At 47.6% G+C, this 72,089-nt stretch overlaps 1 protein-coding gene and 1 long non-coding RNA gene across 2 annotated transcripts; one reads left to right on the top strand and one right to left on the bottom strand.

Moving 5' to 3' along the window:
• Positions 1–38,756: 38,756 nt before the first annotated feature.
• LOC139052586 (uncharacterized) lies at positions 38,757–54,303 on the bottom strand. Its single transcript, XM_070529668.1, has 2 exons — positions 53,559–54,303; positions 38,757–38,770 (listed from the first exon to the last, which is right to left on the bottom strand). The coding sequence occupies exons 1-2, from the start codon at positions 54,301–54,303 to the stop codon at positions 38,757–38,759; spliced, it is 759 nt and encodes a 252-aa protein (XP_070385769.1).
• Positions 54,304–60,770: 6,467 nt separating this feature from the next.
• On the top strand, positions 60,771–69,410 carry LOC139052601 (uncharacterized). Its single transcript, XR_011509978.1, has 4 exons — positions 60,771–61,187; positions 63,559–63,663; positions 66,387–66,522; positions 69,302–69,410. It is a non-coding gene; the product is annotated as an uncharacterized lncRNA (long non-coding RNA).
• The last annotated feature ends 2,679 nt before the right edge of the window (positions 69,411–72,089 follow it).

Genomic DNA, 72,089 nt, shown 5'->3' with positions numbered 1-72,089 from the left:
GCCTAATTAAGACACCTGGTGACCACAACGCTCTTCAAAAAGATCTAGATAAGATTACGAACTGGTGCACGCTACGGCAAATGTCTCTAAATACAGAAAAATGCAAATTATTGACTGTCCGCCGAAAGAAAACTCTCTTTACACTTACTTGCTTAATAACAGTGCTGTGACTGTCACCCCCTTGTACAAATATCTCGGTATTCATATTACAACAAACTGATCATGGAAGGCGCATATAAAACATGCTAAAGCAAAAGCATCTAGCACACTTGGTTACCTAAAACGAAACCTACGTGGAGCCCCTCCAGCCCCTCGTGAAATAGCGTACAGAACCTTTGTTCGTGCTCAGCTTGAATTCGCTTCCGCGTTCTGGTCGCCACATCAGGAATATTTAATAAATTGTCTCCAATCTGTTCAAAACCGTGCCGCGCGTTTCATCGCGAAAGATTACAGTAGGCATTCTAGCGTTACTGCTATAAAGAAATCACTATCACTCCCATCTTTTGAATATAGAAGGACGATAGCTCTGTTTTGCTTACTGCACAAAATCACTCACAGTCAACCCACAACTACATTATCCCTTTCCCGCCCATTTCGTAAATCTCGCCGCTTATATAACGCACACAGTTTCACACGTGTTTCTGGCCACACAAATGAATTTAACAAATCTGCATTGCCTGTGACCATAGCAGCTTGCAACGAGCTTCCAAGCCACAATGTTGAAATTAATAATCTGGACACGTTTAGAGAAACATTAAAAAAATTGATTCCGTAGTTATGAGCACACGTTTCATTTGTACCATGTGACATGACTGTCATTCTCTATCCTTGCAAGCTGTTTATAAATATACATGCGTTTGCAGTTCTATGCAGGAGTTCGATGAGCCATGCGCGTTTCTGATCGTCCAGAGTGTTGTTGTTGTCCTTCGTTTTGCTTGATGTTTTCGGCGTCTTTCGTTTCAATTTTCTTTTTTTTTCAATTGTTTGATTTGTTGTTAGCTATGATTTTTGCTCTTGTTTTCGCTACATGTCGTTTCTCTTACCCCCCTCACGCAATACTCCATTTGGAGCCTGTGAAGTATGTGTATAAGTAAATAAATGAATAAATAAATAAATAAATACTATTCAAATAGATTTAAACAACTAAAAAGCTACCATGATATGTTTTAGAAGCCCTGATAAGACAGTTAGCCTAGACCTGTCCATTCAATTACATGGTTCTCAGTGTTTAAAATGCTTTGGCATGTTTCTATCGCTATCCCCTCCTGTTAAATACCATGGTCTTCATTTGGACGACCGTATGTTGCGGGATGTCCACATTGACTACCTATTGAAGCGTTTGCGAACGGTAGCAGCTCAGTTATAGACGCTAAAATTTAATACACGTGTTAAATTGCGAAGGTTAGTTTTTAAGGCTCTAGGCCAGTATGTGCTCAGATATGGAATTTTAGTTTTTGGTTCTTTCTCACAAACGAAAGTAGATCAAGTGAATAAGCTGTGATTGTTCAGACAATGACGTAAGAAGTAACATTGCCGATGTTGAGTCGCTTTCGGATCTGTACAAGTCATGCTTCTTAGTAATATTTTCTCCAATCGTTACAAAATAATATAGAGTAAACCTAAAACGCTAAGACATATGTTTATCATTTAACGCGTATTTATACGCACTATGGTAAAAAGTCGAGAATGTTACGTTCCTGTCTATTTTAACCAGTTGCCCAAAGAAATAATTCAACAGCGTTCCCAAAAAGAAGCTAAACAACAAATGAAAGCATGGTTACCTCATCCTGAAAATACTTGATAGGTATTGTGCCCGTATGTTTTTTTTTTAAACAGTTCCTATAATTATTTTCACTATTGTCTTGAACACAAAAAGATTGTGTTCTTTTTATATATGTATTTCGTTACCATTTTCCCAAAGAAATAGCAGGATTTTTCCATTCTTCATTTTCTTTAAATTAGCTTTTTTCTCACGCTACTAACACTGTAAAATATTCATGTTTAGTGTTCTTTTCGAGCTGTTCCGATATGCATAATATACGTTGTACTTCTTTTGCTTGCAGCACCTCATGACTGCCGGGACCCGCCCCAAGCGACTTGCGCCTATGCGGGCACATATGTGTAATAAGTTGTGAGCTGCTGAAATAAAGATTTATGTATGATGAAGACATTGCAGTCACTGACCAAGTCAATGTGAAAATATCACACAGACGTTTCGGCATGCGAACTACACGTATGTATGTATGTATGTATGTATGTATGTATGTATGTATGTATGTATGTATGTATGTATGTAATGGTAGTGTCCTTGCAGATATTTCATGAGATATTCACGTGCTTCTTGCACGTATACTTGGCTTCTTTGTCGGGTTTTATATTTATTTATTTATTTATTTTTTCAAAAGAACCTTACAGGCCCTATGGCAGGGTATATAGTAAGGGGGGCATTTGAAACAGTAAAGATATAAAAAGTACAAATTTCCAACAGGAACAGTGCTTTAAAAAGACTGCGGTGTTATGCAATATTGAAGGCACAGGGAATACAAAGCAATATATGAAGGCACACGCACACTTGTTGCCATTAACAGAGCAAGAGGAATACTGTTTATTGAAATAATATACATTACACAAATGGGCAATCATAAACACTGAGCAGGGCATTTGTGAACAGCAATAAATGGGTAAAGCGTGAGTAACTGACAGCGGAACGTGTCTGGTGGGATATGGAGGCTATGCTATCAGGGAGGTCATTCGGACGAGGTAATGCAAATAAATTAAATGCATTTGTTTTACCGTATATGCGCATGAAACTGAACTGGTTATGTAATCTGCGTGAAAAAGAGTGGGGTATTTGCAGTTGTAAATGGTTTCGTTGATTAGTGTAAATATATTTGTGGAATGAGCAGTGAAGAGTGATGTTGCGGCGGAATGCCGGCAGTGGAAAGTCTAGTTTAATTTGTATAATGCTTTAGTTTATGCGTAGTTACTTGATACGAACCGGGCTGCTCTATTTTGTATCCTTTCCGTCATATGGATTAAGCAATTTTGATGAGGGAACCGAATTGAGGAGGCGAATTGCAACTGTGGCAAAATCAATGTTTGGAAAGCGAGTTTTCGAATGTCTGTCAGGGCATTTCGCAAGTTGGCATCCTAGATAGCTAAGAGTACGCGATTCTTTGGCGCATGCAGAAGCAATGTGTGGGACCCATGGCAGATTCTCTGTAAGAACACCAAGATACTTGTATGATGAAGTGTGGGAGAGCATAGTGTTATTAAGGTGTATCCAAAAATTAGAATTTACAAATTTTTAGTTGAAGCACATCACCACGCACTTTGTAAAGCTTACTTTCATGAGCAGTTTGTTACACCAGTTAGCGATAAGGTTAAGATCTGCTTGAAGTGCGAAGTGACCGTCAGTCGTGTGAGTAGACGGTAGATTATGCAGTCATTGGCAAAAAGGCGCATGCAGGAATTAATCTGGGAGGGTAAGTCGTTAACGTAGATAAGATGACTAAGGGGCCGAGGACGCTGCCTTGTGGCACACCAGAGCTAACAGAAGAAAGCGGGAAAGAGAAATTGTTAGCAACAGTAAACTGTTTTTGAAAAAAAAGGAAAAAACGGATATAGGATAATGTTAAAGAGTCAAGTTGTAGGGCAGATAATTTAGAAAGCGGCACTGGGCATGTGGTCAAAAGCTTTAGGAAAGTCAAGAAAGATACCGTAAATTTGAAAGTTGCAGTGCATGTTAAAGTGCAGGTCAGTGGTTAGTTCAAATATTTGTGTGTCACAGAAAAATTTCTTCCTAAAACCATGCTGATTAGAAAAAAAGAAATGGTAAGCTTCTAGGTGGCTGTGCACGTGGGAAGTGATAATTGCTGAAGAATTCTGCAACATATGCAGGTTAAAGATATCGGCCGATAGTTGTCAGGTGAGTGAACATCTCCAGATTTGTGAATTGGTAGAATTTTTACTATTAACCAATCAGTGGGTAAATTTCCAGATGCTAGGGATTGTCGGTAAATATGACATGAGATCTTCCTTGAGGCAGCAACAGTGTTCTTTAATATCTTGCAATTGATGTTGGCAATACCGGTTGAAGTGCATATTTTGAGGTTAATAATGAGTAATTTAACCCCTTCAAAAGTGATAAAGATTGGTTCATGGTATGCGGCGTCAAGCTACGGAAAAGTTGGAATATTGGAAAAGTCCTCCTGAGTGAAAACAGATGAAAAAAAGTTGTTGAATACGGTGGGGCCATCGGCGCTAGAAGTATGTATGTTTTCTGTTCTTTGTTAACGTATGGCGTTAGTATCTCTTGCCGGAGATATGGTTTGCCAAATTTTTGGGGATTGAAAGTTAGCAGTGGTGGTAAGTCTTGCGAGTAGTATTTATCTTTAGCGGAAGATATCGCTGAGCACTAATTGTTGAAACAGTCTTTGTATATCTCCCAGGCCTCAGCAGTGCGCACGCGTTTAGCCCTGTTATACGAACGTTTCTTTCAATTCCTTATTTTGCGAAGAGGCTTGTTAACTAAGGGCTGGATATGTCGTTAGTTTAGTACAGGTCTGCTAATGCACCTAGTTTTTCTCTGTATAGTAAGCAGTTGTCGTTTATGGATTGACAAATAAATGATGGTAGTAGCACATGGCAAAAAAAAATTCCTTCCAGTTGGGAGTTAATCACATCGTAATTTGCGGTGTTATAATCAGAATTTGTTTGTTGTTGTGCCAGATACGGCTTCGGGATGCTAAGGGCTAGTTGGATGAGGTTAAGAGCACTAAAGCCGCTCATATTTGATAATGGTATTGTGTCAGGAGCGCTTGTGAAAACCAAGTCAAAGATATTGGAAGCGCGTATAGGCGCCTTCACTATTTGGAAGATGTTAAAATCTAACATTAGATTCATTAGTTCCAGAGACGCATGACATGAAGATGACATATGTTCCCACTCGATAAACGGAAATCACCAAGAAGTTAAACGTGGTTGGATGGACACAGCTGGAGCACTTTAGTAACACTGTCTCGCAAGTCATTCAAAACTGAATGGTTAAAATATGGTGCCCGGTAACAGGCCCCAATGGGAACATTGCTGGAGGACACATGAAAAGTAGCCAACGCAATCTCGAGAGACACCCGAAATTGATAAAGTATGAATGAAGGGTTTTTAATGGTGATAAGTACACCCCCATTGCGCTTATCGATGCGATCGTTTTTATAAGTTTTGTAAAAATTATTTCCTGGGAGAATGTCAAGTCATCAATATCTGGATTCAACCATAATTTCATTAGTACTGTTATTTCTGAGTCACCATCATCTAGAAAAGCACAATGTGTATCGCATTTAGGTAGCAAACTTCGGATCTTTTAAATTCCGGATGTAAAAGACGGGTTTTAATTTTACAGATGAAAACCGAGTTGCAATCGGGGTTTTGTTATTTGGCGAGGAAACAGGGGTGAAATCATGTGTCTTGCTTTCTGCACAGCGTGACTTTATTGGTAAGTTTTGCAAACGAATAACACTAGCAGCTGTCTCCTGGTAGTCACAAGAATATCTAATGCATGGCAAAATCATCTCTAGAACTCGTTGTGTGGCTTTATCAATACATTTAAAATAAACCGTAACATAACCAGAACAATAAATCAAAGGTAAATTGGGCTAGTTAATATGCATTATTAATTACTACAGCGGCGAAACACGACGACAAACGGGAGAAACGACACGGCGCACAGTGTATGGTCATTTCGTTCTGTGGCTCCCCTTCGCCTGCTTGTTTTACCACTGTAATAATTATGAATAAATGAAGACGTGTTTCTCGATATCTCGTTTATATTGATAAAGACCCCACGTATTGTCCTCCATTAGGCTCTGACCCTATGACCGCTGATGTTTCTATTGAACAAAATGCCTTGTCGCAATCTAGGAAACTCATATACAGAGGTTGGTGGCGCTCTGCATATTTCTCGATTTTCATGTTGATGACATCGACAGGGTCCATTGTGCAAATGTCCACTCCTAAGCGCACTGTCCATTTACCAGCGCACTGATTGGATGGAGCTCGAAGCCGGTAGAGCAGGCGCCCATCGTCGTCCTGCAGCGCTCCACTCAGCGCGCGTTCAAATGAACAGTCAACTTTTAGTGGACACTTCCAAAATAGCACACTCGTCCCCCTTTTCCTTGGTTTTTCAGGCTTCACGATGTGTGATTTTGGTAGTGATTTCACACTTGCAGGTGTGCCGTAGGCCTCTTCGTGCGCACGATGTGTTTTGATGTTGAAAGGTGCTGAGCTTGTCAGAAAAACAAAACACACGTCCGTTGATCGAACCCGAATCGTCAGACACCACGTCACTGTGGGCTGCTCCGGCCATTATTTGTCTTTTTTATGTAGAGAAGCGAGTTTGAGTACGAAAACTGCTTCATGAGAACGGTCATTTAACAGTTATGCATAATTTCGTTCTAAGTGCAGGACGGGCTCACAAACATTAAAATCGCAACCGAGCGATAGGCGCACGTGATACGCCAAGGCGATCGGAGTCAACGTATTTGCAGAAATCGCAGCTGTAATCTATAGTCGTGGAGCAGAGTATTACTCACGCATGCGCATCACCAATAGATATATCTAGGTTTCATCTGGCGCGCCTATATACGACATACTCAATACGTAGGATGAATGTTTGTGTGTATTTTCTCGCGCTTTTTAGAGGGACACTAAAGGAAGATACTGGATCAGGGTAGAGAGATAGATGTTCATGTAGAAGTGTATTATCGTTTTCTGCGTGACAGAATATCACTTTAAATGCATAGAAAGTTGCCACGTCAGTCGCGCGGCATGCTCCTCGATTTGTACCACCCGCGCCACATGGTTCCGTTCACGTAATCTACACGTGATGTGAACTTTCTACATTTTCGGATCCGTGAAGTCAAGAGGAACGAACCAGAGGGGCCTCGGATACCCGACTTTTGTGGGTGGGTGGACGTTTGTGCAATTTCTTGCCGCTTTTTGTTCGCCTAGGCCACGACTGTGTGCTGAGCCGGTTCGCGAGGCGAGGCATCGCTCGCCCACCTCTTCTCGTCGGAGGCTTTTTCCATGGACTTTGTGATGGAGTGTGAGGTGGAAGGGGAGTTTTTATCCCCCGAGGACTTCACCAAAGACTCCGGGTGGCAGCTCGTTGCCGCCAGACGTTCTTCTAGGAGCAGCAGAAACGCGGCCAATGCCAGTGCGGCCATCATTCAGCATAACGCCGGTTCCAACGCTCGGCATTGCGCCGACCGCGCGGGCATTAAAAGCAAGATCATTCGAGGGGCCAGGATGCCTCCGATGCCCAAGGAAGAGGCAAAGATCATCGTGCGGCCCAGGGGAGGTATCAGCAAGTGGGGACCTACCGCAGTTGCCGGCGCCATATGACAGGCTGCCGGGCTCGATTTGGCGTCGCGAGACACCGACACGATGTGTCCCAACTTTCAACAAAACATAATGGTGATCAGAAGACCAAACAGGGACAACGCTGCACGCTACGTCGGCATCGGGGGCATCTCCGTCGCCGCTCAACGTTTCGAGGTGAGCGCTTACGAGGCCGCCCCCAACTACACGTCCAAGGGCGTCATCCGAGGCGTCTCCCTTACCGAAGGGCCCGCGGTGATCGACAAAAAACTCGTAAACCCGAGAAATCCCACGACGCTAGGCACCGAAGAAATCAAGAACACTGGCACCGTAGTGGTCCTGTTCGAGGGGTACCGAGTGCCAAAGTTTGTCTCCTACGGCGGCACTATCGTCACGTGCACTTCATTTCGCAAGCAAATGGACGTGTGTTACAGCTGCGGCAGGCTCGGGCACCGCTCCAACGTCTGCCCTTCGACCAACGACGCCATCTGCAGAGGATGCGGAGAAGCAAACCCCGACGCCCAGCATAGGTGCGATCTCCCAAATGCAAGCTGTGCGGGGGCGAACACCTTATTGCCGCCAAGGAGTGCAAGCGACAATTTGAGACGCCATATCTCGTCAGGCGCAGACGGGGGGAACGCTCCCGCGCCCTCAACGCCGAACATTTCCCGCCCATGGAGGGCGCGAATCAAGCCCGTCAAGCATCGCCTGAACGCCAATACCGTCGCAGCCGCTCCCAATCCAGGGGGAGATGCAGGTCTCGTGGCCGCTCCAGGGGCCGCACCAGGAGCCGCTCCGTCTCCAGGGCCAGGTCGATGTCAAGATCACGAGTCCCATCCAGATCCAGATCTAGTTCCAGGGGCCGCCCGGGTTGCAGAACCGAGCCAGCATCTGGACCTCAGCCCGCCTCCACATCTTTGGGGAAACAGCCGACCATCATTTGAGCTGATCTGGCACGTCCCAAGCCAGGTGCCAATATAGAAGCTGCTCAGGCACCTCGTAACGACCCACACCCAGAGCGAGCTACGGACGCGGAAGTCATTCGCTTACGCAAAGAGAACGACGACCTCAAGAGCACGATCAAGGGGCTAGTTAACGAAATGGCAGAGATTCGGAAACTCGTTTCGAATGCGTCGGATAACGGTGCACGAGGCAGGGCCACAGAGACCCCGATTTCAGCCCCAGTAGACGGTACTGCGACGTCCTCCAAACGCAGAGCAGTAGTAAAACAAACAGGTGAATCGGTAGCATTTTCCGCAGAAGTCAGCAGGATTAAGCAAGCTATCATTGGGGTGGCAGATGGCCTCAAATAGGTCACTGTTAGCGTCAGTTGTCTCCCCGAAAACTTTCGTCAAATTCAGGTTGCACTCGGAGGCCCCAACAGGGGCCTCCGAGTGCAACCTGGGCGTCGGGGACAGCGACAGGAGGTCCCAGTCTTTGCACAGCGCTAACTGCCCCGTTAGGTGGTAGTCCATCCGGTCCGCCATAATGGATTGGTCCAAAGAGAGTTTTCGCATTTGGCAATGGAACTGCAGGGGGTATTCTAACAAAAAGGCCCCTCTGCAGCAGTTCTTCAGGTCTTTCGCTGTCAAACTTCAAGTCATTGCTCTCCATGAAACATTAGTCTCCACCGCCTCGCTCCAGGGCTACAGGGCCGTGTCGGGCCTGCCCTGGGGGGGGGGGGGGGGCGAGGGATTTGTACCTTGATTGATAAAAGGCTGATTCATCTCACCCACGACCTCAAGCTGGCGAGTGGTAGAATTGAATATGTCATGGTTGAGATCCTGCTCAACGTACCACAGCAGAATCAGCGCAGAAACAGCATGTTCATCCTCAATATCTACAGCAACCCCAGGGACTCGCATCAGCAGTTCAAGACCATCCTCAAGAAAGCGACCGACTTGGCCGGCCCTCGAGCCTTGGTCGTCGTCGGTGATTTCAACGCACCGTACGGCATCTGGGGTTACGTCTATGAGACTACCAAGGGGCGCAACATGTGGCAAGACGCCAATGAGATGGACCTCACTCTGGTCACTGACAAGAATTTTCCTACGCGCATCGGCAACTCCGTCACACGGGACTCGACACCCGACCTCGCGTTCGTAAGGAACGTTGAGGACGTGGGCTGGGAGAACACCACCATGGAGTTCGGCAGCGACCACTACATTCTAGAGACCAACTTCAAGGTGTCTCGGAGTAGGATCAAGGAGTACACGTTCATCGATTGAGACCGCTTTCTCAAGATTCGCGAAGAATCCGACAGAGCCACGGCACCCGCCACCTTCGAAAAATGGTGCGAAAGCGTCCGGAACGACGCTTCCGCGACTACCAAGAAAGTGGAAACCGATCTCGACGTCGAGTGGATGGACAGCAGACTTTCCCACCTGATCGAGGCCACAAACGTCCTGCTCCACCGATGGAAGGGTCAAAGGCTCAATCGCAGACTCCGATAAAAGATCTCGGAGCTCAACAAGGTCATTGATGACCACTGCAAGGCGCTATGCCAGCAGCAGTGGGACGAGCTCTGCGAATCCATCGACAGACAGATGCGCAACGGCAAATCCTGGGGTATGCTGAAGCACCTTCTCGACGAAAGCGGCTCAAAGTCAAATCAGAGGCATACGTTGGCCCCAGCCCTTCACGAAGCCACCAGGTCTCACATGGTCGATGAGCTCGTCTCAAAACTAGTACCGAAGTACTTGCTCGTCCGTCGCGACGGAGATCCAGTGACCCAACTCCCGGACAACCGAGGCCTTCCCCACCGCGAGCTCGACGAAGACATGTCCGTTGCCGAGGTCCGGCTTGCCATGTTCGCGCTCAACCACAAGCCTGCGCCAGGTCCAGACGGAGTCACCAACAGAATGTTGAGAAACATCGAGGACACGTCGATCGTCTTTCTGACCGACAAAATCAACGACTCCTGGAATAGCGGCGTTGTTCCTGCAGAATGGAAGATGGCCTGCACGGTACTCATTCCCAAGCCCGGAAAGGCCCCGAACATCGAGAATCTCAGGCCAATTTCTCTAACCTCCTGCATCGGCAAGGTCATGGAGCGCATCGTCCTCAACACGGTCAATGGGTACCTCGAAGACAACGAGGTTTACACGTACAACATGATCGGCTTCTGCGCCAGACTCTCGACCCAGGATGCGATGAAGCTAATAAAGCATAATATTGACACGTGTACTTGTCTTTATCGGGCGACAAGTTTTGCCGCCGAACAAATGTTATCGCACAGCGCGGGACGCGCCTGCATGTATCCGAAGTTTCTGGAAGGTTATCGATGCTTCTACCCGCTGTCTGTTGTCGCCGAACGTTGTGTTATCTGATTTCATCACTTCACCCGAATGGTGTAGAACATTTTAGAAGGCATGCGGGTCCCAACGTTTAATCTGGAACATTCGATGATTGCTGTATAAAAGCCGACGCGCTGACCCGCTGATCAGATTTTCGACGATCGCCGACTGTGTTCGCCACTTTCGTTGTGCTATAAGTGTAGCCTGTTTTGTGGGCACAGCTTCGCCCAATAAAAGCTAGTTTTGTATTCCACCGTACTGCTTCTTTCTTCGCCGTCACTACCATGTGACATCTGGTGGAGGTGCTTTACGTCCATGTACCGGACGCCCCCGACAAGCCGTAATACAAGCCCGGACCGCAAGGACAACACCAGCGCCGTCCCGGAACATCGAGCAAGCCGCCGTCTTCAACAGCTGCCCCCGGAGCACGGACATGAGAAGACCTGAAAAGACCAAGAAGATTGTGGACAAGGCAACCCCAATGGCAGCCCCAGCATCCCCCATCGTGCTCCAGCAGCCCAGGGAACCTCCGACGTTCCGCGGATCAACATTCGAGGACCCGGAAACCTGGCTCGAAACGTATGAGAGGGTCGCTAAGTTTAACAGTTGGGACAGCGACGACAAGCTGTGGCATGTCTATTTCGCATTGGAAGACGCCGCCAGGACGTGGTTCGAGAATTGGGAAGCCACCTTAACGACGTGGGACCTTTTCCGAAGCGGCTTCTTGCACACGTTTACAAGCGTCGTGCGAAAAGAGCGAGCCCAAGCTCTACTAGAAACCAGAGTGCAGCTGCCAAACGAGACGATCCCAATCTTCACGGAGGAGATGGCCCGTCTTTTCCGGCACGCCGACCCGGAAATGTCGGAGGAGAAAAAAGTTCACTTCCTGATGCGCGGCGTCAAGCAAGACCTTTTCGGCGGACTTATACGTAACCCACCGAAGACTGTGGCTGAGTTTTCTGCAGAGGCCTCGACGATCAACAAAACTCTGGAGATGCGCACCCGGCAATATAACCGCCAGGGGCACACGCCGCAGTATGCCATCCAAGGACTAGGTTCGGACGACCTTCAAGAGACCATCAGGGCAATTGTGCGCGATGAACTGCGCAAGGTCCTGCCTTCGTCGCAGCCTCAAGTGGCCTCTATCGCCGACATCGTGAAGGAAGAGGTGCACCGAAGAGGCGCCGCCGCCAGCGCGCCCACCTGTCGCCCAGCGCACCTATACGAGGAAGACGGACATTTGGCGAGCCCCCGACCACCGCCCGCTCTGCTATCACTGCGGAGAAGCCGGCCATGTGTACCGCCGATGCCCATACCGCGACATGGGACTGAGAGGGTTCGCCGTCAACGCGCCGCGTCCACAGCTTGGGGAGCGCCCACGTGACATTGCCGATTACCTAGCCGCCACTCAGTGGAACTCTCGACGACCGTCCCGTTCGCCGTCACCAGGCCGCTACCTGTCGCCGCAGCGCCGTCCATACACTGGCCCAGCCCGGGGCCGCTCTGCGAGCCCATACCCGGAAAACTAAAAGCAGCAACCGATGGAGGTGCGGTTGCTGTTCGTCGAACTGACGAAGATCCTCCGCCGCCGACGAAGACGACGAAGAGACCATCTCGACGACACAACGACACGCCGCCGTCCCGACGAAGTCTGGAAGCCAAAACTACACCGACAAAAGACGACTTGACGACGCGACTTTCCAACCTGAGTTCAACACGACGCAGCCGTGATCCAACGCCAAGACCTAACTGCAATGCCAGACAAAGAACAACCGACCTCGACGTGCTTCTCGACGGCCACGCAGTCACTGCCTTAGTCGACACAGGAGCCGATTACTCCGTAATGAGTGGACACATCGCCGCCCAGTTGAAGAAAGTTAAGACCGCGTGGGAAGGCCCTCAGATTCGCACCGCTGGAGGACACCTCATCACGCCGACTGGGATCTGCACGGCAAGAATAACCATTCATGACCGGACTTACCCTGCCACCTTCGTTATGCTCCAACAGTGTTCACGAGACGTCATTCTCGGTATCGACTTCCTGGACCAACGCGGCGCAATCATCAACCTGAAGTCGAAGTCAGTAACGCTGTCGGAAGATAAAGCAATGCCGCCGGAGAGCCCTCGTAGTCACCACGCCTTGAGTGTGCTCGAAGATCAAGTGAGCGTCCCGCCTCGCTGCAGCATCGTTATTTCGGTCAGCACCGAAACACCCGCTGACGTAGAAGGCGTCATTGGAGGCGACCAACGTCTACTGCTTGACCATGAAATTTGCGTCGCAAGAGGGATCGCTCGACTGCATGGAGGGAAAACTGAAGTGTTGCTGACAAACTTCAGCCAGGTGTTCATGCACTTCAACAAGGGCACAACGATCGCGTACATCGAGGAAATTCTGGAAACAAGTAATGCGTTTGTCCTCTCGGATTCCGCCGCATCTACCCCGACGACCATGGTTCCCGAACCAGACTACGACATTAATCCAAATCTCCCTATGATTAAGCAACAGCAGCTCAGAAGTCTGCTCCGACGATACAAAGGCTGCTTTTCGACGTCATCGAGGATTCCACAAACACCAGTCGCCAAGCATCGCATAATCACCGAGGAATGCGCCCGCCCACTCCGTCAGAGCCCTTACCGAGTTTCGGCGCGAGAACGTGAAGCTATAAGAGAACAAGTCGACGAAATGCTGCGCGACGACATCATGCAGCCGTCGAAAAGCCCGTGGGCATCCCCTGTTGTTCTGGTAAAGAAAAAGGACGGAACCCTACGTTTCTGCGTCGATTATCGTCGTCTGAACAAGATCACGAAGAAGGACGTATACCCCCTCCCACGGATAGACGACGCATTGGATCGGCTCTGCAACGCTAAATACTCGTCCATGGACCTAAAGTCTGGCTATTGGCAAATAGAAGTCGACGAAAGAGATCGCGAACAGACCGCCTTCATCACCCCAGACGGCCTCTACGAGTTCAAGGTTATGCCATTCGGACTGTGCTCGGCGCCTGCAACGTTCCAGCGCGTGATGGGCACGGTTTTAGCAGGATTGAAGTGGCAGACCTGTCTCGTATACTTGGATGACGTCGTCGTCTTCGCCAGAAATTTCGACGTTCACCTTAGGCGGCTGGCAACAGTACTAGAGGCCATCAGGTCATCAGGACTTACTCTGAAGCCGGAAAAGTGCCGCTTCGCTTACGAGGAGCTTCTATTTTTAGGCCACGTCATCAGCAAATCTGGAGTCCGCCCCGACCCGCAGAAGACAGCTGCCATAGCAAAGTTCCCACAGCCCATCGACAAGAAGGCAGTGCGTAGATTTCTTGGCATATGTGCCTACTACAGGCGATTTGTCAAGAACTTTTCACGCATCGCTGAGCCGCTGACGCAGCTAACTAAATGCGACGTCGAGTTCAAGTGGGAAACGCCGCAGGCCGAGGCATTTCAAGAACTCAAACGACACATGCAGTCGCCGCCCGTACTTGCGCACTTCGACGATCACGCCGATACCGAAATCTATACTGACGCCAGTAGCCTAGGCCTCGGCGCCGTCCTGGTCCAGAGAAAAGATGGACATGAACACGTGATAGCTTACGCTAGCCGGTCGTTGTCAAAAGCGGAAGGCAATTATTCTACAACCGAAAAGGAATGCCTCGCCATCGTTTGGGCTACAGAGGAATTTCGCCCTTACCTATATGGCAGGCCATTCAAAGTCGTCAGCGACCATCACGCCTTGTGTTGGCTAGCGAATTTAAAGGATCCCTCAGGACGGCTGGCACGGTGGAGCCTCAGACTACAAGAATACGACATCACCGTAACATACAAGTCCGGACGAAAACACTCAGACGCCGATTGCCTATCCCGCGCCCCCATTGAACCGCCGCCGCAAGATGACGAGGATGACGACGCCATCCTTAGAATAATAAGCGCGGAAGACTTCGCCGAACAACAACGAGCGGACCTGGAACTTAAAGGCCTCGTCGATTATTTGGAAGGGCACACCGACGTTGTCCCCAGGGCATTTGAGCGCGGATTGTCTTCCTTCACGCTTCAAGACAGTCTACTCGTGAAGAACTTCTCGCCAGTCCGCGCCAATTACCTTCTTGTTGTCCCGACAGGACTTCGTCCAGAAGTATTGCATGCCCTACATGACGATCCGACCGCTGGACACCTCGGATTTTCCCGGACACTATCGAGGATACAAGAAAAGTATTATTGGCCGCGCCTGACGTCGCCCGTTATGTCAGAACATGCCGAGATTGTCAGCGACGCAAGACACCGCCGACAAGGCTAGCCGTATTACTACAGCCAATCGAGCCTCCTTGCCGACCATTCCAGCAGATCGGGATGGACTTTCTGGGACCCTTTCCGACGTCAATAACCGGAAATAAGTGGATCGTCGTGGCGACGGACTACCTCACCCGCTTCGCTGAAACAAAAGCACTGCCGAAAGGTAGCGTTGCCGAAGTGGCGAAATTCTTTGTCGAAAACATCCTGCTGCGACATGGCGCCCCAGAAGTCCTCATCACCGACCGAGGAACGGCCTTTACAGTGGAGCTCACCCAAGCCATTCTGAAATACAGTCAGACAAGGCACAGGAGGACAACGGCTTACCACCCGCAGACGAATGGTCTTACGGAGCGGCTGAATAAGACCCTCGCCGACGTGCTATAGCGATGTACGTCGACGTCGAACACAAGACCTGGGATGCCGTCCTGCCGTACGTAACATTCGCTTATAACACGGCGGTGCAAAAAAACAACACAGATCACGCCGTTCAAGTTGGTTTACGGCAGGAAACCGACGACGACGCTCGACGCCATGCTGCCGCACGTAACGGACGAAGAGAATCTTGACGTCGCTGCCTATCTACAGCGCACCGAAGAAGCCCGACAGCTCGCCCGCCTGCGAATCAAGCACCAGCAGAAGACCGACAGCCGACACTGCAATCTCCGACGACGCTTCGTCGAGTACCAGCCCGGCGACCGTGTTTGGGTATGGACCCCGATACGCCGACGGGGACTGAGTGAGAAACTATTGCGACGCTATTTCGGACCCTACAAGGTCATCCGACGTATTGGCGCACTGGACTATGAGGTCTTGCCAGACGGCATTTCGCATTCACAGCGACGTCGCGCGCGACCTGAAGTGGTCCACGTGGTGCGTCTGAAACCATTTTACGGACGCTAACGAACTTTCCTTATTTCGCTTTTTTCTTTGCTATGAGTGCTTACTTATTACTTTGATTTGTTTGCAGCATCGGGTCGATGCTTTTTAAGAGGGGGGTATTGACACGTGTACTTGTCTTTATCGGGCGACAAGTTTTGCCGCCGAACAAATGTTATCGCACAGCGCGGGACGCGCCTGCATGTATCCGAAGTTTCTGGAAAGTTATCGATGCTTCTACCCGCTGTCTGTTGTCGCCGAACGTTGTGTTATCTGATTTCATCGCTTGATACGAATGGTGTAGAACATTTTAGAAGGCATGCGGGTCCCAAAGTTCAATCTGGAACATTCGATGATTGCTGTATAAACGCCGACGCGCTGACCCGCTGATCAGATTTTCGACGATCGCCGACTGTGTTCGCCGCTTTCGTTGTGCTATAAGTGTAGCCTGTTTTGTGGGCACAGGTTCGCCCAATAAAAGCTAGTTTTGTATTCCACCGTACTGCTTCTTTCTTCGCCGTCACTACCACGTGATAATATTGTGGATGGCCGTTCCGGAGACGTCAAGGCTTTGCTCGGTCTGGACCTCGAGAAAGCTTTCGACAACGTGCTGCACAGCTTCATCGTAAAGACCATTTCAGACCTGGGTGTCGGTTCCAGATTCCATAGCTACGTCAGCTTTTTCCTAACGGACAGGAAGGCCAAGCTTCGCATTGGGGACTTGCGCTCCAATGATGTGCCCCTCGGAGGGCAGGGCACTCCTCAGGGTGCCGTCATCTCACCCACACTTGTTAACATCTGTATGATTGGTCTTTCCGAGAGGTTTGCACGCGTAGAGGGCGTTTAAGCACACCATATACGCCCACGACATCACCTTATGGTGCTCTGATGGCTGCGAGGGCAGAGTCGAAGAATCCATGCAGGGGGTGATTGACGTGATCGAGGAGTATCTCCGCCCCGCCGGACTTCGATGCTCCCCCGCCAAGTCGGAGCTTCTGCTTTACAGAAAAGAGAAGGAACGCAGACCCAAAGATTGGAAGCCAGTCTCCGACAGCAGCATCAGTCTACGCACTTGTGATGGGTGGGTGATACCCAGGGTCGACGTTATTCGGGTCCTGGGTATGTTTGGCGAATTCAACGGCGGGAACGGAACGGCTCTCCGCAAGATCATCGCTAAGACGGACAACGCTTTCCTCCTGGTTCACAGAAAAGCATACCGGCACCGAGGAATGAAGGAAAACAATCTCCTCAGGCTTATCAATGCCTTCGTACTATGTCACTTTACGTACACATTTTCTATGCACAACTGGCTCAGAGCGGAGCGACACAAGCTCAACGCTCTCATCCGCAAAGTGGTAAAGAGGGTTCTAGGGCTACCCATCAGGACCCATACAGAGGATCTTCTCAAGCTGGGGGTGCATAACACTGCCGAGGAGATTGCCGAAGCCCAAGGACGCACGCAGCTCACTCGCCTGAGCACCACAGCGGCAGGTAAACACATCCTCGAAGAGCTGGGTTACCATCCTGCGGGATTTCCGATGGTCAGTACCCGATCCCTAGGTGCATTCGAGACAAGTTCAAAGTGGCCCCTGTGCCCCGAAACGTCCATCCCGTCCATAACGAGGGCAGATGCAAGGCCAGAGCAGCAGCCATCCTCAAACAGATCAAGCAACGAGACATTAGAGCAAGCTTCGTCGACGCCGCGGAGTACAGCGATGGGAAGACCTTCGCCATCGTTGTGGTCGACTCCAGCGGCAACATTCCCAATTACGCCTCCATTCGCACTTCAGACCCCGGAGTCGCCGTGCAAGCCACCATCGCCCATCGCCAAGCAAGCTGCTCGTCTTCTTTGCAGATCGAGTCGATATACTCTCACGCATCATTCAATCCACTGGTTTCCAGCTCACGTAGGGTCGGTCGAGGGCGCTCCGCCGAACCTCAATGAGTCTGCTCACGAGGCTGTGCGTGACCTCACCGACCGCGCTTCCTCTGCATGAAGCACCAACTCCCTTCCTCCCTACGGCCACAGGGATGCTCCCGGTACTCACAAAGAAATTACTAAATTCTTCTACATGTCTAGAAGGGTCTTTCCACCCCCTCACCCCAAGTTGAATAGGGCGCAAGCCGTTTCGCTTAGGCTTCTGCAGACCGGCACGAGGCTTACCCGGACGTGTATCGCGACGACGCCTGCCCCTCCTGCGGGCAGAATTCCACTCTAGCGCACATGCTCTGAGAGTGTGGGTCGACATACCCCAAGTTCATCAAGGAGGAGTGGCACTCGTTGCTGCGTAGCCCCGCTCTAGAAAAGCAAATCCTGTCTGTCCGGCGTGCCCACGACCGGGCCGGGGGGCTAGACCTGCCGCTCCCGACGTGGGACTAGCCGGGTGCGTGACGAGTTCGTGTCCTCTTCGCGTTCTAATGCTCTGCTCCTCTAGCTACGAAATAATCAATAATTATGTGACAGGCCTAATCTTGCAACGCAAGCTCGAAATAACATTTCCATTTAGTGTGCCTTTAAGCTAAGTGTGTTCAGCAGGCAACGTGACCAACTCGCGGCCATGCTGATATTTATGTCACTGCCTCCTTCTGCTACGCGTTGCTGGCTATGTCAATTACAAGAGTACTCATGACCTTGCTTGCCGCTGGTGCGTCGTCCCTGTATATCTACGTGAATGTACTGGAACAGGGTGACACCTGCAGTTACATGAGGTCACCTCGTTTCCTATCGTGGACGAGGCTTCCACGACTAAATACGACGAATGCCACCACAAACGACATGAAACCTAAGCGGATAGCGTTTATTTGACACACCTCGCCTTTCTTAGATGCGCTACGATATCTGCATTGATATCAGTCTTAAGAGGGAGCTTTAGCTCGGGAAGACTGTATCGAAGCTATATGGAGTTTACAACTCTCAGTGACATAAAAAAGGATTTCACGATTTCGTAATGGGCAGCTAATGTATCCTAAGCGGACAAAATTCGTGTAATATTTTCTTTCCCCCTTCTTTCGCGGAAACCAAGGACCTCCAGGAAGACAGAGGAGCCCAAACCGACCACTCCGTACATATCTTCACATTTTAATAAAACATTTTCCATCGTTTCCCATGCTTTACTGTAGCATGCTCATGCTTCTTCTTCATTGTTGTACCTGATTTTGTAAGTACGCGTTCTAGGGCATCTTGATCTTGCTTCGAAAAGTTCGAAGCTTATCTTTGAGTTAACATAAATTGTTTCTTCCCGGATTTCGTTTTTCCAATTGGGCAATTAATCAAATCAGGTTCCTTTTCCATTGCCGCCACCCAGGAGAATGTCTAAGCCTCTCTGACCTTGCGTTTGACCTTCTTTGTTGCGACGTTACTAATTCTACCGGTCAGATATTTTCTGGTAAGCTTCCTATTTACTTCCCTTTACTGTGGAACAATGTTTTCCTGTAAAAATATCTGAACAATTTAGCAACCAATTTACTACCTTCCATATTCCCCACTCGTTCTTCATGATCAATTTCACTCTGAGCTTCCCTCACTTCAAAATTTGTGCACAGTTTTAATTGTATTGTTCACGTGAGCGCACAAAGCGAGGTTGGTTGCCATCGAGTCCTGATTGCATCCTTGACTTCAAGTGAATTACCACATTTCCAAATCCATAGCCTGCAAAAGTTCCACCGTTTTACATAGTAAGGACCTATTGTAGCCATTGTATCCCCAAAGCACTCTGTGTTTCATTATGACGGCATTTCTCTTCCCTTTCGCTATTATTTTTTTTCATGTGTCTCCAAATAGGTAGTGCAGTGCAACATAGTGCAATATAGGCAATGGTGACGGCGATACCTGCTGTACCTAACCACATCTTCCACACATTGCATAGCGTCGACAAAGAGAGCCTGGATCATCGCGGGATGACACCACACGTGCCTTCCGTGAATCTTTCTTGAGCTTCGCCCATCATCGACCGGGACAGTCGCCACCAGGTAGAGACCGTACAACGTTCTGCTCTTTGACTGCGCTGCGGACGTAGTCATCAAAACAGATCACGTGTTGGCTCAACCACGTGTTCGCTCCTGCACATATAAATTCAACGCATTTCCTGGTAGCAGCATTTGCAGTGGTGACGGCGATACGTGCTTTACCGTTCGCATCTTTCGCACATTGCAGGTTAGAACTTTGTTGTCTTCATCTTCGGTTGCGCTATTCTTTTTCGTGATATTCTGCTGTCACTACTGCCAAACATAAGACTGTTTGATCGTTGTTGTTTTGCTTCTGGATTTTCCACTCGTATTCAGTATGATGAAAGGAACTTATGAAACGTTTTCAGGATCTCAAGGACGAGCTTAAATCCAAATTGAAGTCATTTAAGGAATCAATCTATAATAGCATGCGTTCGGCAGAACGCAGTGTACGTGCTGAATCGGTAGAAATAAAACGAAGCATGACATTTATCAGCAAAATCTTCGAAGACGCCAGCCGTCCGGCAGCAGCTACAGTTGCTGAAAACAGCTCCTTGAAAAAAGAAAATGAAATGCTTGGGCAAAGACTCAACTTACTTGAACAGGGCCTGCTTGAATATCAAGCGAGTCTCGTGAAAGCGGAACAATACTCGCGAAACCAACACCTGGAAATCAAAGGGGTTCCGCAGGAACCACATGAAAGCCTTCCTGACATCCTGAAAAAGATAGGCGATGCTGTAGGTGTGCCCATATCTCATACTGACATTGATGTGTGCCACAGAGCACCCACAAAATACGACAAACGAACCTAGTCGTGCAGTTTCAACGACGCGATAAGCGTGACCAGGTGTTTGAAAGAGCACGAAAGAAAACTAAGCAATGCAAATCTGGGGTTGACTTCATCTTCCCAAGAGTGCGCGAGAGGACTCGGCCTTCTTCATAAATGAGCATCTTAGTCAATTCGTGAAAAAGCTGCTCTAATCGAGCATTGCACGAAAGCGAGCGTGCACTGGGAAGTACGTGTGGACAAAAAATGGGTCCATTTTCGCACGCCACACTGACACGTCTCCCGTACTGTCGATTTAGCGTGAGCGTGACATTAGGAACATTGTTAGCACAGACACTTGAGTGAAGCTTTTACGCCCAGGTATGCAGACGTCAGCACTCTAGTGGGTCATGGCTGAAAACAGCATTTCTCCTGAAGAACTTGCGCATACCATAAAAATCAATAAGGCAAGAAAGGGGTTGAAACTTTTTCATGTGAATGCGAGGTCTGTCTTGTAAAAACGGGATGACCTTCTGCTTTTTTTGGATTCCTGTGGTACTCATTTTGATGTGCTGATGTTTCGCGAGACATGGCACAGCGAGGATTCTGAGCATTTTCTGCTCCCGGGTTATAGCCAATTCTATTGAGATGTCGTGGTTGTGTGTCATTGCAGATAAATCTTGCAGGCTTCCACTTATTTACCGGTTTTACTACTACTTTAGACTAGGTCATTTTGTGCATTAGAAGCGGCAAAAACGTGCTTGGCGTTGTGTATAGACCATCAAATGCCAGAATTCTAGCATTTCTTATTTTCCTTAGGAATTTGCATTCACATGCAAATGAAAATGGAAAAACGCTAACACTAGGTGGTGATTCCAATATTGATATGTTAGGTGACTCCAGCCCTGCTATAGATTTACTACTGATTTTACAACACAATGGTTTTCGGAATGAAATAGCATCTAGCATCTAAAAACCAAATTACGACGTCATGAGCATCTCTACTAGACATATTTATCACCAACTCTCGTGCCGAAAAACTTATCACCAAGGTCCTAAGCTCCGATTTGAGTGATGATTTGCCAATTGTAATAATGATTGAGAGACTGCAGCCAATCGACCAACTAGAAACTGCCGAAATAGAGTATCGCGATATTTAAACATTAACGTTAGAAAATTTCCTAGAGGACGTCAGGCATGTTCACCGGAGGAAAGTACTGGCGATTACAGATGAAAATGCATCCTACGATATATTCCTAGATCGTTTTAAACAGTGCTATTAAGCCTTTTTTCCAATGAAAGCTTTTTGTAACAGTAAAAAATCAAGGAAACCTTGGGTTACTCGACACTTACGGAAAACAATTAAAGTCAAAAATAAATGTTTCAGGCGTTTCTTCAGTCTCGTGACCACAGTTAGTTGATAGAATTTAAGTCATTTAGAAATCAACCTAGCAATGTAATTGGAAAGTAGAAGGAAGAATACTACAGGCGTATTTTTGATAATGATTGCCTGCATAACAGTGACGTTCTTTGGAAGAAATTAAATACAGTCGTAAACCGAACTCCTATGTATGACTGTCTTGATCACCTTGTTGCCTATAATACCATATTTAAAGGAGTGGAAATTCATTCATTCATTTTCATTCATTTCATTTCCTTAAAGACCCCTGAGGGGGTATTACATAAGGGGTGGTTTTTTTTTGTTAGACAGAATTTTGTTGACAACGATCAGTGCGATGTTATATTTGATATGCTATGTATGAAGCTTGGTGATATGAAGTGGCGATGTTGCGAGAAAGTCAATTCCAGCCTTTTGCTGCTCTGGGAAAAACTGAAGGAGAAAATGTTTTACTGCGGGCACGTGGGCGAGAAACTTGCAATGAATGAGCAGTGCGGTGAGATATGTGAGCTCCAGGGATAATGTAAGGAGCGCAATTAAGTGGCGAGTGAAAGAACTAGTGAAATAGAGAGAAGGTTGCAATGCATCGGCGACAGGACAAAGGTGCTAAGTTACACTCGGCTTTGAGGGATGAAGCAATGATTTCATATGAATACGAAGCATGAATAAATCTAGCAGCACGATTTTCAACGGATTCTAGGGTATTAGTGAGACCTACTTCGGGTGGGTTCCAGATGGGAGATGCGTACTCCAACTTAGCCCTCACTAATGATTTATAAGCAAGTAGTTTTACGTGTCTCGGAGCGTTACGTAAATGACGTTTTAAGAAACCCAAAGTTATGTTAGCTGATGACGTGACTTTAGCCATGTGCGTGTTCCAAGGCATATTGTTAGATAAGGTAACTTCAAGGTATTTATAAGTGGTTAATGATTCAACAGGGATGTTAGCTATGTTATAAGTGAAGTGAAGGGGAATTTAACGACGAGTGAAGGGAATGCGCTTGCATTTAGTGGGGTTTAGGGACATTAGCCAGTCATCACACCATTGTAGTATGTGGTCGAGATCTTGTAGAATCATATGGTCAGATGGGCTAGTAATGATTCGGTAGATAACGCAGTCGTCATCAAACTTGCGGATATTAGAAGACACATGCAAATGCAGGTCGGTAATGGATATTAGGAAAAGGAGAAGGCCGAGGACAGAGACTTGAGGCACCCCTGATGACACTGGAACTGCACTGGATAATTTGTTATTTGTAAACACTACTTGTGAATGGTTAGTCAACAATTCTTTTATCCAATTTAGTACATTCGGGTGCAAGTTTAAGAAGGACAATTTTAAGATTAGGCTTTTATGGGGTACATTATCAAAAGCTTTCGCGAAGTCACGAAATAAGGAGTCATTTTGTACGTTAACATCAAGATTAGCATGAAGGTCATGAACAAAGATGGCAAGCTGGGTTTCGCAAGAGAAACCCTTAAGAAACCCATGTTGAGAATGGTGAAAAAGTTATGAGTCGAGGAAATTCATAATGTAAGAGTAAATGACGTGTTCTATGAGTTTGCAAGGCACGCTGGCTAAGGAAATTGGTCGGTAATTCAGAGGTGAGATTTTGTTATCGGATTTGAAGATGGGAACGACGTTTCCCACTTTCCAGTCATCTGGAATGATACCAGTTGAAAGGGATCGCGAAAATAAGAAGACAAGATAAGCGGAAGCAATGTGGCCTATATTTTTAACACTTTAGCGTTAATGTCGTCCAGTCCAGATGCCAATGATAACTTAGTCTTTTCGATGGGCGATGAGATACCATCAACAGAAAAGCTGGTTTCAGGCATGGAAGACGTGATAAGACATGAAAACATGGGTAAGGAAATGTCAACTTCTTTATTAAAGACAGATGAAAAAGGCCTTGTTAAAAGCATCGGCCCATTCAGCTTCTGAAATAACCTCTCCAGAGTCGTTAGTAAGAGTGGTAGAAGCTACTGCTTGGGTGTTAATAATCTGCCAAAACTTGAGGGGGTTATTAATTAACATATTAGGCAAATCGTTATTCAAGAAACAGAATTTGGCTTTACGGATTCCTGTGAGGTAAGCTTTTTCAGCTACATAATAATTCTCCTAGTTTTGGGCGCCCCCTTCAAGTTCGGCATCCGGAACAAACGTTTTTTCTTGTTATCTAGGCGGTGCAAAATTTTGTTAAACTATGACTTTTGGCTGTTTACACGGATAGTAGTTTTAGGGATGAACAGGTGTAGTAGCTCGGTTAGTTTCTGCTTGAAAGTAAGCCAGTTTTCCTGAACGGAACAATGGCAAAAATTGGCGTTACATGTCGGAAAAAAGGCGCAAAGTTCGTTATTCATGGCCTCATAATTTCCCCTATTGTATAATGCTATAGTTTTCTTGTGCGAGGGATTGGCAGTAGGGCAAGAACTGAAATCTACGTGAATAACTTTATGGTCACTAATTTATTACCTAAATGGTCGCGGCAATCTTGAATGATTATTTTCTCAGATTCGGCATACGATTCAGATGGCTTGGCGTCAGGAAGGCCGTAGAAAATTACATTGTTAGGTCGCGACCTCTTTTCGGCGTCATCCAACCGTGCTTCAATGTCGTCGGTTAGGTGTGCTGTAAGAATGATGTTATTTTTGATAAGTTCTAGTTTGGTTTGGATGCATGGCAGAGAATGGTAATGTTATTCAATTTCGACCATTCTCTTAGTTAGGTCAGATAGGGCTTGCTCTGTTGTCATTAGCTGGTTCTTTAGACCCTGCACTTCGCTTATTAGCGTTGACTGGCCCGCGGAAAGTTTTTGTAGTTCCACGAGAATAGGATCAGAGTCTGGGTTTGACTCTACGTCACCCGATAACAAAAGCAACAACAACTGAACACCAGCACACTCAAAAACGGTCGCACACACCAGCAACGTAGGCTCGGTAGCTGCAGCAAGAAGTAATTACTTGTCTTCATAGAAAAAAGGGATTCTGATAAACCAACCTGCATAGCAAGAAGTAGCGGGTTTGTAGGTGATGGCACTAAGCAGCCACCAAGCCCATGAAGCGCGGCTGACAGTTGCAGCTTATTTATAGTTGGCAATGCAGCTGATGTTGGTGACGATGGCGCTGACCATCCACCGTCCAGGGCCAGGCACAGCGGCAACGGCGACAGGAAAGCAGATAGCGGCGGCTTCAAGCTTGACACGTTGACAGTTGTCAGCTGGATAGTGATGACTTTTAACTTTTTGATGACTTTTTGCACATAGAGGTAACACAGCAAACACTTCTTTATCTGCTCCATATATCCCTATAAAGCAGCATTCTTTCTTCCTTCAGCCTACTTCGATCGCAGAAGTTACAAGGGTTTTCGAAGGCCCTAAGAATAGCCATAGTCGAGATGCTGATGACTTACAAATTAAGCCCATTAAGTATGCGCTAAATGATATCGCACCTATCATTTCACATATCTTTATTATCGTAATTTCTACTGGTATTTTTTCAAATTACATGCAGGTAACTAAGGTAACCATAATCCATAAAGGTGGGGATAAAAACACTTTCTCTAACTATCGTCTAGTCTCAATCTTACCTGTTTTCTGGAAAGGGCTTGAAAATGTGATTACTTCACGAATTGACAGTTTCTCTAGCAAACATAACCTTATAACAAGTAATCATTTTTGGTTTAGCAAGCATCGTTCCACACAGAGTGCTCTTTTGCCGCTAAAAGAAATCATTTTAGAGAACATCGAAAATAAATTGATGACACTCGGACTATAGTTGGATTTCAGTAAAGCTTTTGACCGTCTAAATCACACAATTTTATTACATAATATGAAACGCTATGAACTTAAAGGAGTAGCACGGGGAAGAATTCGTTCATACCTCACGGGTCGACCACAATATACTGAAACAGGCAGAAACAAATCGCGCATGATCAAGATGCTATCACGGGTGCCACAGGGAGGAATTTTGGGGCCTATCGTTTTCCTCTTTTATATCAATCATATAGTACAAATAAACAAAACTTGCAAATTTGTCATCTACGCTGATGATTGCTCCATGTTCTTTCCAGGAAAAGATCTTGTGCGCATTACTGTCGAGACAGATGCGTTTTGTTCTAGAGCAAACGAATGGTGCAAGAGAAATTGTTTGACACTGGACGAACACAAAACAAAGTGTGTGTTGTTTCGTGCGTTTGGAACATTGGTTAAAGTACCTGATTCATTAATGATTGGTCCGTTCAATGTTTCGCTTGAAAATGTGTAAGAACACTTAGCATTGTACTTAATGAACATGTGTCGTGGAACCAGAACATTCAGTAATTATTGCTTAAGTTAAGCAAACAGTGGGCCTAACGAATAGGTGCTGACAAGATCTCCTGGTGGTAATTAGAAGATTGATTTATGATGCCTTGTTTAGTTCTTATTTGTGTTGTTGTATGCTAGTTAGAGGTAACAGTACAGCTGAGAAACTACACAAACTCGTTTTAGTACAAGAAAGGGCAGTCCGTGAGTTTCAAGTGCTTCTTATTTAGAACACACCACGCCTCTTCTTTAAAAACATAAAATCCTTAAAATTCGAGATATGTACACTTACACTCTACTATGTTCCTATAAGAAAGCAGTTCTGGGCAGATTAGACGCTTTTCTCGATGTTGCACAACTTCAGCACACACCGACAACATATCCTTTCCGGTATCAACCACCGCGGCGCGTTCGTTTTTCGTGCACACATACGATCGACAGAGAATTCGGCATAAATTGCCAATGACATTAAATCACTATGACACACTAAATGTTGACATCACAACGGTAATAAAGAAAGGTATAAGTTAATTCACGCAACAAAAGAAATCGTTTTTTTTTTCTTTTGTGGTGTCTAGCCATTGTATGACGTATTGTCAGGATTGGGGGCTCAATCCCATCGCTCGTGGTCCTTTGCCAAGATTGGAGTACGACAGGAATTCGAAGGTAGCCGGCCCATGCCGTCGTCCAACTTATTTACGCTGAGGACGTCGATGAAGTGAAGAACTGCTTCTCATCGAGAACGAGGAATATGGGTTTATTTACAGAAATTAAATCAGTCTAACATGACTGCTTGAAAAAGAAGAGTGTCAGTCCAACATGACTGCATGAGAGAAGTGTATCAGTCTAACGTGACTGCTCAAGAGAAGTGTGTCCAGCATTCGCACAACCACAGTTTTTATACACTCGATCCGCCGGTCATACGACGCGGCGACTGTTCGTTTACTCATCACCAACTCGCCGCTGCTCTGCAGATCAGTTTACGTACACAAAGGCACACACATTCCGATGCCCAAACGACGGCGTTGAATGGGTGCCGTTCCGGGAAGTATCGGTGCCAATTGTGGGTAGCTCGTTGTCTTGCGTCACGCCTAGGCATGAGAAGCACCAAAATACGGCTTTCCCGCGGCAGCTTGTCCATGCGTGTCAGATCAGGTCCGCGCTGGGGAACCCCGGAACCATTGTTCGCACACCGAACTCGTTCCGTCACAATGTCGATGGGGCTGGAGGAAGGAGGCGGTTTTTCAGCACAAAGGCCGCTTCTTCGAACGCCTCCTAGCTGCAGCGACGGTGAGGGGGAGATGCGCGTCGTGTCGCCCTGTCGTAACTGGGGGGCAATCTTGCCTTGCAGCTCGCCATTCTTAACAGCGCAAAGGCCGCTTCTTCGAACGCCTCCTAGCTGCAGCGACGGTGATTGGGAGATGCGCGTCGTGTCGCCCTGTCCTAACTGGGGGACAATCTTGCCTTGCAGCTCGCCATTCTTAACAGCGCCTCCATGGCCCAAAAAATCTCGACTGTCTAGCGCTGACAACCGCTAGGCAGGAAGAGAACGGCTGGTGGTCAGGGGGGAATTGATATCTTGGCTCGCAGCGACCACTTGGGCATTGATATCACCGCCCCAAAACATCCAACAAGGGCAGGCAACTGCAAAATGAACCCCACAACACAGCTCTGCGCCGAGATGACGTGCATTGGCTCTCACTTTAGACTGGCTAGGCCTCAAAAAAAAAAAACAACATAAGTGCAGAAACAAAAAAATGCTGCATTTCGCTATGCCAATTTCTGAAACAAATTCCTGCTGACACATTCAGCAATCATGGAGGGAATCCTGCTAAATGAGAGGGGATCTTCTGCGCTTAAAAAAATTAACACTAGTAACCCTAAAATTTAGGCGGGACCCCCAAACGCAGAATTCAAATTAGGCTGCTCAAACCATCCGCATTGCTGTGCAAATTTCCCTTCTTATATCTAACGGAGAAGTTGTACTCTTGGAGGGTGAGGCTCCATAGGAGCAAGCGGCCATTTTTGTGTGACATTTGATTGAGCCACGTCAGAGGACAGTGGTCGGTCTCGAAGATGAACTTCGCTCCGTACAAGTAACACGACAACTTCTGGGCGGCCCAAACCAAACAAGCGCATTCTTCTTTTTTTCTTTATTGATACTGTCAGCCCTTACATAGGGCCATTACAGGAGTGGAGAAAAAAAAATAAATAAAACAAGCAGTGTCAACACATTTGATTCGTACAACGTACAAAAATGAAATTACATTACATATACATTGCAATAGGGCAAGCAGAAAAAAAAACACTCAATGTACCTTGAGGCATGTAAAATAAGAACATACACAGATAATAACAAAATAAAAAAATAAGTTGATTCAGAAAGTCAGATCATTAACGGACCGCGCCCTCAGAATAAATGATGGCATGCAAATTACTGAGAAAACTATTTAAAGAGGTAGACTGAACTACGAAATCGGGAAGCATGTTCCACTCTTTTATCGTTCTGGGAAAAAAGCTATATTTAAATGTGTCATTATAGTTTACCGGAGGGGGAATATACATGGTGTGGCGATGTCTAGAAGATTCGTTATTAGAAATTTCAAAAAAGTTCGTCCTATTTATTTTTATTTCATTATGAATAAAAAGGAACAGGAACTTCAGCCTACCATACTTAGTTCTTAATTCTAAATTGGGAAGATTTGCAAGCTGACATAGTTTTGAAGGGGAGTGAAGTCGACCATATTTGTTGAAGATGAATAGAGAAGCTAACCTCTGAATGCTTTCAAGTTTCTTACAGTTTTTCTCTGTGTAAGGATCCCAGACAATTTTCGCGTACTCAATGATTGGTCTGACCAGTGTTCTATAGGCCAAGTTTTTAACTTCAGAGGTTGCTGTGTGTAAATTTCGTCTTAGGCTCCAAAGCGCATTATTCGCCTTCTTACTTGCTTCATCTACATGCCTATTCCAGCTTAAGTCACTTCTAAATAATAAACCGAAATATTTCTGTTCCTCTACTTTTTTAAGTAGAGGAACATACGTGTTGTTACCCTTCTCTGAAGCGCTGTAGGCTTCCTCTCTTACATTTAGTTTACGGCTGGCGTAGAGGATAGGATGCTCCTCGTTATCGTCGCCGACCTGACTAAGTACCACGCCCATACCTCTGTCGCTTGCGTCGCATTGAACTATGAATTCCTTTGTGTAGTCTGGCGCGCGAAGCACAGGGCGAGAAACCAATAGCGTTTTCGAACTTTGGAAAGCGTTCTCTTTGTCCTTATCCCAGTGTACGTTACTCGGTGCTCCCTTTCGGAGGGCGTCTGTTAATGGACTTGCCAACTGCGAGGAATTCGGAATGTACCGTTGATAGTACCCCACAAGTCCCAAAAATAAACGAAGGTCCGTTTTCGTGCGCGGCTGAGAAAATTCTCCGATCGTAGCTATTTTCAGCTCAGCCGGCCGTCTCATGCCCTGACCGACAACATGGCCCAGATAAGTAACCTGCGAACAACCAAACCTACACTTTTTCCGCTTTCATCGTTAAGCCGGCTTCCCTCAACCGTGAGAACACCTGTTTGAGGTGCGATACGTGTTGTTCCCAGCTGTCCAAAAAAATGACCACATTATCAAGATAAGGCAAGGCGAACTCCTGCAAGTCTCTTAGGACAATATCCATTAATTTAGAGAAGCTAAACGGCGCGTTCTTCAGCCCGAAGCTGAGTGCGAGAGGGCGAAAAGTGCCTACAGGCGAGATGAATGCGGCATAGCGGCTGGCACTTTCTGAAAAGGGAACTTGCCAGTACCCCCGCACGAGATCTATAGTTGAAATGTATTTAGCAGCGCTAACTCTAACACTTTAACCGGCCCGTCCCAGTGAACTTCAAGCTTGTTCTTTCTTGAAGGTTTGAGGATGATTACCTTGTCTCCGGCGTTAAACGTACGAAGCCTCGCGTTCTTGTCGTAATAGAATTTGGCGTTCTTTTGAGCTAGTGTCATGCTCTTTCCGACTAGTTCTTGGGTTGCGCTTAGCCGTTCCAGTAAATTTAGCACGTATTCAACCACGGTTGGACTCTCCCCTCTTTCCTCCCACATCTCTCTTAACATTCTCAGTGGAGACCGGAGTGTCCTCCCATACACTAGTTCTGCTGGTGAGAACCCTGTCGCCTCATGTGGAACCGTTCGCAAAGCAAACAAAGTTGCCGGCAGACAGTTCTCCCAGTCCTCCTTGTGCTCGTAACAGAGCGCACGCAAAACTCGCTTAAGCACTGAATGCCACCTCTCCACACTGTTTGACTGAGGGTGATAGACAGAACTGTGTATTAACTTTACCCCGCACTTTTGAAAGAATGTGGAAGTCAGTGCGCTCGTGAATACTGACCCTTAATCTGCCTGAATTTCGGCTGGAAACCCAACTCGTTCAAACACTGTCAAAAGCGCGTCTACTATTTCGGTGGAGCTGAGCTCTTTCAAAGGGATTGCTTCTGGAAACTTGGTAGCCGGACACAGCATGGTAAACAAGTACCTGTAGCCTGATTTTGCTTTTGGAACAGGCCCTACCGTGTCTACTACAAGTCGTCTGAAAGGCTCTGTTATTAAAGGGACCCTGAAACGATTTTGGCGATTTTCTACAAACGTACTGAGTCGTTAGAGTAGGTTCTTCTGATCATTAATTGATGCATCTAAGTGCTCTGCGTAAAGCGTGTAATTTATTATAAGGTTTTAAAAATACCCATCGCTGCCGATCGCAGCGCACTGCTCGGCGGAATTTTAAGCCGCCCCTACCCATATGATGCAAATAACCCATATTACGTCACATGGGCGAGCTATCTGATTGGCTGACCAGGGCGCGTGGTCGATAATTTTTCCAACTTTATGGTGAACAAATGATGCTCGTAATAGTTGGAATGTTAGTTACTTTGTTTTTGTAAAAAGAAAATAACTTAAAGAGAATACACAAGAATAGTTTTTTAGTACACTTGAGCGCTTCCGGCACACAGCAAGTGTCGTCTGCTTGGGTTACAACGTACTCCATTTTGACGAGAGCACTGCGGTCCGCGAGCACTATGATTCGACTTTGTTGCCTTGTGGACTGCAAACGTAGCGACCTGCAAACCGCGAGTCCAGTATTAGGGCAAACGCAAGCGCAAGGGGACAGGGTCTGGCCGATTGACTGTGCCGGGATGAGCCACGAGATGAGCAGAAGGGCAAATGTGAACGGTCTGCACGGTGCAGCCACCTGGTGGCACAGAGCTCAACCATACACAGTAGCAGCAACGAAGTGTATTCTTTGCTGCTGGTGTGTATTTTTCGCAGGAGTGTAATCATCAACACGTTGATTTATAAATGTTTAAAATGCTTTACACTTGGTTAGAGCAATATTAGCGCTTTGTTTGACTGGTTAAGCGCTGCGCCAGCAAGTGTCTGGACCGTGCAGACCGATCAGGCTTCTCACGTACGTCTACGCTAAAGTTCCTTCATCAGATTGAGTTTATGCCTCCAGTCATTTGCCGAAATGACCGGCTTGCCTGTTTTTAGCGGAGTACCGGACACGTTCGGCGCTACGACAGAATGCTCGCAACGCACGCTGCTTCGATAGCTCTCGGTCGACGGCCAAGCGGCTAGCGGAGAGGTCTCGCGCGGGAGGGGGCGTGCTCCTAAACAACCGGAAGTAAGCGATCTGACGTCGCATCGTGACGCTGAACCAGTGAAGGCGGAGCTTAGCGCCGCTCGTTCGGTGAGCGAGTTGAGGAGGAAAAGCATAGCTAGGGAGGAGGGTAACTTCTAATCGCTTGCAGCTCCATTAATACGTAACGCTTCACTTAAATTGTGGTGCGAATGTTCTACTTAAGCTGTACCCTACGCGCCTACAAAATTTGTCCGAACCGTTTCAGGGGCTCTTTAAGGGCACTACCTTCAGTGGAGCTTTCCATGTCTCTCCTGGTTTACCAGAACGCTGGCAGGCGTCGCATGATCTTACAAAGTTTTCTACATCTTTAAAAGAGCCAGGCCAGTAGTATTCCATAAGCAATCTTTCCTTTGATTTGTTTATGCCTAGGTGGCCGGACCACCCATTTCCATGACAAAGACTCGTAAGGTCCTCCCTATACTTAATATGTATGACTAACTGATCTAAAATCCTACCCTTTCGATCTCTGTAATGCCGATACAACAATCCTCCTCTCTCATGTATCGTTACGTTGCGCCTAGCAATGCCTTCTTTAGCTGTGTCATGTAATTTAGCTAAGCTCTCATCATTCTTTTGCTCAGCTGCCAGTGACTCTCTATCCACGCGTAAGAGTTGATCAACGTTCTTTGAGGCCGGTGATAATAACGACCCTGTCTCGCTTGTGAACGCGTCTACTTGCTCTTCCTGCAGGCTAGAACTCTGACACTCTAGTGCTACGCTCTCATTGAGCTGGTCAGCTGGCAGGCTCTCCTCAACTGTTCTTTTATCCCTCGGGCCTAGCTCGGATTCGGGTATTGAAGTTATCCCCTTTTCTGCTTCCGCTGGAGGAGCTTGAGCATTTTCAGCCGAAAGCGCCGCGATCTTACGAGCTTGGCCTCGGGTCAATGTCTGTACTATGCCCTTTCCCAGTTTGAGCCATCTGTCACGCAGTAACTGATTCGAACGATTCGAAAAGATGTATGGATACTGCAGTGACAAAAATTTGGAAACTGCAGCCTCAGTCTCTAGCTCCCCGAATGGTCCACTGACTTTGACTTTGGCCACGGGCAGACACACACTGTGTTCTTCTACAACCTGTTTTATCCATGCTACTTCTCCGATGAAGTCATCTACCGTCACGTAAGATGGATGGACAATGTCCAGCGTGGCGGCACTGTCTCTTAGCACTCGGCATGGTTTTCCATTAAAGGGACCCTGAAACGATTTTGGCGATTTTCTACAAACGTACTGAGTCGTTAGACTAGGTCCTTCTGATCATTAATTGACACATCTAAGTGCTCTGCGCAAAGCGTGTAATTTATTATAAGGCTTTAAATATGCACATCGCTGCCGATCGCAGCGCACTGCTCGGCGGAGTTTTAAGCCGCCCTTACCCATATGATGCAAATAACACATATGACGTCACGTGGGCGAGCTATCTGATTGGCTGACCAGGGCGCGTGGTCGATAATTTTTCCAACTGTATGGTAAACAAATAATCTTCGTAATAGTTGGAATGTTAGTTCATTTGTTTTTATAAAAAGAAAGTAACATAAAGAGAATGCACAGGAACAATTTTTCAGTACACTTCAGCACTTCCGGCACACAGCAAGTGTCGTCTGCTTGTGTTACAACGTACTCCATTTTGACGAGAGCTCCGCGCTCAGAGTCGGTCTCAGTCTTTTCGCGAGCACTATGATTCGACTTTGTTGCCTTGTGGACTGCAAACCTAGCGACTGGCAATATGTCAAGCTGCGACATCGTGTCCCTCTGCAAGGCAGTATACAAGCGAACTGGCTGCTGCACATGGGACTGCCGGTATCCGATCGGCGCTACGCGTTTGTGGCCGTCACTTTAGACCGGAAGATTACTAACGCAATACCGTTTCGCGAGTCCAGTATTACGGCAAACGCAAGCGCAAGGGGACAGGGTCTGGCCGCTTGACTGTGCCGGGATGAGCCACGAGGTGAGCAGAAGGGCAAATGCGAATGGTCTGCACGGTGCAGCCACCTGGTGGCACAGAGCTCAACCATACACAGTAGCAGCAACGAAGTGTATTCTTCTTTGCTGCTGGTGTGTATTTTTCGCAGGAGTGTAATCATCAACACGTTGATTTATAAGTGTTTAAAATGCTTTACACTTGGTTAGATCAATATTAGCGCTTTGTTTGACTAGTTAAGCGCTGCGCCAGCAAGTGTCTGGACCGTGCAGACCGATCAGGCTGCTCACGTACGTCTACGCTAAAGTTCCTTCATCAGCTTGAGTTTATGCCTCCTGTCATTTGCCGAAATGACCAGCTTGCCTGTTTTTAGCGGAGTACCGGACACGTTCGGCGCTACGACAGAATGCTCGCAACGCACGCTGCTTCGATAGCTCTCGGTCGTCGGCCAAGCGGCTAGCGGAGAGGTCTCGCGCGGGAGGGGGCGTGCTCCTAAACAACCGGAAGTGAACGATATGACGTCGCATCGTGACACTGAACCAGTGAAGGCGGTGCTTAGCGCCGCTCGCTCGGCGAGCGAGTTGAGGAGGAAAAACATAGCTAGGGAGGAGGGTAACTTCTAATCACTTGCAGCTTCATTAATACGTAACGCTTCCCTTAAATTGTGGTGCGAATGTTCTACTTAAGCTGTACCCTACGCGCCTACAAAATTTGTCCGAACCATTTCAGGGGCCCTTTAACTTGCAGGTCGTGGAGATATGGACTTAAAAGTTCCATATTCTCATCTTTTTCCTCCACGTAGGAAAAAACTACGTTAGACTTCTCGCAGTTTACAGCTATATGTCCCAGTTTGTGGCATTTGTAACAGCGAATTGGTCTAACGGATTCGAATTTTCTTTTCTGTTCTTTTTGTGCGATTTCTCCGTTAAGTTCCTCCTCGCTCTTTTCTGCGGGCTTTTCCGCCTTTCTACAGGCTCTGATCGTCTAGTTTGCGCACCCTTTTTGAACGGAAATGGTTTCCGCGGTCCATTTCGACCGTCCCAGTTTCCCTCCTCGGCGTTCAACTTTCTACGGGTTGCGTACTCTTCGGCTAATTCAGCCGCCCTTTCCACAGTGTTTACATTACCTCTGTCTTGCACCCACAGTTTCACAGTGTGGGGGATGGTTTTGTAAAACTGCTCTAGACACATGCATTCAATGATCATGTCTCTGCTGTGGTACGCTTCCGCGCTTTTAAGCCACTCGACTAGGTTGGCCTTTAAGCTATATGCAAACTCCGGATAGCCCTCGCTATCTTTCTTGCCTGTGCTCCTAAACCTTTGCCGAAAAGCTTCGGCTGAAAGGCGGTATTTCTTCAGGAGACTAGCCTTAACTTTTGCATAATGATATGCATCCTGCACACTCAATCTGCCGATTACTTCCACCGCCTCACACGGCAACATAGACAGCAACCGCTGTGGCCATGTACTCGGGCCGAAGTTCATCTTTTCGCAAGTCCTTTCAAAATTGCTTAGGAACAAGCCTATGTCAGTCCCGACCTCAAATGGCTTTAATAGCCTGTCCATGCGGTACGATTCTGCCTCACTTGATCGACCCAGAGTGCCTTCACTTCCTTGAGACAACTCCAAATGTCTGCTTTCAAGTTCAAGTTGCATTTTTCTTAACTCGCGATCTTTATCGCATTCCTCTCTTTCTTTTTCCCGTTCTTCTCTGTCCCGTTCTTCTCTTTCTCTTTCCCGTTTCTCTCTCTTTTTGAGAAGTTCCAATCCCATTTCAATATCTTCCTCACTGGCCTGATTGGAAATTAGCTCCAATAATTCCGATTTGAGCATTTCCTTGCGTACGTCTAGGCCCAGTTCCTCACCAACAATCAACAACTCGTCTCTCAGCAGTGTCCTTAACTCCATGACTGCTGCTTTACTGCCTTGATTCTGCTCTATAAATCTAGCTAGGAAACCACAACCTAGCTAACACACAACAATCTAGCTTCCCTACTGTTCTAAACAGAACAACCACAAAATGAAGCCTAGAGGGTCAAAGCAAAAACCAAGCACTCACCGCATGTACAGCACCATGTCGCAAAGTCCATCTCACCGCTGTCAGCCATTTGTCAGGATTGGGGGCTCAATCCCATCGCTCGTGGTCCTTTGCCAAGATTGGAGTGCGACATGAATTCGAAGGTAGCTGGTCCATGCCGTCGTCCAACTTATTTACGCTGAGGACGTCGATGAAGTGAAGAACTGCTTCTCATCGAGAACGAGGAATATGCGTTTATTTACAGAAATTAAATCAGTCTAACATGACTGCTTGAAAAAGAAGAGTGTCAGTCCAACATGACTTTATGAGAGAAGTGTATCAGTCTAACATGACTGCTCAAGACAAGTGTGTCCAGCATTCGCACAGCAACAGTTTTTATACACTCGGTCCGCCCGCCATACGAGGCGGCAACTGTTCGTTTACTCATCGCCAACTTCCTGCCGCTCCGCAGAACAGTTTACGTACACAAAGGCACACACATTCCGATGCCCAAACGACGGCGTTGAATGGGTGCCGTTCCGGGAAGTATCGGTGCCAATCGTGGGTAGCTCGTTGTCTTGCGTCACGCCGAGGCATGAGAAGCACCAAAATACGGCTTTCCCGCGGCAGCTTGTCCATGCGTGTCAGATCAGGTCCGCGCTGGGGAACTCCGGAACCATTGTTCGCACACCGAACTCGTTCCGTCACAATGTCGATGGGGCTGGAGGAAGGAGGCGGTTTTTCAGTACAAAGGCCGCTTCTTCGAACGCCTCCTAGCTGCAACGACGGTGAGGGGGAGATGCGCGTCGTGTCGCCCTGTCGTAACTGGGTGGCAATCTTGCCTTGCAGCTCGCCATTCTTAACAGCGCAAAGGCCGCTTCTTCGAACGCCTCCTAGCTGCAGCGACGGTGAGGGGGAGATGCGCGTCATGTCGCCCTGTCCTAACTGGGTGGCAAACTTGCCTTGCAGCTCGCCATCCTTAACAGTATGTACATTATGGGTACATAATCTTTCTATTTCATTATTACTTGCTGCATTACCTTAAAGTGGTGTATTTGATTGTATTGTAAGCTTGGATTCATTGTATGCCTGGTACAGTTCTTTTTATGAAGGTTTAGTAATGCTAAATGTGGTTTCGTCCCCATTGCTGATGGGTGGCTGTAGCCCAGTCAAGCTGCAGTGTACTAGCTTTTTCTTCGGCCACCTTTTTGGCCTTGTAAAAATGCGAAATAAAGTTGCTTTGATTTATTGATAACTATCCTCTTCGTTCCCTTACGCGAGGTATTTTGCGGCCCTATATAACAACATCTTTTCACTGTTTTCATTAAAAACCATAAAACTTGATTTTAACGCTAAACTTTATTCCTAAATTGTCACCTTCTTGTGCACAGATCTCAGCGAGACATTTGAAATCACTTTGCTTGTTGCCAAGCAACACAGTGTCTGCATAAAGCGCACCTGCAAGCTGCTGCTCTAATATTGTAACCGCCTGTTTGTATGAGATTAAACCCAATACTACTTATCTCTGGTGCCATCTCCATCATCAGCATGTACATCATAAAGATCAGCAGGGACAGTTAACCCCTGCCTCGAACCCGCATTGATATCAACTTTCTCTTCAGCCTTCATTCTTCCTATCTGACGCAAGCGGTATTTTCGGGGTAAATATCCCACAGAAGCTGTATACAGTCGTCGCTTAAGCCTTCCCCTCCTAAAATATACCTCGAAATGTTGCGGTCTGCGTTGTCATACGCCTCTGTAATGTCCTCAAAGACCACGTAGAACGATCTCCTTTCTACTCTGCATATTTCAATACACAGAGTAAGGACAAAAATTTATCATACAGACGCCTAACGATCCTGAAGCCATTCTGAAGTCCTCCGAATATAGTATTATTCGGTACCCATGCTTGGAGCTTTAGATTAGTCATCTACATTGCTAACCTGTATATTGCCGCTGTAATTGTAAACGTACGATATATATATATATATATATATATATATATATATATATATATATATATATATATATATATTGTCAGCGTTATATTACCCCTTCATCTGCTTCATCTGCATATATTCATCATCATGGCCCACCGTCATCTTCAGCGCGCGAGCTGCGAAATAAACCGTTGCGGCTTAACAGCTATCTCGCAAGTGGTGGGGGTTGCTTTCGATCCCTTGGTCCTCTACGCCTTCGAGTTTCCCTGTAGCTTCGTTCAGGCCGCCACTTGCTCCGCCTTTCCACAAGCATGCCCCAAGAAAATCCTCCAGGAGCCTCCGGCGTCACCATCTCTGCCCCACCGGCCGTTCCTTCATGGACCGTCAGCACGCGGCAACGCTGTCCCACCATGCTTGCTGGCCTTCATCGTGACGACGTTGATGACTCGCTGGACAATTATAACCGCGTGAGTGAGTCTAACTGGTGGGATGACATGCACAAGCTTGCAACGTTGCATTCTACCTCAATTACGTTGCGAAGACTTCGTTTCTCAACTTCTCAACCACGAGAGCACCTTGCCTGACTGGGCGGCATTCAAACACCAGCTTCGGCAGACTAATGGCGCTCCCAACGTTAGCTCTGAGGTCGCCAAGAAAAAGCTTGATGGACGGACGCAACTTCCCGAGGAAACATGCACCTCTTATATCGAGGACGTCCTCGCCCTTTGTCGCCGTGTTGACGCGACAATGACGGAATCTGATCGTGTTCGGCGCATCCTAAAGGGTATTGCCCACGTCCCGTTCAACGCACTGGCGATCAAGAATCCAAATACCGTAAGCGAGGTGATCGCGACCTGCCAACACCTCGACGCACTGCAGGCCATCCGGTTACAACCTGCCGCCGGTGACGCGCTCCCTTGGTAGGATACCGACCTGCCTCTGCTGATTCTGACCTTCATGTGCGAAGATCTGCGAAGAGCATATGCGAAGAGCATATGCGAAGAGCATGTGGCCTGCCCAGTCCTCCCGTTCTCCGGCCTCAGCCTTCAGTTCCTAGCCTGCGCGACATCACCAAAGAAGAGCTGTCCTCCATGACCTGCGCTGCAAGCTGTGGCCCTCTTTCGCCATCCACCTCGTATGCTCAGGTTGCCGCTATGCAACCAGCGTTCTCTCGGACAGCGCCTCCAGCTCCTGCTACTGGCCCCAACCATCTGGCGACTCTACCAACCCGTCCGTCTGCCACATCATTTCACACTACCCGGCCAAGCCCCACCCCATTTGTTATTATTACGGTATTCAGGCGCACATATCGGATCTTTGCGGAAGACCACAATAGGATGAACGCCGTGGCTATGATATTTATGAGAGAGACCCACTGCTTCCTCCGAGTGCTTACCAGCGCTGGCTCTCCCCACGCTCACTTTCTGCAGCTCCCGAGGCGCCTCGCAACTACCCTCCAGGTCGCCGCCACTCGCCCTCCCCTCTCCGACGCTCTACATCACCCCTGCAACTGGTTACCTGCATTCCTAACTACCGTTCGGAAAACTAGATGGTGCAGTTTTTTGGGGGGGAAAGCTGCATGGCTGGCATGGACTACAATTCCTCCAGAGTGCCCGGCCAATTATTTATTCGTGTGTGTAGCGTAACTGTCCTAGCATTGATTGATACGGGAGCAGCTATTTCCATTATTCACGCTGGCTTGTGCGCTCGTCTACGCAAAGTTACCACACCTTACAGTGGAGCTCTTCTTCGTGGTGCAAATAATGTTGCGATTCGGCCATCGGCGCGATGCCCCGTTAGAGTTTTGATCGATGGAATACGCCTCCATATCTAGTTCGCCGTGTTGACTTCCTGTGCCCACATGCTTATACTAGGGTGGGACTTTCTCTCTTCGGCGTCTGCTTTCATCTCGTGCCGTCAGCGCCTCATTAACTTGAGAGAGACCGACCATTCCGACGATGAGTAAGAACCACGCCTTCGATTACGATCTGTTGACGATTGTATGGTGCCCCCTGGTCGCGAACAACTCCTTGTAGTTAACTCTGACATCGCCGATGGTGACGTTTTAGTTGTACCATCAGCCCGTTGCTTATTCAAATTGATTGATCTGGCACCCAGCCTTGTTCGCTTTACCAATGGCATGGCCATTTTGGCTTTACTGAAAACAACCAATGAGCCAGTTATACTTTCTAAAGGCGCCGCTCTCATGTGCGCCTTGGACATACAGCCTGTCTCTGTGCTTACCTCGACTACTGCTGTTTCACAACCACCAACAGCTATGGATCCGGTCCCTGCTTCTGTTCTCGCTAGCACCATCAGCTCCAATTTAACGCCACAGCAGACGGGGGAGTTACTGGCATTGTCATCCAAGCATAAAGACTCATTCGACGTACACTCTCCTCTTCTGGGACAGACTTCTGCGACGGCTCATCGCATACACACAGATGGAACTAGCATAGTGCGACGGTGGCCATATCGCGTTTCTTCCGTTGAACGACAGATCATCGATAACCACGTTGCCGACATGCTGAAACGTAGCATAATCTGCCCATTCTCAAGCCCTTGGTCGTCACCTGTCGTTTTGGTGCGTAAGAAAGACGGCTCAGAGCGATTTCGCGTAGACTACCGCGCCTTGAACAAAATAACACACAAATATGTATATCCACTGCCCCGAATGGATGATGTGTTAGATTCATTACAAGGCGCGGAGTATTTCTGCAGCCTTGAACTACGCACCGGATATTGGCAGATAGCCATGCATGAAGCAGACAAGGAGAAAACCTCCTTTGGAACACTCAATGGACTTTCTGAATTTAATGTAATGCCGTTCGGCCTGTGTAATGCTCCCGCCACACTTGAGCGGATGATTGACACCATACTACGGGGCCTGAAGTGGAAGACTTGCTTATGCTACTTTGACGACATCATCATATTTTCGTCGACTTTCCATCAGCAATTGCAGCGCCTCGGCGAAGTCCTGACATGCCTCTCCGTTGCTGGCCTTCAGCTGAATACAAGAAAGTGCCACTTCGCCAGCAAAACCATTAAAGTGCTCGGACATCTTGTCAGCCAGGAGGGCCTTCAACCCGACCTCGACAAGATTACCGCTGTCCTCCGCTTCTCCAGGCCTCAACGCACCAAAGACTTGCGTAGCTTCCTTGGCCTAGCTTCGTATTTCCGGTGCTTCATACGTAACTATGCCACAATTGCGGCGCCGCTGCATCAACTCCTTCCTTCTGGAGCTCCCTACGTATGGTCGGACGAATGTCAAACTGCTTTTGACGCCCTCAAGCGTGCCCTCACGTCCGAACCTGTGCTTTGTCATTTCGACAACACCACGGCCACTCTTCTACATACTGACGCCAGCGGACACGGTATCGGCGCTGTTCTTCTGCAACGTCAGCAAAATTCTGAAGAACGTGTGGTTACATACGCGAGTCGCACGCTAACAGCTGCAGAGAAACGTTATACGATTACCGAGCAAGAGTGTCTCGCCATTGTTTGGCCCGTCCAAAAATGTCCGCCTTATCTGCACGGCCGCCACATTACGGTCGTTACTGATCACCACGCCTAATGCTGGTTGGCGACGCTAAAGAAATTAACGGGACGGCTCGGCCGTTGGATACTTCGTTTACAAGAATGCGACTTCGACGTCACCTACAAATCTGGAAAGAAACACCAGGATGCCGATGCTCTCTCTCGTTGTCCCCTACCACCATCTTCAAACGCTGCTTGCTTACCAGCTTTCGTGAGCAAACCGAAGGGCACGTCGCCTGCATTCCCTTCGCTCGCTGCTCTCGACCGGCTCCCATCCAGCCATTCTCATACGTTTGCCTCTAGCCAACGCAATGACCCCTACTGCCACTCCGTTATGGAACGTATTCGCGGAACATCTCGCACACCTCGCTCGGCTCCGTCGGCAGTTGAAAACCTTCAAGATCGAAAATTCGATAATATATCGGTACGTGTTTCATACCGAAGGACACCATTGGGTTCCTGTCGTTCCGCGATCAATTCGGGCCCAGATATTGGCGACCTTTCACGACAATCCCACTGCCCGTGAATTTCGTTTCCATAAAACCTATGAGCGAATTCGCAGCCACTTCTCTTTGCCTGGATTTGCAACCAGCGTAGGGAAATACGTGGCTTCCTGTTCGCTCTGCCAACACCGCAAACAACTGACCTCACCTCCGGCTGGACTGCTCCAACCTGTCCCGTGTCCTGAAGCTCCTTTCGCAGTCCTTGGTATCGACCTCTATGGACCGCTACTCTTAATCACCGGTGGTAAACGATGGATCGTCACAGCGGTAGACCACCTGACACGGTACGCTGAAACAGCCGCTCTATCTTCGGGATCCGCAGAGGAGGTTGCAGCCTTTTGCTTAGAAGCCATCTTTTTATGGCGCGGAGCCCCACGTGTCCTTTTGAGTGACCGCGGCAGGACCTTTCTCTCCAAACTACTCGACGATGTTCTCCGTGCGTCCAATACCATCCATAAAACGACTTCCAGCTACCACCCTCAAACTAATGTTCTCACAGAGCGCTCTCATCGCACGCTGTCCGACATGATATCTATGTACATGAACCCTGACCACACCAATTGGGATGTCATTCTACCGTTCGTCACTTTCGCATACAACACGGTCGTCCAACGCACTGCGGGGTACTCGCCCTTTTTCCTTGTGTATGGTCGCCAAGCGCTCACTATACTCGACGTTTCTTTCTTCAGTGTCCCCATGCCTTCGTCCACATCAGTGTGTGAGCAGTTCGTTTCCCGCATTGCCCGCTGTCGCGAACATGCCAGCCTCAACACCGACGCCAGTCAACAAGACTGCAAAATTAGCTATGATGCATCTCACCGTGTCGTTTCCTTCCACCCTGGAGAGGAAGTGTTATGGTGGACCCCAGTACGCACTCCTGGATTGTGCGAGAAATTTTAGTCCCATTTTATCGGGCCCTACATTGTTCGGGAACACATTTCGCCAGTGAACTATCGTGGCACTCCAGTTGTTCCGCCTTTGGCCGGCCGCTGCCGTGCCAGAGAGAGTTTGCATGTTTCACGTTTCTAAGGAAGGCCGGACCCCGGCCGAAACGGCAATAATCCGCTTCATACGCGCGTCTACTTCACTGTGCATATTTATCCGGCCCCAGAACTGCTTTTTTTCCTGGTATATATATATATATATATATATATATATATATATATATATATATATATATATATATATATATATATATATATATATATATATATATATATTTGTTGTACAACCTTATATAAATTGAATCTATTCTGTGTCGGCAATGTTCTCGGTATTCGTCTATCTATTAACAGGCCCCTACACCACCTCGGACATTTCTTTAAACATTTCAAATAAAAACAGGAATTGATTTCTGCATGCCGTTACAATCAACGATGCCAAACGTGGCCACGCTACGCGCCGAGGGCACCACAAAATAAAATTTAAGAAATCCAGTGTTCCTCTCCGGGCGCTGCCGGTAACCCCAGCGCTCGTCGTGACCTCACCAGGGTTCGTCTAGTGATGTGACCAGGGGAAGACGCTGTCGATTGGTTTACCAAGAACGAACTACTTCCGCTCAGTCTGCTAGCATGTACGCGCACTCCCGCTGCGTATTCCTCGTCGTGTCGCTCGCTTCTGGCCACTTGCGATTCGGTAACTATAGTGCTAGTCAGCGCTCTTTCCTGTCTACTCACTCGTACTGTGTTGCACTGTTCCTGTTTTTATCCTAAAGATGAACCAACCAGCCCCATTGAACACACTGGTAACTACGGCCCGCAGCTCAAGTGCACAATCGCTCGCGTTCGAACGTAGATGTGCTTAACTGTCCGATTAGCTGCGCGAACAGAGTAGGACAACATTTTGCGATAGCTAGAAGGGCATCCGTATGCCGTTCTTGGCTGCAAGAGGACCGACTAGAAAACGAAACGACGCGAGACTGGCTGCCTGCAGTCGTTTCCTTCTGTCAACTCCCTGCCGCAGATGCTCTCCTCCGAGTTTGCACTTGCCACGCACTGCAGACCGCACGCGCAGCTGCATTGATGATGCCGTTAACTGGAAAAGGGCTATCAGTCAGTGGCCTAAGCCTGCAGAACGTACCATTCCATATCATTCCCACGATCTGGGAAAAGCGGTGATGGCAGCTGTTCATCTCTAGCGAAGGTGTTTCCGTACGGCGTGTCACCGTACGGATCCATTATATAAGGCGTTTTTTTAGCTGCACCAATTTTTTGAAATGATAACAAAATAAATCGCGGTAATGTTGCGTTTGCCGTTCGAGTGTACAGATTAGCGTCCTCTAGATACCGAGCAATTGCCGCACATACGTGTGTAATTACCGAAGTTACAAGAATAACTTTCTAATTATCAACAACAGGTGGCTAAACAAAATAAGTGCATTGGGGCTCGTCATCCAAACTACCTATCCCAATGATCAAATTATGAATAGTGCATTTCATGTGGTAGCTACGCGAACAATTACTTCCCCTTGCCAGGCTCCTTGAAACCGAAACTGGCTTGAGAAAGACCGTCTGCGTCGTCGACGTCGCCACCCCCCTGCCTTTCGTCACGTCTCCGAGGTCACCACCGGTCCGGCCCCTGAGGAGCTTGCGTTATCTCCTTGCTGTTTGCGGCGTTGGCCTAGCGCTTCAATGCCGGCGGGCTGCCAAATTTACTTCGTCATTCCGTTGGTCGCCACGTGTCCACTTCCATCGACGCAATGCCGTTTCAGAGTATTTCGACCTAGTACGTCTCGGCCGAAACGTTGACTGCTGCTTTAACCTTGTTCTTGTTTTGCTCATCGTACTGAATATCCATCTCCCGCCTTCCCAGTGTTTCCCCTGGCTAGCATTGACAAGCCTTTATAAACGTGCGCGCAACACATGGTCAATAGCGGCACGCTTTGTAGGGGCACGGCAGCAGCAGCGGGTAGCCACAGAGGAAGAAATTCCACAAGATGGGGCACTCGCCCACAATTACCAACAGGAAATACATCACGACAGTATTAATGCCGTCCGTTATAGAGCCGCAAACATCGGAAACAATAATGTTAAATGAAGTTACCCGACATTTCTTGATATTCATTTTTTCATTCTTTCCAGCTAAAACTAAAGAGCATTGCGTATAAATAAACTTATGCTGTCTGACATTTTTCTCATGCCACCTAGCAACAGGCCAATGACACTCCAGATATGCAAAATGCGTGCGTCATGCGCCAGAGACGCAGCCGAACCAAATGACGCCGGCTGCGCATGGGAGCGTTTGCCAGTTCAGTGACCAGGCTGTCTCATTTATGGCTGTAGCCTGGTTCTTCGGGCTGCCGGCGTATTCTTACGTTCCTTCTGCACTTCGACATGGCGCTATGCATTGTAGTATTGGACTGCGGCAAGGTGAGAAATTTGCTTTGACAGTCTGCAACGCCCTTCCCGAAATTTGGGCTTATGAAAGTTGGCCAAAAAGAGGCCAACCATCCTATGGAAGTTAGTTTCAGTGGGTCCCACATTATTGTAATTAATTTCGTTAGTTTTTGGAATACTGTTGAGGCACACTCGCCGCGCCTGGCATTGCGACGCAGTTAGCGAAAAGCGGTTTAGAGTTAAGCGAAAAGTTAGTTTGGTGCGTACTGAATCATAACGGGATAGTACTGTGACGCTTTTTATGGCCCCGCGGCAGCATCCTCCTTCTTTTGGTACTCACACTTCTCTAAACGCGACGAGGTATTACCAAGAGCGATGGATAGCACGGGAGTGTGTTGTTTGCGTCGGCAGAATGCGCAAAAGATAATGCCAAGGAGCTGAAACACCGGGAACTTGTAACTCTAAAATGTCTTCTGTACGAATGAAAACAGGTTTTGCACCCACGCATTTGTGTTGAGTGCGAGTGGAAATAATTCTGCGAGCGTCTAGCATGGTCTCGCTGATAGCCTTTGTTGTGGCCATGTCTGAGTATGTAGCTACCATCGTGTCGGCTAAGGTACAGTAGTTTAGGAAACTCGAAGTCGCTATGTAATTGTGCTCTCAATGTGCAGGAAATAATGCCCGGGAATGGGGGAATTGCTGAAGATCAGATATTTTCGCAATATCGTATGCATTGTATCATTTGGGATGAGTCGGGTATTTTCTATGCCATATATGTAAAAGCGAATTGCTTTTGTTTGTAATGCCGCCATTCACCACTTTCGCACGCTTCGCCTCTAAACGCAGTATCCTTATAAGCTGCTAATGCCAATATGGCGCATGCTTGTAATTTATTTTTTTTTCAGCTGATGGTGTGCGGTGGTGTTTCGTACGCCATTGCTGCTTACCTGGTTGCACATCGTTGGGTGAATGCACAAAGAGGCGGGAACGAGCATTTATATAGAACCAAATAAAAATTTCCTCAATTCACGTGGTGTCTGCGTCTACTGTATGAAACTTCACGTGAGACAGATTCTCATGGAGGCTTGAGAAGACCGTTCGCAATCATTTTTACCTAATAATAAAATGACTCCGCGCCAAGACCGAGCACGTTGGAGCAGAAGAAGGAAAAAAAGATGTCGCGCCGATCAGCGCAGCCGGCATAACCTAGCGTTCAAAACGCCCGCGCCCAATACCGAAACCGGAAGTGCGGTTCACGTAATATTGCCGCCAGGTTGGATTGCTACAGTCGATTTGGCCGCTGGAGTGAATGGGAGTGTCCGTTTTTGTGGAATTTCTTTATGGTGTAGCCGAGAAGCGTGGAATCGCGGTAACCGGGAGTGGAAATTATATTGAAAAGCGCGGTGGCGATGACGTATGTCACGTGGTATTTGGAGGAGCCTTCGGCGTGGAGGAGATCAGCCCAAAAGCCCCGAGTAGCGAAGGAAAGAGCGACACGAGCGAGGGCCGCGCTTCGATCAATCAACGCAGGTAACTCCGCTGTCACGGCACCATTTTGGAAAATTCTCGCGGCAACGCGTTGGTTACAGACTCGTGCACAACTGCAACACAGAATCTAAATTTCGTCCTCTGGGTGGTTTAGGTGTTTAAAATGTATTTCTACTGATTTCAGCAGAGCTTCCTTACATTTTGGTCTTTGTTTGTAAATCAGCCTAACGTGAACCTCGTCTAAACATGCTGCTGCGCGCTTAGGCATTTTCTCTTCGGCTTTCTTCCGGTTGAAATTACTCAGCACCAACTCTTTCCCATCTAGGTCCCGCTTATGCTCTTCTTTATCTCGGAAACCGCCTCCTTATCGCCTTGGAATGAATAAGCTGCTATTTTTCGCATATAATTTAACGCAGCATCCTCATCAGTTGGTTTCCATCCTTGTGTAGGATACGTTGTTGTAGTGTTCCAGACTTTCTGCCTTATACGTTTATGTGATTCCAAAATGTTCGAGGTGCGCCATTCCTTTTTTTACCTATGTCTGACAGGCAACGTTCACTTTCACTATTTATCTTTGCTCGAAGGAGTACTTCGACAACAGGCTTTTTGTCCTGGTATATTTTCCCTTTTCGGCCTGGTTCAATCTGCGGCAGCTGCGCCTTTTTGCTTTGCTTTGTCTATGTTCTTCTGATGCTTTATGTCGTTCGTCAATCGCTTCTCTTATCTTCCTGTTTCGCCAGCTCTTCGGTTCCCTCTTCCCAACAAGAATGTTGTTTATCTTTCCTTATTTCTCTCGCCATTACAATGAGACGCTCTCTTATATTTGTAGCATCGTCCCGATGCTACAAATATAAGAGAGCGAAACACAAAGGGACACTTATTCAACATAAGTAACAAAACAACGAAAAGAAACAAAGTCCAAAGGTCGGATAGTCTCGCGCAGGTCGTCGGTGGCCAGTGACGTCAAAGAACACAGTAGCAGTAGTGTGAAAAGCAAAACTAGCTTTTATTGGGTGAACCTGTGCCCACAAAACAGGCTACACTTATAGCACAATGATAGCGGCGAACACGCTCGGCGATCGTCGAAAATCTGATCAGCGGGTCAAGCGCGTCGGCTTTTATACAGCAGTCATCGAATGTTCCAGACTAATCTTTCGGACCCACGTGCCTTCCACAAAGTTCTACAGCATTCGCGTCAGGTGATGAAATCAGATAACATAACGTTCGGCGACAACAGACAGCGGATAGAAGCATCGATAACGTTCCAGAAACTTCGGATACATACAGGCGCGTCCCACGCTGTGCGATTACATTTGTTAGGCTGCGAAACGTGACAATATTACCACACTTTGCTTGGCCATTTTCCAGGTTCTTCCTCGACATTTGTGACTATGTTTCATATTTGCCTAGGGTTTAAATTAACACTGTTCATTCTTCGCTCCTTGCTCTCTTTCCCAAATACATATACAATTTTAAAATGATATGTTTATGGTCACTGTCTGTGTCGCTAAAGCCTTCCTCGTCAGTGGTAATTTATCTCCAGTTATCAAAGATAGCTTGAGTCATTACACAATAATCAATAGTCGATTGCCTATTTCCGACTTCCCTTGGGATGTGGCCATGACATTTAGGCCTGCATTTATGATAACGATGTTACGTTGCTCAGGGGGATCTAGCATTAACTTCCCCTTGTTGTCGGTGTAAACGTCTAGATTATGTATGTGGGCATTCGTGTCACCTAACAGGATAATTTCGATTCTAGAAACTTTTATTGCCAGCATTAAGGCATTTAACCAACTATTGGTTCCTCTCTTTGCAGTTTTTTCCCGTCTATAAATACGTTACACACATCCAAGTGATTTTTCCACACCGTGCCTGCCAACGGAAAATTTTCTCGACACTTTGAATTTACTGTTTCTCATTTGGTTCCATTATGTACGAGCCTTCCGGTTCCCCACACTTTCTGATTTAGTTCTGTTGCACCCTTCCCAAACTTAATTTTCAATGATTGGTGGTTCTGCTATGTTTCTAAGGCGCTTCAAACATCACTTAGAGCGCGTACATGGACAAGGGACCAAAAGAACGACGAAGACTGGTCCTTGTCTATGTATGCGCTGTAAGTGATGTTTGCAACAATTTAATACCAACTAGCCCGTACCCAAACCTTGCTTTTAAGCGGCGTTTCTCAACCGCGCACACACCTATTCCTTCTGTATTTTACAGCTCCTCAGTCTCTAACCATTTTCCTTTCTTCTGCCGTCCTACATGTTTATGTACCCGATTGCATGGGGAGCTCTCTTATTTCTTCTTTTCATTCTTTTTCTCTCACTGGCGGCGCTGGTAGTCTGTGGTATCCCTAGGGGAGCTTCTTCTTCATCACTACTTACGTGGGCCTCTTGTGCGCCCGTGGGCCCTACAAGACAGCAACTGCGCAACCTTCAAGTCACAGTCCATTTCTCGCCTAAGCCTGTGATTGAACTGGATCCCATTGCCTTGAAAAACACCATATCTTCTCTCTTTGCTGTTTACTTCTGCAACCACGGGAGGCACAATAATCCGAACCACTTTCAAAGCTGCTCTGGCCCTGCCTAAATGTACTTCAACGGAGCGCATGTCAGCTTTGGGAGTGCACAATACTTTCGACGAACTGAGGCAGGCCACCCTGATAAGACAAAGGGAGCGCCTCAGCTTTACAAAAACTGGTAGGGCAATATTGGCTAGACTCAATATCCCAGCATACCCCATTTATCTCGCAGAGCAGGCCGTACCTTTCCCTCTTTCGATCAGATCCAAAATTACAGTAGCCCCAATTCCAAAAAATATGCATACCGTGTTCAACAAAGAAAGGCGCAAAGCACGCGCACAACACATTCAATCAGCGTACTCTAATAATCATAGGTACAACAGGTACTACACGGAAGCAGCTCTGTTTGAAGAGGCGACCGGGCAGCGCTACCAAAGCCGGTACGCCCTGCAGTCGTGAACGCGATCAGCCAACAGCAAATTACCGCGTCGGCCACGGCGGGATCCCCCACCTCGCCTGAAATATTAGCAGTGGAATCACACTTCCAGGAGACATGTCGTATGTTTCTCAAGGGGCAAGTGACTGCGGCTTGCCTCGCGATAATCCCAAAATCCTTCAACCACCATCATCGCCTACTCAGGTGCCCGGGCCACGCGGGGGTACAAGGGCTCACGCGGGGGCGAAAAGGCTCACGCGTTAGCTCGAGGGTTCACTAACCGAGCGACGGCGTCCTCTCCAGCCACCCCAACCAGTCGCACTATCCCTCACAAAATTCTACCAATATAAATGCCAAAGACATCCTTGCTCATCAGCGCAGAGTCTGCAGAAAATACCCGCCGCCTCACTCACAACTTAGCGAGGAAGAGGCCGCCGATTGGCGTAAAATACAGACCGGGGTGTTCCCCTGTTTAATATTGCTAAATGCCATGTATCCCACTCGTTATAGGGTGAACTGTCCTTGGTGCGGTGGCATACCTACCCTAATACATATAACCTCGGAGTGCACTAAGCACCATCATAGGCCATATAGGGGCGCGATGTGCGTCCGCTATAGACAGACGCGCGCAGAGAGAAGAGAGCGAACTTTGAGAGCGACCGGCGAGCAGCCGAGCGGCGGTGAAACTGAAACTTTATTGTACGTGACTTCCACGCCGGGGAGGCCGGCGCCGCGAACATAAACATCCGCTCGTTGTGCAGACGCTCACGGCGGCGGCGGCGGCGGCGGAATCGGATCCACTACAGGGCTCCCCCCCGTAGATACAAAGGTCGCTGCTGTCGCGCTGATGCCCAGGACACGTGCTTGCTCACGGGGCAGGGTATGGATGGGGGAGAATCGGGCGGGGAACCAGTGGGGAGTGCAGGAGGAACGCACAAGTTTGCCATGTACGCAGGCTTCACACGGTCGATTGAAATCACGTTTTCACGGCTGTTCACAGAAACAGTAAGTCTTTTCTCCGCGCTGCAGTACTTCGAACGGGCCGTCGTACGGTGCAGTGAGGCCGGGTCGGATGCCTTCGCGGCGCACGAAAACGTGAGTTGAGGCAGCTAGGTTTTTGCTTACGAAAACGTCGTAAGTGGAGGGCTGTCGAGGTGATGTAGGTCGCAAGCGCTCAAAGAGCGACCGAAGTTGTTCAACGTAGGCAGGAGGCGAGAGGTTGGGGACTGCCGGTGGTGCGAAGAATTCGCCGGGTAGACGTAGTGTCGTCCCGTAGACCATTTCGGCAGCAGTACACCCGAGGTCCTCTTTTATGGCCGACCGAATACTTAGTAGAACTAGCGGCAGGTCGTCGACCCATGAAGTTCGAGCGTCGCGGGCGATGAGGGCGGCTTTCAACTGGCGGTGAAGCCTTTCCACCATTCCATTTGCTGACGGATGGTATGCAGTTGTGTGGATGTGGCGGATACCGAGGATGCTTGTTAACGCTCCGAAGAGCTCACTTTCAAACTGTCGTCCGCGGTCGGTTGTTACCACGCTGGGGCAGCCGAAACGAGATATCCAACCGGCTACGAAAACGGACGCCACGGTTGGCGCCGTAATATCGTGTACGGGAAACGCTTCAGGCCAGCGCGTGTAGCGGTCAACGCAGGTGAGGATGTATCGTTTACTACGCGATGAAGGCAGCGGACCGACAATGTCGATGTGAACGTGGTCAAAGCGAGAGTCGGGCGGACGGAAGAGTTGAAGTGGTGACTTGGTGTGGTGGGTCGTTTTTGCACGTCGGCAGCGTTGACATTCTCGAGCCCAGTGGCGGACATCTGCGTTGATGCCGGGCCACACATAACGGGAGGTGATGAGGCGCTGAGTGGCGCGAACACCAGGATGGCTCGAGTCGTGTAGCTTGCCAAAAACTTGACGACGGTGCGAGGAAGGCACAAATGGGCGGGCACAGCCTGTTGACATGTCGCAGACGATCGTGCCGGAGGAGAACGGCAGTGGCACCTCAGCAAACGAGAGAGATGTGGACCCTGCACGCAGGTCACGCCGCTCGTTGTCAGAATGTTGTGCCTCTGCGATGATGTCGAAATCCACAGCAGCAGTGGAAAGCGCGTCGACACGTGACAAGGCATCGGCAGCCGCATTAACGGGTCCTTCGATGTACGGTAGGTCGGTCGTGAATTCGGAAATAAAATGCAGGTGCCGAATCTGCCGGGACGTGTGTGTGCTGTGGTTTCCACGGAAAGCGAATGTCAGTGGCTTATGATCCGTGAGTACGTGGAACACGGTACCTTCGAGAAGGTGGCGAAAGTGGCGAATGCCAAGGTAGACAGCGAGGAGTTCGCGGTCGAAAGTGCTGTATCGAGTCTCTGCCGGCTTCACCTTCTGCGAAAAGAAACCGAGTGGACACCGCAGATTCTGCTGGAATTGTTGTAAAACTGCACCAACGGCACTGGAGGAGGCGTCGGTGATGAGCCGCATGGGCGCGTCAGTTAGGGGATGCACTAGGAGGGTGGCTTGTGCCAGAGCATTCTTGGCTTCTTGGAAGGCGGCGTCTGCTTCGGATGTCCACTCCAAGATCGCAGATGGTCCCTTTGGAGCCTTCAGCATATCAGTCCGAGGTAGAATGATGCGCGCTATATTAGGCAGGAACCGACGATGGAAGTTCAGAAGCCCGAGAAATTCGCGGAGCTTGCGAAGCGACGTTGGACGTGGAAAATCCCGCAGAGCTTGAGCCTTTCTGTCCAATGGCTTGATTCCTTCAGGTGTGACAAGGTGTCCAAGAAATTCGACGTTGTCAACACCAAAGACGCATTTGGCTGTGTTGATAGTTAAGCCATGTTCCTGCAGTCGTGAAAACAGCAACCGCAGATGGTCAGCGTGCTGCTCTGGGGAAGAACTTGCCACCAGCAGATCATCAAGATAGGCGATGACGAAGTGCAGACCAGGTATGACTTCATTGATGAAGCGTTGGAAAGTTTGGCCTGCACTCCGTAACCCGAATGGCATGCGGACATACTCGAATAGGCCAAAAGGTGTTGTGATGGCAGTCTTCGGTATGTCCGCTGGTTCCACAGGAATTTGATGATATGCTTTGACTAGGTCAATCTTGCTAAATATGGTTGTTCCAGCAAGAGTGGTAGCAAAGTCGTGAATGTGCGGGAGCGGCTACCGGTCGGGAGTGGTGCGGGCATTCAATGCACGATAGTCTCCACAAGGACGCCAATCTCCGGGGTCACGCTTGGGCACCATGTGCAGCGCAGATGACCAGCTGCTTGACCATGGGCGGATTATGCCTAACTGCAGCATGTGATCAAATTCTCTGCGAGCTGTGGCGAGGCGGTCTCCAGCAAGACGTCGTGGCTTGCAGAACGCTGGAGGACCCGTGGTGACGATGTGGTGCGTCACAGTGTGCCGCACTGGATGTTCCACATTGGTAGGTTTGGTAAGTTCAGGAAATTCACTGAGGATAGAGGCAAATTCTGATGATGGCGAATGCGGAGCTGGTTGCGTAGAGGCGGACAGCGGTGCGAGGATACCTCGCACGGAGAGGCTGGTCGTACAGTCCACAAGTTGACGGGAGCGGAGATTCACGTTCAAACCGAAATGGGTAAGAAAGTCCGCACCTAATATGGCGAAGCGCACGTCGGCGATGATGAAAATCCACCGAAATATGCGACGCAGGCCCAGGTCAATGGTGAGGGAGCGTTGGCCATATGTTGCGATTGTGGATGTATTTACAGCTTGCAAAGGTGCAGTCCTCGGACAACGGTGTCGGTCCTGGCGAGAGGCAGGAATGACGCTTACCTCTGCACCAGTGTCCACAAGAAATCGATGGCCTGCGATCCTGTCTGTGATGTAGAATAGGCGGCTTCCCGTAGCGGTTGAGTCACGCGCCGCCATTAGTGTCTTGGGCGGGAACGGGAACGCGAACGTGAGCCACCCCTAGCCAGTGGAGAGCGACGAGGCGTGTTCATCTGCATTGCTGCCATGGCGTCCATCAGGCTGTCAATTTTCTCCTCGAGGCGAGATTGCCGGGCCTCGAGGGCTGACGGGACAGTGGTCGAGGACACCACGGACCTTGCGCCGGAGTAGTCGTTCACGCGGTCCGCGAGTTCTGCCAGTTTGTCAAGAGGCATATCATCCGCAGCTGCCAAAACCACGACAAGTGTCTGAGGCAAGCGTTGCAGAAACAGCTCGCGCAATAGTGGACTCTCGGAGTCTTGAGTACGGTCGCCGAGTAGCTGTCGCATGCGATGTAATAGCTGCGACGGTCGGCGATCGCCGAGTTCTTCCGCGTTGAGGAGTTGCTGCAAACGGCTTCTCTTGGACACGGTTTTGCGTGTGAGTACTATGGCCTTGAAATGGTCGTAGGGCGTGGCCGGATGTGGGGCTCTTATGACGTCGTCGAACTCATCAGCTACCTCGGAGGAAAGTGCTGAGACGACATGGAGGTACATCACACGTTGCGATGTGATGCGCCGCAGATCGAAGAGGGCTTCTACTTGCGTGAACCACACGGCGGGATTCTTCGACCAAAACGGCGGCAGCCGCAGCTGGGCATTAATAATGGCGTCCATGGCAGCGCTGGGGGCAGGGATGTCGCCTGGCACTGTTGACTGGGGCTGAAGAGCCGGGGCGTCGTTGCTGACTACTGTAGTGTTCATTTCGTCTTCCATTGCGTGAGCTTGCTACGTCTGGGTCACCAAGCTATAGGGGCGCGAAATGCGTCCGCTATAGACAGACGCGCGCAGAGAGAAGAGAGCGAACTTTGAGAGCGACCGGCGAGCAGCCGAGGGGCGGTGAAACTGAAACTTTATTGTAGGTGACTTCCACGCCGGGGAGGCCGGCGCCGCGAACATAAACATCCGCTCGTTGTGCAGACGCTCACGGCGGCGGCGGCGGCGGCGGAATCGGATCCACTACAGGCCAAATACCAGCAACACAATTGAGCAGTGGGAGGCACAGCTCGCCCGCTCCGGCCTGGCAGGACAAGAGTCCTTAATTAGCCAGGTCAGGCAGGCGGTAGAGGCCAGTGTGGCCCTGGACTGAGAGGCTCCAACCACCCCTTCTTCAAATCTTTTCCATTTCAATAAACATTTCTATCTATCTATCTATCTGCAACCTCAAAACCTTTCTCTCGGCCTCAATTTCAGTCATAGCGCTGGACTGACACGGACAAGAAAGACGACAGGAGTGGGCTAGCGCACTTTCTGTCACTTGGTCTTCGGTTCTGTAAAGCTTTCTCTTAAAGAGCAACTCACCGGGCCGGATAGAAAATTTTGGTTATACACTGCAAGGTCTTACATGTTCTCTACGCAGTGTTCTGCCGAAAATTATTTCAAATCGGCTCATTAATATCCGAGACAAATGTTTGAATCCAACGAACCCATGATTTCAGCAGGTGGGCCCTACTGCCAAGCAAGATTCTCTCTCCACACGCCCCTCTAGCCTACGCAAGCGAAATTCGTTATTTGACTTGCGTTCTCCCATACCGGACCTCGAAGATCACGTGACGCATACGTCACAGGCACCGCCTTTATTTTTTCTCTTCACTTCTTTTTCGGCGCTACGCACTTCCGCCGACGGCGTCGCGCGCGATCTGTTGTCTCTATTAGCAGTGTCATTGGCGCAGCACATGATTTTACGCACTCTGCAGGAGGAAACGTGACTAGCGGTATAATTCAGCACTACACGAATACTGAGGGAGAACAAGTGGATCGCAGAGTATGATGACGCGCTGGAACACCGTAGAAAACTGCATAGTTTCAGTACCTGCGCACTTGACCGCGCGACCGTGGGAGCAAGCAGACGAAGGGGAAGTACATCTCTATTGTTTCGGTTCGAAGTAAAACAAAAAAACTTGCAGACAATCCTTTTGTGTGTTTTATTATATCTCTAAAATTCAATTCGTCAGTTCAAGCAACAGATGTCTTGAATAATTCTTTAGGTCAGGCGTCACCCCGAGCGACGTCGCAATGCGGACACGACTACTTAGGCGCAGGGGCACGATTCCGTCACCGTCCGGCTTGGAGCGCGGCGGCTGCCATGAGAAGGACAAATGGCGTTAAATTTAAAATTTCAGATATTTCCGTGGCGCGTAGCGATGTAATGTCTTGCAGACACAATCGTTATCGCGCAATGTATGCTCTGCGCATGTTAGCTCAAGATAACCAGACCTGGTGAGGGGCCCTTTAATGGCGAAGGTTAAGCGCACTAAAATTTCTTTCTAGGCTGCTAAAACCCATTCTACTACAGCTTTCCTTGTGTCTCGCTCCGTGATCAGTTTATTTTTGAGCTCTTCGATCGGCTTCACAAGCTCATCCTGACTATCCTCCATTTTCTTTAGTTTAACATTTACACCACAGTCTCTATCAACGACTCCATATCCTCTCCATTCTCATCCTTCCCTTAGTCTACCGTAAGGGGGGCCGCGCAAGCTGGACGCTCTACCGTCTTTCTTGCCATATCTTGCACTTGGCTTTTTCTAATGAAAGCAGTGAACCATTCAGAGCACGTACCTACAAGAAAAGTCCAGTACGCCTAGAGCCTAAACGCTTACTATGTCATGAAACATTTTCTAGAAATATTGGAAACGCCACAAATGCCGCATAAACTTAAGGTGTGGCATGCATTCGAACGTGTTCAAACATGTGGCCGCACTCAGACTGTGCTGTCAAAGCAATATTTCCGATACAACTAACCACACATTAAACAACCGCACTAAAAGCACATCTAATTGTCTTCCAACATCCAGCCTTCTATTCAAATGTTGACGAGATTTGCCATCCCTAACAGTTACACGTGTTAAAATACGCGGCATGAAAGCACGCTCTATCCTTCAAAACGTTATATATCCGAAACGCCCACGCGGGCACGAAAAAAAAAAAGGTTTAAGAAGCTAACAGCGGACCGCCTGGGCGCTTCTACGTACTAAATTAAAGGCTAAAAGCATCGGCAAATCCTAAAAAAAAGAAGCAAACTCAAAGCACGCACAAAAAAAGCATGTTTTCGTTGCTACCACGGATCCTTGGAAAAACACGCTCATCCGCCACAAAGCATCACCGCTCATGCGTGCATCTCTTACAAAACGCGCATCACGGCCGCAGTGGAACACCCTGATTTTGCTGAGTACAATGTGGCGGGCCACCCCTAGCCACTAAAAAATTCAGAAGACCTTTGGGCTTCCCGCGCCGCAGATATTTGAGGTCAGTACTTGCCGCATACGAGGAAGATACTGTGTGACTAGGCCACCTCTGCGGGGAGAAGCAGGAGAAATTTGTGGTTCGCTTAGGAAATCGATGATCGTCGTGCTATTCAAAGCGTGACGGCAAATTTTCTGCACTAGAAGTTTTCAAAACCATAAATTTCCAGTAAAGCAGAATGCCTCCATTAGAACTTTACTGCAGTACAAATTACTATAGAAACCAAACGCCAGTCTGAATTACTATAATAAATGTGGTTGGCTTCTCCAAGCACGTCTGTTTACTATGGTCAAGAACATTCCAAATAAAAATTTTCTCATATGAAGATAAGGCAGTATACGACACGTTCAATGAACTGCTTGTACAGTTACAAATGGATGTCGAGAAGGCCACCAAGGAAATAGTTACGGATTTTGATGCCCCAGGGATGGACGCAAGGTTAGCGCATCTCCTGGAAGCCAAGCGCTCTCTCCTCGAGAGATGGAAGACACAAAGACTCAATCGCAGGCTACGGAAAAAGATCGCGAAGCTCAATAAACTCATTGAGGAGCATTGCTAAGAACTTAATAAACAGCAATGGAGAGACGCCTGCTCGGCAGCGGATGGAAAAATGCGCAAAGGAGGCAAATGGACCCTCTTCAAACATCTTTTAGACGATGGACAATCCAAATGTAATCATAGACTAGTCATAGACCGATTAATTATTAAGGAAAAAATGGAAGGCATCTCAGAGGCCTCCATATTTCGGAAACTAGCGAACAAATACGTTCCCATTGGCCAAAGCCCAGGTTCTCCCCTCCCTCAGTATGAGGGCGCGCCTGCCCCAGAGCTGGACGTCCCCTTCTCGGAAGCTGAGATCAGGGAAGTGCTGCACAATTTAAACGGAAGGTCTGCCCCAGGCCCCGACGGAGTTACAAACCGGCTCTTAAGAAATTTGGACGACAAAGCAATTCAAGCTTTAGTGAAGGAGATAAATGAGGTATGGGAGGAAGGCGCTGTACCGGAGAGTTGGAAGAAGGCCACAGTGGTCTTAATCCCCAAGCCAGGTTGGAGAACCTCCGTCCTATCTCCCTTACTTCTTTCATTAGCAAAGTAGCGGAACATGCAGTGCATAACAGGATATCGAGACATATTGAGCGCAACGAACTATTCCCGTACAATATGGTTGGTTTCAGACCCTTGCTTTCAACGCAGGATGTCATGCTCCTGCTCAAAACACAGATAATCGACTCTCAAAGCAAAGATGTAAAAGGCGTCCTCGCACTGGGTCTATTCAAGGCATTCGATACAATTGCACACGACTATATCCTTCAGGAGATATCGGCCTTAAACTTAGGAGTTAAATTCTTCTCCTTCGTTGCATCCTTCCTCGAGAGCAGGACGGCGGCCATAAAGTTGAGGCAATCAGTCTCGGAATACTTCACACTCGGAAACAGGGATACTCCCCAAGGGGCAGTTATCTCACCCCTTCTGTTTAATATAGCAATGCGCAAGTTGTCGGAAAGCCTTGCAGCAATTCCTTACGTAGGTCATGCATTATATGCTGACGATATTACAATCTGGTGTCCTGGAGGATCGGAGGTTACGGTCGAACAAGCTGTACAGGAGGCGCTGGATGTTACAGAGTCTTTCTTAAAAGGTACGGGACTGGCACTCTCGCCTGGAAAGTCGGAACTCCTGCTGTACAGACAGGCTAGACGAGGCGCTAGGGGACTCACCCCACTCGATCAGGTGCCAATTAGCGTTCGTACCAGAGATGGCCCTATTGGAAAATCCTATTTAAATTCAAACTGGGTTATACAGGTTTAAACTGGTTCTAACAGGGACCTGTTTAGCAACAAACAGGTATAAACAGGACCAGTTTACACATGAACAGGTTTGAACGGGGTCCCGTTTGGCATGCAAACAGGTATAAACTGGACCAGTTTACACACGAACAGGTCTGAACGGGGTCCCGTTTGGCATGCAAACAGGTATAAACTGGACCAGTTTACACACGAACAGGTCTGAACGGGGTCCCGTTTGGCATTCAAACAGGTATAAACTGGACCAGTTTACACACGAACAGGTCTGAACGGGGTCCCGTTTGGCATGCAAGCAGGGATAGGCATGACCAGTTCACGCAGAAATGGGTCTTAACAGGAGCCCTGTTTGCAACTAAACTGGCTTTTACTGGACGCAGTGGCACCATATAGGGTCGCCTGTTTGTCACAAAAGCTGGTTTAATCTGGAGCTTTGTGGCAACTATACTGGATGGCATCATGCATACCAGTTTAATGCTTGAATATAACTGGGGAGGAGCTTTTTTATTGTTCGACATCCTGACAATTTAACCCCTAGTGCTAAATTGGGCCATTATCAAGCTCTACAGAAATTGCGTGAACACCTCGGAACATTCACAGACCAAACTGCGATATGATAGCTGCGAATTTCAAACCGATTCCCGGTCGTGCCCAGTTGAAAAAGACAACAGGAATTCCTGCTGCAAATACAGAAATTTCTGTTGTACGACAGAAGTTCCTAACGTTTCTGTAGCTGCGACAGACATTTCTGGCGTTACGACAGCAATTCTGACGTCGCAACAGAAACATTCGGTCGCGACGGCCAAGAGTTCTGAAGTCGCAACAGAAGCACTTTCCGTTGCGGCCCTTTAAAATGTCAGCTTCGCATCGGTGGTGTACACTGCACTTTTCTCTTGCGCGGTATTCAATCGTGCTTCTCTGAAGCCGGCAATACTGATAGCACCGACACCGGTATTAAAGTCGACGTGGCGAATTGTTATAATTGTGCCGTGACGACGCGGCACCAGCAACGCGCTACCGGCCTCCTCAAAATCGGCCGCTGATAAAAATCATACCATCTGCGGGAATGGCTGCGTATCCGCTTTGTTTTATTTGGTAAGATGGGGCACACAGTCCTGTGGACTTACATGTGCGGTTACACTGACACATTAGTTAATTTCCCAGAAATATTGCACAAGCTTATGCGAAGCGGAAAAGAAGTTTTGGATTGTTTCACAAAGTTGCGTGAAAAGCTTTCTCGCTCGGGTCTCATTAATCTGGTACAGCGCTGCCGTGAGAAGCCAGTATACTGTCCGGATCAAGACTCACCCACGAGTGTTTATGTAGCTATTTTGCATTGAACGCACGAATTATATGCGAGCTCAAAAGTGTAAAGAGCAAGAGACAACTGTCGAAATTAGCAGTAAAAACCTTCAGTGTCCCCGGTCACCGTTGTCTATTTCTGAATTTCTTATTAAATATGGATATCGTTACAGCAAAATTGATGTTCTAGCATTCCACGATGTACCTGGCGATGGTAACAACACTTTTGCGCATATAGAGATACGGCAGTTGACGCGACCGGTGAAGTGAAAGCGCATCTTGGCGTTTAAAATCTAAATGTAAGCAGCAACCCAGAGAGAGATTTATATTGCTAGCCTAGTCCAGGTATGGGCGTGTTTGGCGTGGTGCGGTGGTAAGATGCTTGTCTCGGAATCGTGAGGTCCGCAGTTCGAATCCTGCGCGAAAGCTTTTTTTTTTCTGCTTTCTTTTTTGTATTAATTTTTCTTATCCTTAAAGAGGTCTCTGTCAATTTTTAATCAAATATATTGATCAGAAGCTACAGAATTTTCGACTGCAAGACGTCACACTACAGATAACAGAACGACAGTCACAACGTCCCAAAATACGACAGACTGAAAATTTCCTGTTGTGTTATTCAAGTGGGTGAGACGTCTATACGGCGTATACGCACATTGCCGTCCTTTCTATTAAAAGCAACGTTGCTGAAACACGTCGTACAAGACGCTGTACGACTCGGATAACATCGAAATACAACGCCGTCACCATCCATGAGATCACCGAAAGCACGGTCGCTTTCGGTGGCGGCCTACAGATGGCAGCACAGGTAGCGCCGGTAATGTTACAGGTGATATTATTTTGCCGTCTTCAGCCTTAGCTACATGTGAGTGCGCGCTGCATTGACGCCGTCCGATGCAGTTGTTTAATTGTGTGTACGCTGTGCCGAGAGTAATTGTGGTGCATTTTGTATTCATTGAGAATCACAAAACCCCTGGGACCGCGTAATGTAGCCCGCAGTATCCTTCGTGTGGTGCGCCGATGTCGAAGGTATGAGCCTTCGCCACTTTCTTTGTTCCCGGCTCACGAAAAGGATCTCCTCCTCAGGCACTCTCGCATCGTATCACACTGTACGGAAGAATTTGGTGAAAATTGTGCTCTTACGTCCTGTAGTTGATCCGCAATTCAACAGTGTGTGCGCCGGAAGGACCGTTGGTGCAGTCGATGCCGCGGCACCTGTGACGCTAAAAGGAGCGTTTTCCGAGTACGCCTAGAAAGGTAAGTCCGGCGCTTGCGCGCATTCTTCCTGTCTATGGTTCGTGAAGTGTGCGTTCTTGTACGTATCGCAAGATCCGTACAACAACCGAATCCGAATGAGTAAAGCAGCAAGAATTATAAATGTGCTTTTCAAATGGTTGTTCTTCATGTCGCAGTGCACATTTAGCAAAAAGTTCCATGGAAATTGCCCTAAAACGTATTCATGTTATCAACAGCTCTATCTGTGGTTTATTTACTTTCACCTATGAAGCACGCTAGCGCGGGTGGTTCTTTGATCTAAATGGGCACAAAAATTCAAGCAAAGAAAGTTACTGTTTGTGTACATAATTTTTCATTGAGAAATGGTATAGGCATTTCCAGAAGTAGTACGTCGATGTGGTAGTTCTGAACTTAGTGTCACACATTACTTCCCCCCTCTTCTTTGGCTTCTGGATTGGGTTGGCGCGGCTCGCTACGTGCTTGCGCGCGCTTTTCCGAGCGCAGATTGATGTGCGCCTGGTTTCTGCACTAGGCTGTTATGCGACCGCTTTTTCGAGCGCAGATTGATGTGAGCCTGGTTTCTGCACTAGGCTTTTGCACGATCGCCTGCTTTTTGCACTGGGCTTTCAAAAGGCGAAGTGAGCGTCGCTTACTGCGGAAGTGCAGCGCCGCGGGCCTACCGTGTATGGAAGCGCGCAGCAATGCCGGGAAACATTCATACAAAAGCAAAGGGTCAGAAAAGTGCGCTTTATTTTCCATTACTATGTCACACTGGGTAGCGCCGTGCGATCGCTTCTAATAAACGCAGAAACGAGTCCTTGCAGCGCATGTGCCCATTAATCGATGCCCACCATAGCCATATCAGGTGCGACTCGAGAAGCTGTAGAGTCACCCTGTAGCCGGCGGAGTCGAGGTAGCGCTTCACCTTCTGCCAGTAGCTTTCGATTTTCTGGGTGTGAGCGCCCGTGATTGGGTCTACAAAGTTTATGCTGTGGTTAACAGCCTCCCATTGCAAATTCAGTCTTGCTCCGTTAGCCCCCACCAAGTTCGGGATGCAGTTGTATGCGGCCGATTCATCACTGTGGATGGTGGTTCCCGGTTCAACGTTGGCTGCAATAATGGGGCCTAGCGTCGCCGCGTCTCGTCGGTCGGCCTTGAATAGTCGGAGCTCCCCGGTGGTCACGCAGATCATGCCGAATACCCATGGTCCACGATCTGCAATGCCGCCGTAATTTTGGCGGCTCGGCGGAACCTTGTCGCCCGTCATCAGGCGGCCTCGATTGTATTTTCGCTTGCCGCGAAGGAGGCATTCATCAATTTGCACAATCCTCCCGGGGCCACCGAGTGGGGGTCGCGCCAGCAGCTCGTCCCGCACGACCTCACGAGCGTAGTTTCTCCAGCCGGCGATGACATGGTCCGACAGATTAAGCAAGTCGCCGGTCATCTCCTTCATGAGCCACGTGCCTATGTTTTTGCTCACGCAGTACGTGAGCCAAATCACTTGCCGCCTGCAGTAAGCGACGCTCACTTCGCCTTTTGAAAGCCCAGTGCAAAAAGCAGGCGATCGTGCAAAAGCCTAGTGCAGAAACGAGGCTCACATCAATCTGCGCTCGAAAAAGCGATTGCATAACAGCCTAGTGCAAAAACCAGGCGCACACCAATCTGCGCTCGGAAAAGCGCGCGCAAGCACGTAGCGAGCCGCGCCAATCCAATCCAGAAGCCAAAGAAGAGGGGGGAAGTAATGTGTGACACTAAGTTCAGAACTACCCGTCGATGTGTCGTCTTCACAGCTAACAGCTGCGCGAGATAGCACGCGATTTCTTCGTCGACGCATGGCCAGATTTTCAGCTTGTATGGAAATTCTTCTGTTTATAGAGTGTCGTCAGATGACGTGTATTAGTGTCCTGTGTGTTTTCGTGTACTTGTAAAGGGTTCCGATCTTGCAGAGAAGCCGAAATTACAAAAGCAATGTTTCTTTTTAATCGAAAAATCTTTCTCTTTTCTGTATTGTCTCTCCAGAAACAGAGGTGGTCTGTTGTAATTTTGAGCGCATCGTCCTTTGGGAGCAGTGCTTTGTTGCGCCGCATAAACAAATTAGGTTTTGGAACGCTTTTCATGTCCTAAGGAATTTTTCGATAGTACAATTCACATTTCACGTTATACAGCTGTACGTTTGTGTGAACCTTTTCATAGTAGATTCATGTTTGCTACAGTTCGATTTACGTGTTATTTAACCGCCTGTGATGTTACGGTCAGATATTTGCACAACCAGTTGCAGCTTCATGTAACTGGTTGTATGAGACTTTTTTCAAAATATGACGTGATCTTTTTATATCACAAGTTTGCAGTTTCAGCAGGGATTACAATAAATTAAGCATTTATTATTGTTTAGGGATGGCAAGATTTTTTGAACCAGAGGCACCTCCACATATGCACCTGCGGCACTTCTGCAGCCTCAACAGCACGGCAAAGTACCTGATATGCATGCTGTGACAAGGTGTGTGCAAAGCAGTCGCTGTCACTTACACGAGCTACAGATTTTGTTTGTATCATCCATGTTTGGAAACTCTCCTGAATTTTTCGTGGGTTTACAAATGTGGGCTCATTTTACAATTTTTTCAATGTCACTTTAGAAAGACAATGAAGTTGTGTTGGTTAAGATGTTTTAAAGCTGTTGAGAGATTAAGGGCATGACATTGTTAAAATGCATGTAAAAAATTAATTGTAATGGTACTTGTACTGGTTTATTATTAGCAATGCAATATCTCTAACAAGAGCATCAGAGGGGCACTTGCTTTAGGGAAGTTTGGTCAGATAAATTCATGAAGCAGCGTAAAGCGGCAGCAGCAAGCACGCTGAGAAAGCTCTGTAATCTAAAAAAAAAACAAAGTTGTCAGTTACTGGTTTCAAGTTCGCTGCTGCTTTTTGTGCTGCACGACAAGTTAAATAATGGTTCATAATGTGTGCGTGATGTGATAGTTCTGCGCAAACACACGAGGTGGAGAGAAGTAATTATTCAAGGGAAAATCAGACATCCGCCCGCTCGTAGCATTTGCTACAAAGGAAACCCATATGTGTTCCTCAAAAGGAAAGCCGCACAGTTGAAGAAAAATTCGTCCTGGTCCGGGACTCGAACCCGGGACTACCACCTTTCCGAGGCAGCCACTCTACCATCTGAGATAACCAGGTGGCTAGCACATGGCAGGGCGAAGTCGAATTAGTTGACAACACGAAGCAAAGGCAAGGGTTTGACGTAATATTTTTTTCCCTTTTATTAATTACCTCTCTACACCTTGCGCGTTTCCGCAGAACTATTACGTCAGACCCTTGCCTTTGCTTCATGTTGTCGACAAATTCGCCCGGCCATCTGCTAGCCGCCTGGTTATCTTAGATTGCAAAGTGGCTGTCCCGGAAAGACGGCGGTCCCGGGTTTGAGTCCCGGACCTGGACGGTTTCTTTTTTTCAGCTGTGAGGCTTTCCTTTGGAGGAATCCGTACGGGTTTCTTTTGTAGCAATTGCTACGAGTGGGTGGATGTGCGATTTTCCCTTTATTAATAATGTGTGTGTGTATGCAACAATGGGGGTGCTGAGAGCAAGCTTTAAAATAATGTGTGCTATGTCCCCAACAAAGAATTTAGTGTGTGCAGCATTTTTACAAAATATTATGTTCACAGGTTGGCAGGTATGACATAATGTACAACGATATTGTACAACACTTTTGCTGTAGATGCCATATTCATAACGTTCATTTTCTGTCTACTTGAATCGTATATTTAGAATTTGGCCCACCTTCAGTTTGATCAAGTTACATAGGTAGCCCCCTCTGAGGTAAATATAATTAGGGGCTATTGTAGATAAGCATGATATACCTACTCACTGTATTGTGACATATTTTTAGGGACTGTGTTGTGAGGCATGCATATCCTTTTACCTGTATGTCTTGCTGCCGGTTGCCCGACAAAAGCATAAATGCTCTGCCCACCTTTATTATTATGCTTTCATGTAGACTTCTAACATCTGTGCCCACATAGACTCCATGTTCTTAATTACATTTTTCTAAGTATTCACTGTTGTGCATTACATTATTGTGTTACATTACTGTGCATTACATGCTTTTCTTTGTTTTATTTGGGAGGGGGTACTCATTTCTATAATATTACAGAGAATAGGACTTCAAAACAAAAAGCCACGAAAGGTGGCTTCAAAGTGTATGATGCTTGGAATTCTACATTCCATCCCCTAAAGCGCTACCAGTAGTAAAACATTCCTAATTGCCTTTTTTATAAGCTAGCTGCCAGATACATAGTCCCATTATGAGAGCATGTTATTTTTCTTTCTTTGGTCTGACTTGTTTTGTTGAACGTTCTCCTGGTTAGTTCAGAATTTGTTTTCTTGCCACCTCATGCAATACTCCAACTGGAGCCTATGAGCTATGTGTATAATAAATAACTAAATTCCTAAAGCATGCAACAAACCATGCAGCATAGCATTTAAATGTTGCCAGTTTATAATGCTTCTTGAGTGCAGCGCAGCATGGAGCTTGAGGCTGATCTCTTCAGATGTAAAAAAAAATTGCAGGTTATGAAAATGTGGTCCTACAAACTGCTGGTTACGCATGTCAGTCAGCCTGTTGCAGTGGTCACAAGTGAGAATGTAACCAAAAGCTGGGCGTGCTCGGCCATTTTGCATATGGCACAGGATAAAGCTTCACCTCTGCTATTGCTTCTCTTATAATAATGGCCTTCGAGTATACATGCCGAGTTATGCTTCTGGGGACACTTATTAGTTAACCTTATCAGGTAATACCATTAGCCTTATGGGTGCTGTAATGTTGCAGTGCCTGCAGGATGGCCAGCATTACAATACACATTAAAATTATTGTACAAGTCATGCAATGGTATCGGGATTGGCCCACCAAGTGACACCCTTTAATTACACTATACCTGGGATCAGCCCAGCTCACTCAGTCAGGGAGACATCCATGCATAAGGGGAGGGGTATAGCAAATAGAGGGAGTTCAATTAATCTTTCTCACATAGATAGCTCATACATATAATCTTTCTTAAATTGCATTCTTTGTTGCTCAAAGTGAAGTTACTTATGTGCATAATGTCAGCATTTCGATTCTATTTATGCCTAACGAAAGTTGCTTTGTTCAGTGTCACTTTTTGTATTGTTTCGCTTGTGATTCTAAGCTCAGTTGTTTTATAACTGCTATAGGTATGGCTGGACCTGGAGAAGAAGTGTAAGCAGACCATGCTATGTTGCTGATCTGCGCTGATCTCCACATCCAAGTTGGTCCCGCGACAGTTGGGTGCCATTGTGCCTTGCTTCATTGACAAGGTGATATAATATGGTGAGCTTGTACTTCAATATCAGTATTGAAAATTATGTTAAGGAAAAAAGGCAAGGATTGGTCTTTATGATAGATACACTCATGTTCTTTCTTTAAGGTGTTCTTTTGACACTGTTCTGCATGGACATATTTTTAGAGAATTATAACAGTCCTTTATTGCAAAGTGCCATGGCGCTAGTTTATGCGTTAAAGTAGCACTCTTTCACCAAAAAAAGCCGTATTTAGCACACAGTTCACAAGGAAAGAAAGGAGGCAACAGGACAGAGTGCTACTAACAGTTCAGTATTATAGCTCGCACAGTAATATTGTGCAAAAGGTGAAAGGGGGAGAATAGATCTGAATACATATTGTTCGCACAGAAACGAAAAGGACGCATCACGTGGTGAGTGTGACACTTGTTTTACAATGATAAGAAGCAGTCTCACTGTCTAGTAATTCTCTGTATGGGGAGCTAGTGCTAGGTTCCTCGTTATACATATAAGAAAAGCCTCAGATATCTCTCCAGTGCTTTTGTCTTTATATTTTGTCACGATCAAGCAGCTTTCAAACATAGGTGCATGTGCACCGAGAGTAGTGCACTACCACTGCTAACTGACCCTCGCATCAAGTTTGCTTGGTCACGCTGCCAGTCATTTATACATTGGCCGGTTTATCCGATGTAGCCTCTACTGCATGAAATGGTATGTGATAGACACTGCACCTGTGTACTGGTACGTGCTTTCTTACATTATTTTTTTCAGAGATAGTGATGCAGGCCTTTTCATTATTTACATGCCTACACAACAAACCACGCATTATCTGTGATTAGAAAGAATTGTAGGAAAATCTAGCATGAGGCAACTGTTCTCAGCACGAAACAAACTTGATTCGTTGGTTTTCATTCATTATTGCGATCACACTAAGGCAGACAAGCTTGTAGGCTGTGCTTCTGCAATTCGTACAGCACACTGACAGCACTGGTGTGGGCCTAATCTGTGGGCTGACTGATGGCACCTTCTACGGCGCAGACCACTTGTGTTGGGCGAGCCACCAATGTTGACGTTTGTTCCCTTGTGCAAAACAGCAGTCCTAGGTTTAGAGTAGTTGTAGGAAGACAAGGTAAACATAACTTCCATGGCTTGAGTGGGCTCATTTCTCTTGGGGCATCTAGCTTTTTTTCTTGCAACTGTGCAGAGGTGCTTCCCTAGAGTCAGCGTGAAAATGGCATAGAGTTGTGCATTCGGGAACTCCTGAAGAATGATCTGCCGTAGTTAGGGCCTTGCGAAAATGCACTGTCTACCAAGTGGTAGGAGGTGCATTATTCAGCCACTAATTTCCTGTTGGCATTATTGCACTCGTGCTGTCAGTAATTTCTTGGCTTGCCGAATTATCTTGAGGCCCCACGCTGATGATGCTACCGATGTCTTCATGTGCAGATTTTCAGGATGAGGTTTTTGCTTTGCAAATGTTGTTGAAAGGTAGGTGGTGCTTACAGATAGCTATTCTAAATATTAGTGAAATGAATTGGCCCATCTTGCTTCGTCAAACATCGTCACGCCGACATCAGTTGCACAAACAAAAAACCTGGCCTACTTGCAGCGTCGTGCACGAAGAAACAAACAAATCAGTTGCTGGATTGTCTTGACATCGCATACTAAGCTGAGACCAGAACTGCTGTAGCTACAAACCAGGCAGAAACGATGATGATGAGCAGGGATTCGCAGTAGCGCCACTTCGTGGGGCACCAAGGAGGCTCCGTTCAAAACAAAAATGGCGTTCAGCAAGTAGAACCATGCAACGGTCAGAGTCGGTGCATGGTGCTCTCGATCAAGTTGGCTCAAGGAGTGTCTGAAAAATCAGACGAGAGGTTGCAAGGCGTCCGAATATTCGGAAGTTGTTATACATTATGGTCCATGAGGAGAATGGCAGTGCCGTGAAGCAGACCAAGTAATCATGTCCGGAAAATCAGTCGGCGACTGTACCTATACCTATGTGTCTATGTATACCTAGGTGCAACAGTGTTTGCTATGATCTGTGCCAGAATTGCTGTTGCCCGTAGATGCCCAACATGTACGGTGTCAAATTGTAAAATACCTTGCAAAAGTGATCTACGGAAAAATACCGCTTCTGCTATATTTGGCTTTTGCAAGAAATTTAGCGGCTGCTGGCACCTACCTTAAAAGGCTTTATACGGTCTTCGCATGGCCAGGGCCTTGTACTTTTGTAAGTTTGCTTATCTCGAAATTTACCCCAGTTTTTATAACTTCAATTTGGCAGGATACCTAGTCTCCTTTAACGTGTACCCAATAGACCCTACATAGGGGTTTTGGCATTTCCCTGCCATCTAAATGCCGCCATTGTGGCCGGGATTCAATCCCGTGCCCTCTGCCTGAGCAGCGCAATGTCAAAGCCAGTACACTACGGTATTTTGCTGGCAGAAGGGTTTAGTTTCTGAATAATTTATTATCTCAACCTGTCGGTGTTGTTTTTAAAGGTATTTCATGTTTGTATTCTGTTGCTTCAATACTAGTAATTATTGTTAATCAAACGATGTGTCCATCTTTTCCTATAAGACTTGCTTCAATCGCCTGCTAATTATGACAGCTTATTCTCCCACAGTAATCCATGTTCCCTTGAAACATAGGCAGTGCATGAAACCACATATTTTTCAATAAGATTTATTCATTATCTTCTATGACCGGAATGCTGAACCTTTCATATCTGTGAAAACATAGGCGAATTTGCCTATGTGCTAACCTGTTGCATGAGTCAAGATAAATTATTGGCTTTACTTTTTCAGGTGGCCTGCTCGCTCTCACCCAAGCAACCCACTCCAGCGGTCTTCTCTCGGCAGACTGGATGCATCGAAATACCGTTTGAAGGTCCAATAAACAGTGCTTGGGACATTTATGACATGCTTTTATTTAAGCCGGAGGACTTCAGGCTTAATGAAAGCTCAAGTGGGTGTACAGAAATACCTACGTAAAGTATACCTGTCTTTTTCACTTACAAGTACATGCCAATACTTTGCCTGACATTTTTCACCCCAAAATTACGCTATACTGTGGATTTGTGAACAAACCATTACAGCAAAAAGCACTGCATTAAGACGAGTACAAGTAATCAAACATATACTAAACTTGCAAGAATTACATTTGCATACTTGTAGTAAATATGAAAATGAGGTACAGTCTTCTTCAGGGTGCATTTTCTTGTAGGTCATACATAGAGAACGTACTCGTGGGTCATACAAAACTTGTTCATGATTTATCACATCGGTGTTGGTAGTGCTAATCAATTTATGCCGAAAATTGTGTTCATCTTCGTATCAAGCAATGTACCAGGCAAACCTACATATGAAAGTGGCGTTCTTGTTGCGAACCTAATGCAGATCTACTTTTCTTCAATGCTGATCGCAAATACACAAGTGTACAAAATAGGTGTAAAGAGTAAATTATATTAAGCAACATCAATCCATTCTGAAAGGACCTGGTATGAATGCAGCAAAAAATAGGTCTGAACAGGGGCAAACAGGTCTGGGTTAGATAGGACGGGATTAAACGGGTCAGGACTAAACGGGATTAAACGGGTCAGGATTAAACAGGATTTAAACGGGTCAGGATTAAACAGGATTTAAACGGGTCAAGTTTAAACAGGATTTAAACGGGTCAGGTTTAAACAGGAACAAACGGGATTTAAACGGGTCAGGACTGAACAGGATCAAACGGGGTCCCGTTCCATAACCCTATTTGATGAAACCCGTTTGAAAACAAATAGGATTTTCTAGTAGGGGGGCACACCATCCCGAGAGTAGAATCTATCAAAATACTAGGGCTTTCAATAAACTCAAAGGGTTGCAACGCTAAGACTATAGCCCAACTCACCACGAAAACTGAAAACATTATTAGATTAATCTTGAGAGTGTCCAACAAGAAAGGTGGCATAGGCGAGGATATACTCCTTAGGGCTCACCATGCTTTCCTCATCAGCCATGTCATTTACATAGTCGCAGTCCTCAATTGGACGAAAACAGAAATGGATAAATTGGACACGCTTATGCGCAAAAGTATCAAAAAGGTGATCGGCGTGCCAATCACGGCTAGCACAGAGAAACTCATGGCATTGAGAGTACACAACACAACTTCGGAATTAATAGAAGCACAAAGATCAGCACAAATTATTAGATTATCAAACTCCAAAGCAGGCAGAAGACTTCTGGATGCGGCAGGCCTCCGTCCTAGCTTAAATCAGGAAAATATCACGCAACTTGATGTTCAGACAAGGAACTCCTTTATTGTAGACTCTTTTCCAAGAAATGTCCACCCCCAACACAATAAAGGTCGAAGGTTAGCGAGGGCTAGAACTTTCTTAAAGAACATATCCGGAACGGAGACCTTTGTTGACGCGGCGCGACACGCCAGTGCCAACAAGTTCTCCGTAGCCATAGTCAATGACAGGGAAGAACTCCTCTCGGCAGCCTCGCTGAAAATCTCCTCGGTCGATGTGGCGGAACAGGCTGCTATAGCTCTCGGATTACTGGACTCAAAACGCACTACTGTGTACACGGACTCCCGAGCAGCCGTTGAAGCGTTCGCGTCGGGATTGATAGCCAAAGAAGCAGCCAGGATTCTAAACGGCAAACACCCCTCTGACGTTGTTCACCACATAGTCTGGTTCCCAGCTCACATGGGACCAGACGTATTACCGGGTCACCTGAACCCCAATGAGATAGCCCACGACCGTGCGCGAGGTTTCGTATGCCGCGACGGGATGGTGTCTCGCGTGAGTTCGGGAGAGCTCTTCCACAGTGATCCACTGGTTACCTTTCATGAAATCACCTCTCATTACAGAGGAAATAGGCAGAGTTTTCCTTTCCCCCATCATAAGCTTAACAGGCCACAAGCTAGCACGCTTCGCATGCTCCAGACGGCGTCCTACCCCTCTAGGGGCTTTTTGAACAAGCTCCACCCGGACATCGATCTACTCTGCCCAGATTGCGGCACTGAATTTAGCTCATTAAATCACATGCTCTGGCAGTGCCCTGTGTTACAAGATTTTAATACAGAAGAAGACTGGACGAAGGCCATCACAGACCCGAGACAGGACGTCCAGCTCCTGGCTGTCCAGAGGGCCCGTGAACGAGCGGAGAGGCATGGCCTCTCTGTTCCGACATGGGACTAGCCAGCGGCTGGGTAGGGACCTACAGGCCCCCGCTTAGCTCCTCAGGACCCCAATAAAGTCGTTAGCTGCTGCTGCTCATATAGGCAAATACCGATAAACAGGTAACACGGGAATCGAAAAATAGGCGCCATATGCGCAAACAAATGATCAAAACTTTCGAATGCGGCGCGCAAGCGACACGGACATCTATGAGAGAACAGAGGAATATGCAGGAAGCAGATTATTTCGCAAGGCCACTAGTTGGCGCGACATACCTAGGGCACCATCAGTAGGGTTTGGTCAAATAGAGGCGAGATCAGATTCCTCTGCCTAAACATAGTTTTATCGTGCAAACATTGTTTTCAACGCAAGAATAAAGGCAAACTGTGCCTTAAAACGATACCTAGATTGAAACAAAGAGGTTTTGT

The sequence above is a fragment of the Dermacentor albipictus genome, unplaced genomic scaffold, assembly GCF_038994185.2.
Source record: "Dermacentor albipictus isolate Rhodes 1998 colony unplaced genomic scaffold, USDA_Dalb.pri_finalv2 scaffold_27, whole genome shotgun sequence".
In the NCBI taxonomy this organism is placed as follows: domain Eukaryota; kingdom Metazoa; phylum Arthropoda; class Arachnida; order Ixodida; family Ixodidae; genus Dermacentor; species Dermacentor albipictus.
Note: the sequence above shows the minus strand (reverse complement) of the source record. Positions and strands in the feature narration are given on the sequence as shown.

What these genes read in the sequence shown, in the direction of transcription:
- LOC139052586 (XM_070529668.1), bottom strand. Translation starts at nt 54,303, where the DNA reads ATGGAAGACGAAATGAACACTACAGTAGTCAGCAACGACGCCCCGGCT.